The 72089-nt window shown below is 39.8% G+C and overlaps 1 protein-coding gene across 2 annotated transcripts; it reads left to right on the forward strand.

Annotated features, from left to right (window-relative positions):
* Nucleotides 1-3758: 3758 nt before the first annotated feature.
* LOC126299593 (exocyst complex component 3) lies at nucleotides 3759-57510 on the forward strand. 2 transcript variants are annotated; one of them, XM_049991614.1, is made up of 12 exons: nucleotides 3759-4211; nucleotides 21608-21716; nucleotides 22705-22853; nucleotides 40870-41068; nucleotides 41183-41437; nucleotides 41518-41673; nucleotides 45155-45280; nucleotides 45644-45820; nucleotides 45905-46080; nucleotides 53444-53561; nucleotides 55980-56132; nucleotides 56208-57510. In XM_049991614.1, the coding sequence occupies exons 2-12, from the start codon at nucleotides 21627-21629 to the stop codon at nucleotides 56817-56819; spliced, it is 2211 nt and encodes a 736-aa protein (XP_049847571.1). In that variant the 5' UTR covers nucleotides 3759-4211; nucleotides 21608-21626; the 3' UTR covers nucleotides 56820-57510. The 2 variants fall into 2 exon arrangements, with proteins under 2 accessions (XP_049847571.1, XP_049847570.1); XM_049991613.1 differs by lacking the exon at nucleotides 3759-4211 and adding an exon at nucleotides 4565-4732.
* Nucleotides 57511-72089: the final 14579 nt, after the last annotated feature.

Raw genomic sequence — 72089 nt, forward strand, 5'->3', positions numbered from 1 at the left:
ACTGGTATATTTTGTGACCTGTCAAAGGCATTTGACTGTGTAAATCACAATATCCTTTTAAGTAAATTAGAATATTATAGTGTAACAGGAAATGCTGCAAAATAGTTCAAATCTTATATCTTTGGCAGGAAACAAAGGGTGTTATTAGGAAAGACACATGTATCATGCTATCAGGCATCATGCAACTGGGAACGAATTACATGTGGGGTCCCACAAGGTTCCATTTGTGGGCCCTTACTTTTTCTTTTGTATGTCAATCAGTAACATTACCAGATGACAAGTTCGTTTTGTATGCCGATGATACACACATTGCAATAAATAGCAAATCAAGTGAAGTCTTAGAAAGATCAGCTAATAAAATATTTTTGGTCATTAATCACTGGTTCCTAGTCAATTCTTTGTCACTAAACTTTGAAAAAACACATTTCATGCAGTTCAGAACTAGTAAGGGGTGTCCCAAGATTATATGCCTAACATATGATGACAAGCAGATAGAAGAAGTGGACAGTGTTAAATTCTTGGAATTACAGCTTGATAATAAATTCAACTGAGAGGAGCACAGCACAGACTTGCTGAAGTGTCTTAGCAAATCTCTATTTGCAATTCAAATGGTGTCAGACATAGGGGATATAAAAATGAAAAAGCTGGCATACCATGCTTACTTTCATTCCACAATATCATATGGGATTGTTTTTTGGGGTAATTCATCAAGCCAAGCTAATGTTTTCCTGGCACAAAAACGTCCAGTACGAGTTATATGTGCTGTGAACTCAAGAACATCCTGCAGAAGCCTGTTTAGGGAGCTGGAGATACTAACTACTGCTTCCCAATATATTTATTCCTTAATGAAATTTGTCATTAAAAATATATCACTTTCTCGAACCAACAACTGAATTCCTGGAATCAATACTAGAAATAAGAATAATCTTCACAAGGATTTAAAGTCACTTATTCTTGTACAAAAAGGTGTGCATTATTCAGGAGCACACATTTTCAATAACTTGCCAGCAGTCATAAAAAGCTTAACAACTAATGAAATTTAGTTTAAGAGAAGCCTAATGGATTTATTGGTGGCCAACTCCTTCTACTCCATGGATGAATTTCTCAGTAGAAGTAACTGACACTGGACTCGCATTCGGGAGGACAATGGTTCAATCCCGCATCCGGCCATCCTGATTTATGTTTTCCATGCTTTCCCTAAATCGCTCCAGGCAAATGCCAGGATGGTTCCTTTGAAAGGGCATGGCCGACTTCCTTCCCCGTCCTTCCCTAAAACCGATGACCTCGCAGTTTGGTCTCTTCCCCCAAAACAATCCAATCCAAGTAACTGACTTGTGTGTGTGATATTATAACTTCTGCACAATTTGAGTGCAGTAATGTGTTCATTGTAAATATGTGTGTGTGTGTGTGTGTGTGTTTGTTTGTTTGTTTGTTTGTTGTGTGTGTGTGTGTGTGTGTGTGTGTGTGTGTGTGTGTGTGTGTGTGTGTGTGTGTGTGTGTGTGTGTGTGTGTGTAAGTACAAACTAACTTCTGCACCATTTCAGTGCAGTAATGTGTTCATTGTAAATAAGTATTATAGTAGTTGCATTGCTCGTTTATTACCTTATAAATAAATAAAAAAAAATTATTTTAGATTCAGTGCACCAGTATTTGTAAAATGACTCTTTCATATAGTGTTCATTAAAAAATGATGATCATTCTACTTGGGACCTGTGAAATGGTACATTAGTTTATTTGTTTTGGTTCTAAATATTTGTCACGTATTGTTGTTTTTCTGACATGTTCTATATCCTGGAGGGCCTCCTCACTATGCATCAATTGGAATGAAAGTAAATCTAATCTAATTTAATCTAAGTACAAAACTTCATTTTACTATTCAAAGTAGCATGTAACAGCAGCTAAATGTATTCTTATTCAGTATGGGACTACCTCATACAAAATATCTCCCATCACTCAAACATTTTAAAGTGGTGTAAAATTTGTACTGTAATTAATTTTTCAGCAAAAACGTTACATCTGTTTTTCTCAGGACTTTCTAATTATGATTTAATTCCCTTGTGCTTAAGCTATATACATCCCCCATCATTTTTGTTTAGTAGTTGTGCTGTAAGTCGCCATAGTATGAATATCTGTTCACAGTTTTCGTATACACTTTTCATAAATTTCAGACTTATTCTTCTCTGTTTTCCAACTTACTGTGGGATTGAAGGGACCAGACTACAAGGGCCATCGGTCAAACTTACTGTATTTTATTCTCTACAGTAATGTGATTGGAGACTTTCATCTAATAGTATATGCTCAGGTTGTTACATTTCTATTTTTTATTGAAATAATTCTTAGAAGCGGGACTCCATATGGTTTTTTTGTCTGTAATCATGTGTAAATTTAACTGTGCTTCCATTGGAGCCAACAACCACTGTTGCACATAAACCTTTTCACAGCTTAGCCTCAATACACCACACAATGAAAAACACATGGGCCCAGCTGCCTTGTCGTCTGTCAAAAAGCACAAGGATTCCCACCGAAGGCGGGAAAAAATGCGCCTCAAGCCTAGTCTACACGACGACATTGGGTTGCGCCACTCCTTGCGTGGAATGAGTTGCACACAAATGGTTTCACATCTGACTCTAGACACGGCGAAACCAGTATATACTTCAGTTTCGTGGTTTTGTGAGTCCCTGAGTAGTGTCTGAAATGAAAGTTTTGGCAGTTGCACGTCGCACGAGTTGTGAGTTAAAGCTCGTTGCGTGGAATCGCTGCATAAGAAACGTTTTTCGATTCATGACTGGATGAAGAAAAGACGTCAGCACGGTTGCTCAGCATCCTTGCTGAAATAATTTGTAATGGAATACCCAAGAAGTTCTTTTAATTATCTTAGAATGTCACCAGAACTGTTAACGTTTCTTCTAAACAGAGTTAATTATGCGATAAGGAATAAAGATATTGTAAGGCATGAAGCACTGTAGCCAGAACTGAAATTATATATCACATTGGATGCATTACAATCGAGACCACTCGGCATCATGGAGGTTTTAGTTGGTGATGACGCTTTTTCATTAACACCAATAATTATTAACATTAACAGTAATAATTATTAACATTAGCAACAATAATTACTCGAAGCAGGCCGGATTAAGAAGAGAATTGTTTGCAATCTATTCTCTTGAAGAGAGATCTTTACAGTGACAATATTTCAAAATTCTAACATATGTGAATGGGGAGCACTGCAGCGACGTTTTGAAAAGATGAATATTGAATAAAGAATGCTGCTTCTTGAATTTGTATAGTCTTCCCTCCTGTCAACAATATTCCTTAACAAGAGTTTGCCAACTCCAACGATGGAATTTTAGTCTTGTAGACGAGAGCATTACCACAGCAAAAATTATACTTGCTTATATTTTTCTTAATTCGGTTGTATATGTGCTCCTAACTCAATAAATTTTGCTTTCCAGCTCAGATATTGTCAAACCATCTATGTTATAATCGCACATGACGGTCTCAGCGGCAGCAATATGTTGCTTCTTTTTGCAATCAGCATCACTGAAATCTCACAAACACCTATGCAAAGCATAGCTATCCAAAAAGCGAACATTATTCTCCGTTCCCCACTTCATATTTCAGTTTGTCTACACTCTACGAACACACATAACCTCAAAACACATGTAACTAGTGTCGCCACAGTTGGAACACGCCGAAAGTGTCTAGTTTCACCAACGAGTAGCGCGCATGTGCAGTGGCTGGTAGCACAGTTGCCTGCAACGTAGTGTCGTCGTGTAAACAAGGCTAGGCTTAACCCACGGCCTGCAATCCCAGGAAATCACGCATGCACAAACACGCATGCGTTCTTGCCCTGTTGGAAATTTATACGCATGCGCAAAGTTGAACAGAAAGAAAGGCATCGTGTGGACTTACGTGCCTTGCATTTCTATTTTTGTGTTCTGTAGTGTGATGGCAGATTGCGGATTGGTGTTGACGTTCGAGGGTAGTGGAATAAGATGATGAAGAAATTAAAGGGTTTAGGTCTCATTCATGAGAGGAAACCCAGTAAAATCATCTGATTTTGTGTTTTACTCGAGTTAAGTCCTGAATGAAGAGTTTTATGTGTTAAGAAAAACGGACTTTTTAAAGTGGGCGTATTGTGTTTCACAGAATGGTTGTAATATGATGAACGTCAATTAAATTGTGCGATACATTTTAAACTTGGAAAGCAGGTATGATACAAATAGTGCCAAAAATCTTCTCAAATATGCAGAATTTCAGTAGATTTATGCCCAGCCACATTTTTATATGTCTTCCACTTTAACTCGTATGCAGCGTAGTAATGATAGCGTTTGATTTATGGTCACTCCTTTGTGATTCGTTTCCATAAACTGCCATTTTATGAATGAAATGTCCACATAGAACTGTGGCGTTAAATTTTTCAGCGTATTATCAGTGTAATGACTTATGAGATTTGACGTGTGCTCGTCAACAGGAGGTAGTTCCAAAGTAGTTTGTTTCATTATGGTAGCACAGATTCATTATATTACCACAGATACGACGTACGAAAAACGATGGATGTTTTTAAAGCAGTTACAGGTGTACTGTGCAGGAACACTTCGTGTGACCATTTCGTGTGAACGTCATGCCTGTAGGCCTACGCCCTACGAATCAGGATGAAATCTGTCAGTTCAGTTCTAACACAATGGATGAAGTCCATAATTTTTGTGTTATCTGCAGTATGTATAGCTAGGTACATTTACTGTTATGTAAGGGGTAAATAAACATAAGGTTAAAGAGATAGGTTGGCCTACTTTTTGGTACGTGTTTCTAGTGGGTACAAACTTCTTTCAGTTGCTCGCGTTGTAAGGATTAATATAATTTAAATCCCAAATGCTAATTTTAATTATAGAAACAAACATTGGGAAAAAGGGTGAAACCATAGAATGACATAGTTCCTACAGATTAGTTCGTTGTTGAAGAGCGAGAAAAATTTGAAATAATTGCCAGGCTTGGTAATTACTTTGTTGCTTCCAACCGACTGACTGAACAGTTAGATTATTGTAAGGTTTAAGTCTAGTATATTTATTGGCTGAAAGCCTGATCAGCATACGATAACTTGCCCAAATGTGGATGGATTTAACTGTTTACTTACATACATACATTTTTTAAATAATTGGTTTGTTTATTCATCCAGAGCCCATGTTACAGTGATGTTGTATATATCATAATACAGTGAAAGTAATATGATCACACACACACACGCACACACAGAATACATAAATTTGCTTTATGAGGGTAGTGCAGGTGGTCAACCATGGCCTTGATGAAGGAGCCACCCCAGAATGCCTAAATCAGTATGACCAGACAGAGGAACCTCCATCCTCCCAAATGTCATCGGCATCAATTGCACTTAGTCATTCAGTTAGTCCAAGTTTTACAGTGTTCTTCGGTGAAAAGTAGGTTTTGCTTTTCAGCACTGTAGACATCAAGGAAACCTGCTGATGATTTCAGAACCGTGAATTTGCTGTCGTGCCCTTTTCACGTACATTCACAAAACTACCTTCAAAGCCCATAAATGTATCATTGTTTGCTAACTTTTTTGCTGTGTCTGGAAAGTCATTGATATACCTGTCTTAAAAACACAATTAGACCCAATACATTACTCTGAGGTACACACATTTATCTGACTACTGTACTAAAATTTATCAGTAGACATGTGAGCACACTTTACCTACTGCAACTTTTTTTCCAAGTAAGACTGGAACCAACTCTTTGCTATACCTCATACATCTAGCACTTTTAGCTTGTTTAGTTGTATTTTATGATCAATAGTGTCAAAAACCTTAGAAGAGTCTACAGAGGCCTCTTAAACTTTCTGTAATGTTATATGTCAATATATTGACAGTGTGACGGCACATATTGATATACTGTCAGTTGTACATACCACTTTAGGATACTCTGACATTGCGTACTATATTAATTTGAAAATCTGCTATTGCTTCGTGAATTAGACGGCACTTCAGAAAAATGCTTGTACTGTGAAAAGTATTAAATCTACAGTGATTAATAAGTAGTCTGTGAAATGGATGAGTCACCAAATTATCACAAAACATAAGATTTTGTAAATTAAATTATGTTAATGTAGCCTTCCTGGACAGATATAGCTGCTGCACAGCTTTCCATAAGGATTTCGTCAATTGTTTGATGATATTACAGAAGTAAACTTACTGTTTGAATGACCTGTCTGTCTCCAGAAATCTATTAGGTTATTCCTAATTTCTTGTTGTAGTGACTGATCACTCATTGACATATTTTCTTCCCTAATGTCATATCAACATTATTAGTTGTGTGATGTGGGACTGGTGTGAAAATAGTTTATGAAATCTTTTGGAAATTTGGTTCTGATGATTTTTCAGTAAATCAACATATGACAAGTCCCTCTTCTTTCTCCACCACTTTCTGACCCTTATACTCTTTTTCATTGTTTTCTGTTTTTTCTTGCTAGCTATAGCTAACATAATTGCAGTACATTGGGTGCTCGTCATCTTAACTTTGTAAAATTGTGTTGTCAACTGACAATATTAACAATAATACTAAGTGATATTTGCTTTAAAAAAAAAGTGTACTGTTTAAGATTGAGATAGATGTTTTGTGTGCCACTGCAAGTACACGATCCACACCCTTTACAGTAGTTTCACTGCAGCAACTTGGGCATTCATATGGAGATAGCACTGTATGGTGTATTTGATAATCTCTACACCAGTGCAGTATAATACAATACTACCATGCTGCGAAATGCTGTAATTCAATTTCAGACTGGTGTAATTGATTTTCAGTGGACTGAACATTTTGATGAAAAATTGATAATTTTGAGCAAATTTCTGATATGTGTGTGTGCGCCTTTGAGTGTGGTACATTCCATCTTCTGTGTACATTTTGATGAACTCTCTGGACTCTCACTAATTAACTTCACTAACCTCCCTTTTCCAGTCCTGTCTAGGTGCAGACCTTGTCAAGTGTAACACATCTCCCAATAGCAACACTGGCACCAGTGCAGTGTGCACCCAGTCAGCAATCATCAGTACCAGCTCTTCATTTACTGACTGTATAGTACTGCCAAGACGAGGCGGACCATGCTGCTGGAACAATTCAGCTGTGCTCACATTGGTGGCTCTAGTTAAGGAAGCTATCTTTCTCAGGTCGACAAACTACGATATATGCCGTATCCCTACCTGTACTACTCCCTGCCCCATCCAGGATCACTACCAGATAATCTTCAATTAAATTCTTACACCAATGCCCTAACCGTGAATCACACAATTTAGCTCAGCACTTGGCTTGAAAATGCTGGTGACTTGGTACTTTTCCCCCTAACTTCTCTTGTAACTGAGGGCCTGTGCCTCTGTTGCAGCAGTTTTCTCTTTATTTTTTTAATAAATATTTGTGCTTTTTGTAACCTTTAAGCTCACAAGTGGTCTGCTGCACATTTCTAACTTGTACACCAGATTCCATAGTGAAGTGATAAAAGGGTTATTGTGCTTCTGTGTGGACTAATACTGAATTTTGCCCTGTTCTATAAATTTTTTTCTTGGGAGTTGATGGTGGATTGGTTCATCTTTCAGAAATGCCTCCTATCCATTCAGTGGCTTCAGATTTGGGGTGGGAGATTTTGTTTAAACACACAGGACACGCACTTCTCTGTTCAAACTACCTCATTTTCCACCTAAGAAGAGAATATTGCTGCAGTACATATAATGAGAAAAACTAATGTGTGTCGTACTACTGGCAAGAGAATTTTTCTGTCTAAACACTTGTTTCACGTTATTCTGGAAGACCACATTAAAATCACATGTGGGTATAAGACTACTTATTATAAGAGAAAATTGTGCAAAGGGCATTGTGGTACAAATAATTTTCAGATGGTAAATTTTACTGAGTCAAACAGGTGTCGTACTCGGCTTCATTACTGGGATACTTAACCAAATATGTTTGAAGATGATTACACAATTTGTAGTCTAGGAACCATGATCTTTCAAGAAGCTGATGTTGGTTGCTTGGAGAGAATTGAAACCTGTGGCAAATGATACACATGCATTTGCTTGCCTGAAGTGACAGAGATTAAGATACACTTAGGTATAGGTATCTTATGATTAATCAAAAGTTTATTCAATATATGTAGCTGCTGTGTGCTTCAGAATACTGGGGGACACTCCTGGTTCCCTTTTCTTACTACATCAGCCTTTGTCTTGATTCCAGAAGTGACTGATTGGCTACAACAATGACAGTATATGTCTGCCTTAGAGACATTCAAAAGACTTTCAAATTTCTATGGACACCTTGAATACAGTACTACTGAAGACATTTCACTTCAGGTTAAACATTATAATATCTAAAACTGGTGGTTTCAATACCTCTTCCTGTAGATACAAGAAAAGTTACCCAACTAGTATCTCCTTGATATGTTTGTATATTGCTGCAAGTGGCTTTTCAGAAGTGAGCAGCATTAGGTCATAACACTTGGAATGTATTTTTAGTATGTGGTTACAGATTTATGTGTAGCATAGCCTGTTGTCTAGGTTATGTTGGGAAGGTGGTAGTTTTGTTGAGAGTTTGTGAAGTATACAAATGTGATGACATGGGAACCTCAGCTTCAGGTAATGATCAGTTCAAGTAGCAGTTCTGAGGCAGAGTGCAGAATTTAAACACATATCATGTCACTTTAAATTGTAACTTCATCTTCATTTCATATATCACAGAATTACATTGGTTTTTGTGTCTATCTTGTAAATGTGTTGTAATTAATTGTACCATTTCAAGAATTGAGACAGCTTAACCAGTTGCTAATGGGCTTAACTTAGTTTTACTCATTTTTACTAAACTATTTTTATTACCCTGTTACTGTAGATAATTTCATATGACTGAAATATTTCATTGTGGAATTAGTTTTCTTAGAAGACATTTGTGACGGTGAAATTAGGTTACTATAAATGAAGCAAAAATCATAACACTCAAGATATATTCCATTTAATTTTTCTTCGTGACATCTTTCAGACATGAAACTGATAGTATGGAAAGGTAGAATTTGCTCATCAGCTGGGCAGCAGATAGAAACCTGTAGAAAGATGTAATATTGTTCAGTGTTGGGATTAGGTGCTCTTCCACCCTGGCAGAAGAGAGAAAGGGATTTGAAGAAAAGAGACTGTTCGGGCTTCAGGATTCATTAAAGTCACCCAGGGCCCCAGATATTTGTAGACTAATCAGACAAGATAGAATGGAATACTGGATTTTTAGTACTATATGGGATTAGAAACTTGGGAAACTAAAGAGGGCAGAGAGAATAATTGGCAAGTCAGAAATGAGTGGAAGTCTGTCATGAAAGAACCAAAAAGGGGGAGAAATTAGAGTGCATGAAAAAGGCAGAAGGTGCAAAAAGAAAATATGGAAAGACCAAGATAAACAGTAGAGGCGTAGAGGAAAAAAAAAGTGTAATAAATTGGGACCAAATGGGTGGCAGGAATCAATAACATGTTGTAAAGGAAGTTACCATTGGCAAAATTCTATGGAACTAATGCCTGGAGGGAGAATATAAGACCGAATGTGGTAAATTGGGCACAAAGTCATCATTATTGTGTTGCAGAACAGAATCTGCAACTGGGTGTTTTGTGTTGCAAGTATAATCTTTGCGGATTCATCTTTACTGACAGCTGCGTGACTGTCACACCAATGTAAAAGATTGTGCAGTGACTGCTCGTAAGTTGGAATATGATGTGAGTTGTCTAGCAGGTGGATCTCTCTACGATGGAACAGGTATTGCCAGTAATAGGGCGGGTATAGATAGTGTTAGAAGAGTTCATAGGAAAAGTCTTATAGTGGGGCAATTCAGTGATAAAATTCATAAGGTGAGGACATGGCTTTAAAAAAAAGCTAATTTAGGTTGTGTGGAGACAGTTATGAATAGGGTGTATCTCATTTCATGGTATGATTTCAGAAAATTACAGCCCATTTGAAGACGTTGGTTACTAAACTATATACCAGCATGGTACAAGGTAATGAGAAGGTGCACCCCTTTGTTACTTTTGGGAGGAATCAATAGTTCCAGGATGAGCTGAGGCCTGTGAGAAAATCTATTTGTGAAATATGCTAGTGGCATAATCAGAGGCACTGGTAGGCTATTAAGACCGGTAGTGTGTTAACATAAGGAGTCAGTATCTGAGGGGAGAAGTTTGCTGTGAATGCCGCACTACTCATGGAAGGGATAGCAACCTTTCAGACTAGTGTTGTTTGTTGGTTGACTTGAGGTATGTTGAGGTGTAGATATGATTTTTGGTAAGGCTAAGACAGACACAAAGGAAGCTGGCATGAGAGTTTGACAAACACTACTTGAAATGTAGCTGTGAAAAATAATAAAAAATGCAACAGTTATCTCGCCGTGTGTCCGTATGACGATATTATCTGTGTATCTAAACCACAGAAATAGCTGAAGGTGATATAAAGCTGATGTTAATAAATTTTTATTATGTTTGAGTGCCGAACTAAACTAACAGATAGTAAATTTGCAGTTAGAACACTTTTCTCATAATTTTTTTCATTGACATAAAATTTAAAAAAAAATCTGGTTCTTAACTGACCAGATTTTATCATCAACTGCATGAACAAAAACTCATTATTGCTATCTTCCCACAGTCATAACACAGTTGAGTGTATGATCCATTGATGAGGGTTTGTCTGAATTTTAATTCATTTGTCATTCCATTCTTGTGCGAAAATGCACAGCACTTAGCATCATAAAGAATCAGAACTTTGACAAACAATCTGGCAGTACTGTTGTAATTACCAGAAAGAAGTTTCAGCTGCCAGAGTTGATTGGAGAAGATCCTCAAGCAGAAGTAGAAGCAGTGATAAGGAAAGCTGGTGACATTCTTAATGTCTGGAAGGAAAAAAAGTACTGCTGTTGGTAGTAATCACACCAGAAGTATAGACGATAAGTTACAAAAGTTAGGATCATAGGATCAGGTCACAACTGTTGTTTAGCTGAGCAAGGCTGTCAGGTGATATGACTTACTACCCCTATGTAAGGATTTCAGTAAAGATGACCAGGAAGTAATAGTGGGTGCAGCATGAAACAGCTTAGACAGAAATGGTGTTTGAAGTAGGTACTGACCTGACCAATATGGACTCTCTAACTGGTGGTACAAATGTATGCTCTGTTGAGCTAATCCAGCACCACAATGAACCTTGTCTCTCCACTACTGTGTGGTGATTCAATGTGGACTTGGAGAGGGTGCTGGTGACTGTTGATAGTGGTATACGTTCCATGAAGAACATGCTAAATTATTAACTGCAAAAGGTAGACTTAAGTGTTAAAGTTCCACTTTGGGCAGGAAGTACACAGAAACCTCAGAAACAGTTTACATTACTGTAGCCATTGTTTCTTAGTTTTTATGTGTTTAAGGAAATAATTTTGAATTCTGATTCATTTTAAGATTTATTGAAGATTCGAAATCGTGTATTCATGCATCCTTTAACAAATAAAAATGCACACCACACTTGAAACTGTAAACATGTCATGGCCTCCTTGTTGGAATGGTGGCACTGTTTGTGCAGTGGAATGACTATGTAATCACCAGGCTGCCCATATTAACTGTTAATGAAGGAATGAATACATTCTAGTCACAAGTTACACTCTGCACAGGCAGAGCGATTAATGAGTTGTGGCTGCACTGGAATGTTCAGAAGGAACGAAGATGTCGAAGGTGTGTGAGAATGCCCTCATCTTGTGGAGCTATCTGTATACATTGGGTTGCCAAATGAACTCTGAGGCTGCCTCTTAGTGCCAAGGCATGACTGTTATTGATTCATTTAAAATTACTGAAATTGAAACAGCAAGAAGGAAAGCATTGTAATAACTTAATAGCTTCCCCATTGCTGTCAAAAATAGGGACAAATGGCGAAAACTCATTTTTCTGTTGGTGAATTTTGTGCTATTAAAAATTTAGTAGGCTTGTGAACGAAACATGGTATTTGTGTAATAGGTACAAGACTGTAATAGTGTTGATTTAGTGGTTGCACTAAATATTGCACATGCGTATGTTGTTCTGATGCTGGTAGAGAGTACTGGGCCGTGGCATTTCACTAGGCATGGCCTGCCCCTCAGCAGGGTTGGGGAGAGGTGGTTTCTGTAACTAGGTAGTAAGAGTACTGAGGGTAGGGATGGCTTGCCACTCACGCTCAAAGCTGTTGTCATGGGCAAGAGAATTAACCCTTTCATAGGATACACTGTGACAACAGATTCCCTACATAAACAATGGTTTCATCACATTTAGATATTTCTGTAAAAGGTTCACAGAAAGTAGAATGTGTCACACAGGAGGGAGCCCTTACCAGTAACGTGAAAGAAAAAGAAAGTGTAATGACAAACATCACAGAATTATAAATCCCTTATCAAGATATGTAGCCTACCGGAAACAAAAAAGGCTGCTTGATCAGTCTTTGAATAGCATAGTGGTGTGCATTGTAGTAGAGGTGGCCAAGAATTTAACTTGCATGGTTACTATAGTGCCCAGCCTGGCTGGCACATTTCCCCCAACGCCATGCTATGCTGTCTCACCATAAGTAAGTGAAACTGCAAATGAATCACATTTAAATGGCGTTGCAGCCACACTGCATATGACTTGGTTTTGCATTTCAAAACAAATTTTCGGTATTATTGAATTATTTTTGATGCACTGAAGACACACAGTTTTTATCCGGTACAAACTGCTGGCATACAGACAGACAGACACAGACAATCGCACAGCTTTCCACATTCAGGTTGGCACGTAATTGTGACCTTTTTTTTGTAATAAAAAGTCTTTAATACACATAGGTTGGTCAAAATGTTGTAACACTTTTGCACCCTCATTATGGAAACATGGAAACTACCTGAGAAAAGCAATGTAGAATACCTTGCAGTCTTTTACTGTGGGTAGTGTGTAGTCAAGTCCACTTAAAATGCAAGGTTTGCAATCCAGTTTGGATGTTCTAATTTTTGTTCCTGAACTCCTTTTTCCATCATAAATTCAACATTAGGGAGTTGTAAATTGAAAAGTCATTCCAGGCATGCTCGTTGACTTAATCAAAACACTTAACAGTAATATATAAAGTCTCCATAGTCTTTGTTCAGTTCCATTGAAAACCGTTGCAGTTGATGCACTGCATACGACTTCAGAAATTTTCTATTTGTACCACCAATTTCTATAAGCTCCAAGCCTGAAAATTTAACGCAAAGTGCTTTTGATGTACAGAGCAATGAATCCCATCTGTTAATTGTAGTCAGTATTCTCTCTCTCATTGCCAACTAATACAAAAGAGTTAAATGTTTGCACCTGTTACTGTCCTTCAAAGTAGTCACTAGTGTTGTGTAGAACCAGTTGTCAGCGATGTGGAAGGTGTAGTATACCATTAGCAGAGCCTGTTCTGTTGATGGTGGGAATGGAGAGGTCTACTGCCTGTCGAATCTCTCGAACAGTTCAGAAGCGAATGCCTTGAAGTGGTTCCTTCATCCTCGGAATGAAATCAGTCACAAGGACTTAAGTCATATTACTTTTCGCTTTTGGAGCATCACCTACGACCAGCTTTGCGAAAGAAGCGGTGACACTTTTTGTGCAACCAACCCATCATTTTGCACGACAATGCGCAGGCGCATACAGCACAAGCTGTGGCTGCTCTGTTCGGTCAATGGGACTGGGAAGTACTGTACCATCCACCACACTCCCCGGACTTACGTCCTTGTGACTTTGATTTGAGTCTGAAGATGAAGGAACCACTTCGTGGTATTCACTTCAGAACTGTTCCAGAGATCTGACAGGCAGTAGACCACTCCATTTGCACCATCAACAGAACAGGCTCTGCTAATGGTATGCTACGCTTTCCACATCATTGGCTATGGGTTCTACACAATGTTGGTGACTACTTCGAAGGACAGTAATAGGTGCAAACATGTAACTCTTTTGTATCGGTTGTGAATAAATAGTTGTCACTATTTAAGTTCCAACCCTCGTATATATAATTCTCATCACTCTCTTCTGTAATTCCCACTCATTTTTAAAGGCTTAAGACGATGCATTGCTAGACTGCCTCTTTTTATCCAAACAGCCACTGGACTTATGACATCCTTCATATCATGAACAAACAGTGAAGGGTAAACAGTGCAGACACCAAGATTCTGCCGAACTGAAGAGAGTTCTGCTTACTGATAAATGCCACATCACAGTATTGAATGAAATGTCGTGCTGTACTGGGTACTTCCTGCAAGGAACAAGCAAAGCAGACAGGCCATGCCATGCCTGTATGCCCTGCACACGTGACGTTCGCACCCTGCGGCTGGCTCCGCATTAGAGAGTGCTGGTGTACAGACACTGAAAAATCAGTGTGTAGTGCTATCACCATAAGGTAGGAAAGCTGCTTATGTGAAACTAATGTATGTTGGGGGACCATGCATTTCCATTAGAAATGGAACACATTAATAGATAGACAAGATCTAATCACAATGTGCATGAAATTTTTGAAAAGTCAGCCACTGAAGCTTGACATACATGAAAAGTTAATCATTTTGTGCATGTATTTCTCACTTAGTGGCAATGTGCACACCTTTTTCAACAAAGTAATTAAAATCATGGGTAGTGTCTCAGCTCACAAAACTAATAAAATCTTATCTGGAGATTTGAACATAGACACCAGTGTTAAGGATGAAATGAGGAACTTTGTAAACATCCTGAGTACTTTTGAAATGTTGCAAATGGTGACTACAGAGATGGCTAAAAATGCACCTTCAGCCTTAGGCCATATGCTTAAAGATATGAGCCAGGAAAGTTTTCAGTGTGCTGGTAGATGTGAAGTATGTTATGCCTCTTATTTCACAACTGCTCGATAATAAAGTTAATTGCTGACTTTGAAAATCTCACATAACTACAAACTTGTTAAAGAATTTCGTGAAATGTAAAATATATACTTTCTCCAGGGTATTGGCCAACCAAACTTCGAATGAAGTGTGTACAGAAAACTATTTTCAGAATTCTGGATATTGTTCCGACTAGCTGAGGGGACATTTCCAAACATGGTCACTTCAGCAGCAGTAACACATTAGCAAAGGAAAATAAATAGATAACTATAAATACTTGCAATTCTGTACAAAAACACTTACTATTTCACAGTACTGACTGTAGAGAGAGAGAGAGAGAGAGAGAGAGAGAGAGAGAGAGAGAGAATGCAGAAAATTGGTGTGGGACATCATAAAATGGGAAAAGGCAGATTGAAGTACAATAACAAAAAAAATGTGGAGGTAGATAAGCAGAACATCCACAGGGAGTAGTACATTTTGTAAAGGTCTGTTTTTCAGGTATTTCGAAGATGCTGGAATGAAATAAAATAATAATATATAATAAAATAAAATTTCCCTAAAACAGGTACAACACCCAGTATGAATTATGTAGCAAGCATAGTGTTTTGGCTTTCCAAAACAGAATATGAAGTCAGGAAGGGAATGCAAAAATTAAAAAAATGTCAGCAGGCACAGATTATGTAACAATCTATTCTGAAGGCATTATTAGACAGCATAGAAACTCCACTAATAAACATAACTGAATATTATAATTCAGTTATTTTTCCAGACTATCTAAAGCATGGATGACTTCTTCTTCTTCTACTAAAGAAAGACAAAACAAGACGCACTGAAAGTGACAAGCCAGTTTCCTTACCCCCACCCCCCACCCCACCCCCATCAGTTTCACAAATAGCAGAACCTATCATGAAAGGCAGATAAGTGAGGTACAGTAACTGAATAAATAATACCTTTGTAACAAAAAGTTTGACTTCTGAAGAAGTAAAAGTACAAAGTATTTACAAAAGTGCTGCTTGAAGTATCTGATAATTGATTATAAACTACCACTAAAAATTAAAAGCATTAGTTATAACAAAGATATCAAATGAGTATTTATAATAATACCTGAAAATTTGGGTGCCAAGGTTAGCAACAGCCCAGGACATAAAGAAAACAAATAGCACTCACTTTGGCTTATGAGAGAAGACAACTTTGTCATGTTAAACAAACAAAAAATCTATAAACTGTGTGCTAAAGATCAATATTGATTACCAACTGACGTGGAACACACATACATATATACTGGCAAAGAAAATGTCATTGATTTTTTTAATACCCTTAGGTTCCTATAATCATTTAAATCATCACAGTAATCATCATAATACAGACAGTGTGTTGTAATGTGACGTGTTGTTCATATGTCACACTTAGTTCTTAGTTATGGAATTCTTCTGTGGGGATGAAATGCACAAAACACGGACAAATTTTCAAACTTTGGAAAATAACAAGAATAACTAAAAGCAGTAGTTGGGCTACTACCTTTAATGCACCAAGTGAGTTCATATACCAGTCTGTTGTGCAAACCAGAAAAATCATATGCAAATATGTCACAAATAGTTCTATACACGATCCTCTAATAAATACATTTTCAAAGGAAAAATAAATTTAAATCTCAAAACACAATTTTCTGCAAGGGATTAAAATTGTATAATAAGTAGCCCAAGGAGATGCAAGGGAAAACTAAAGTACATTAAAAAGGCAGAGTTCACATCTTAAATAATGCATTTTTCACAGTGAAAGAATACTTTGAGAAATCATAGTGGAGATTAATAAAAAGTGACACCTAAAACATAGGTAGGGTAGACATGGAGATGTAACAGAGGCATAGTCATAACCCTGAAGTCGCATGTAGGTGTGTGTGTGTGTGTGTGTGTGTGTGTGTGTGTGTGTGTGTGTGTGTGTGTGTTGATAATCAGTGAACAGTTCCATCTTATCAAACTAATAGTTTCAAGTATGTATAAATGTAAGAGCACTGTACATTTGGTATAAACCTAATAAGGTAGGGCATCTGTTAAGACATTAGCTTCATCTTGACTTAAGTTTTCTTAGATCACTTCGGCCAAATGCTGGAAATTATTTCAACAAAGCCACAGCCAACTGTCTGCTCTCTTCTCATTAAACACATTTATAAATTCACACATCTGTATAAAGGACTTACATTTTTTCTTGTAGTAAGCCGACAAAATGTATACCATTGTAATTGTAAAATCCCCCCTTTGCTATCGAGGGCTATCAGAGACCCACGGTTATATCTTGCCTATCGTAGGAGCAACTAAAAAGAGCCTTATAACCAGTCAATCTTTTACCATGATGACTCAGCTATTATTAGGACACCTGTAACAGTTTTAGTACAGCTTACAACCTTTCCCTTAATCATTTGGCTTAATTACTTAGTCCTCTTATAGGGTTTGACCTCCACTTTTCTAGATTTGATAGAAGTGTGGGCCATTTGGAAAGAACACCTAATGTGGAGCATAATTTATCCATCATGTGCTGTGATCTTCTGCACCTACTGTTAGAATGGATTTATGTTTGGACCCAAAATTCTGCACAGGGGCCAATCCACTGTTAAGGGAGGGGTCGGGTCAAAAAGCTGTCAATCTGTCAAATCTGACCATGAAATGTCAAATTATAAAAATTATGAGAAAGGATGACTCACAACAGCAGCAAACCAACCACAAGGCAGCTGATAGCATGAGAGTCCTAAATCTTCGCAACATAGTAACAGAATACAGAGTGATAGCGACTTCATGGTTTGAAGATGGCAGTCTAGCCAAAATGGATACATCACAGTAAAAACACTGAACTACTATCAAACTTTGCAAGCATTGTGTCAAAATCCACACCTAGCAAGATGACTGGGTCTCAGACAGCCACTGCTGGTTACATGTCTATGCCTGTTTTTCAGATGTGACATCAGCTCCCTTGACCTAAAACCGACAGCACTAGTGCTAACTACCACATCAGTGGAGCTGGAGATACACATCATCAGGGAAGAGGACACCTGCCAACCCCCCCACCCCCCACCCCCCACCCCCACCATCCCTTTCCTCCCCTTGAAGGACTAAACATATCAACTGTCTACTACCAACCAGTGGCTGATAGTCACAGGCTGTGGGTTGTAGAAGAGAATGGTAATCTGCCTCAGAACTCGAGGCAGGAAAAAGTTCCAAAAACTGCAACCTTGTAGTGACAAGAAGGAAGAGTCAAACATTAAACCAAATTCTGCAGCTCCAATTAATACAGCCCCAACGCCCCAGAAGTTGAATTTATGAATGGCAATGAAGAATCTCACATTCAGGAGGAACATGACTCCACAGCAAAGTAACTGAGACTCCTGTTTCCCCATCATTGCTTTCTCAGATCCCAGTCTGATATTCTTAAATGGAACAGTGATGACTACTGTAAAAATCACGGTGACACTGAGAGCACAACTTAAGGAGTCTGCATGCCCATTCACTCTGATGCATTCAATAAGCTGTGCAACTGACCACTTCATGAGAAGCTGTGGCTGACAGTGCCTGCTTGTCAGTTAAGGTAACTGTACCAACCCTGACAGATCTATAACATATCAAGAGCTGGTTGAATTAGTGGAACAGCTGCCTCCACCGTTCCTCCTACTGGTAGACTTTAAATCTGTGTGGCACTGAAACTACATCTAGCAGGAACCAAGTAATAGAACAATTAATTTCAGAGCTGGGAGTCAGCCTACTTAACACTGGTAACACTGGAGCTACAACACATTTCAGTAGGGCCCATGGAAGATTCTCGGACATAGATCCTAGTCTGCAGTCTGAGCATCTCACCTTCGATCCATTGGTATGTCCATAGTGCGCCCCCCCCCCCCCTTCTCTCTCTCTCTCTCTCTCTCTCTCTCTCTCTCTCTCTCTCTCTCTCTCTCTCTCTCTCTCTCTCTCTCTCTCTCTTATATATATATATATATATATATATATATATATATATATATATATATACTCTGCAAGCCACCTGACGGTGTGTGGCGGAGGGTACCCTGAGTACCTCTATCGGTTCTCACTTCTCTTTCAGTCTCGTATTGTTCGTGGAAAGGAGGATTGTCGGTATGCTTCTGTGTAGGCTCTAATCTCTCTGATTTTATCCTCATGGTCTCTTCGCGAGATATACGTAGGAGGGAGCAATATACTGCTTGACTCTTGGGTGAAGGTATGTTCTCGAAACTTTAACAAAAGCCCTTACCGAGCTACTGAGCATCTCTCCTGCAGAGTCTTCCACTGGAGTTTATCTATCATCTCCGTAATGCTTTCGCGATTACTAAATGATCCTTTAAAAAAGCGCGCTGCTATCCGTTGGATCTTCTCTATCTCTTCTATCAACCCTATCTGGTACGGATCCCACACTGTTGAGCAGTATTCAAGCAGTGGGCAAACAAGCGTACTGTAACCTACTTCCTTTGTTTTCGGATTGCATTTCCTTAGGATTCTTTCAATGAATCTGTCTGGCATCTGCTTTACTGACTATCAACTTAATATGATAATTCCATTGTAAATCACTCCTAATGCATACTCCCAGATAATTTATGGAATTAACTGCTTCCAGTTGCTGACCTGCTATTTTGTAGCTAAATGATATGGGATCTATCTTTCTATGTATTCGCAGCACATTACACTTGTCTACATTGAGATTCAATTGCCATTCCCTGCACCACGCGTCAATTCGCTGCAGATCCTCCTGCATTTCAGTACAATTTTTCGTTGTTGCAACCTCTCGATACACCACATCATCATCTGCAAAAAGCCTCAGTGAACTTCCGATGTCATCCACCAGGTCATTTATGTATATTGTGAATAGCAACGGTCCTATGACACTCCCCTGCAGCACACCTGAAATCACTCTTACTTCAGAAGACTTCTCTCCATTGAGAATGACATGCTGTGTTCTGTTATCTAGGAACTCCTCAATCCAGTCACACAATTGGTCTGATAGTCCGTATGCTCCCCCCTCTCCTCCAACTGGCTAATGTGAGATGAGTCTACATCCATACCCAGATACATGCAGCTAACAGCACGTTTCATGAGGAAAAATACATTTTAGTGTAAACTAGCAAACCTGGCAATGCTTCGCAACTGCTAAATATGTTTGATGGTTGGGTACATGTCCTCATCTCCTCCTTCCCCCTCTCTTTGTCTGTAACCCCCCCCCCCCCCTCCTCATCCTCTCCATTTCCCTTTCCACCATCACTGATGTTGAACCTTGTTTACTGTTGTTGCAAACAAAACCTTGTCTGGGTGTTGACACTGCTTAAAATGAATGGGGAAACAGTTGGTATTATTGTTATATGGGATATGAGAGGTATCTCTCCAGCTGCTGTATCTGTTAGGCTAGTAGCTTCAATGACAACATTTTGTGTAGTTTTTAATCTTTGAATGGGTAGGGTTACAACATTTCAAATGATTCAGATTGCGTGCTAGTATTCTGATCATACACCAGTAAGCCACAAAAACTAAATTTCCTATTTTCCTTTAAAACCAACATTGAGGGAGAAAATACTACAGCACATTGTTGTGCATGCAATTTTTTTAAATGTATATGAAAAAGAAGAATAATGTATTTGTGAGAAACCAGTTGACTGCTGGTTTAAATGCCCTGGTATCAGTTAAAATAGACTCTGAAAAAGTTTACATAACTGAACATTTTCACATCACTGTGTTTTCTTTCTCGCAGTTGGTTGTAACAGAAAACCTGCAAATTGTTATTGAAAAATTACGTAATCTATGTCAGAATGCATTTTTATTATAAAATCGTGTAAAAAAATTTCAAGTAAATTGGTCAAGCACTTTTCAATACTTTTTGCTTACAATGTATCTTCTGTATATTATATATACGTGAAGTGAATCGGTCAATAACTTTTCAAGATTTTTGCTAGAGATCTTTCCCTTTTATATGTTACATGTATATTTATATACCACATATGTTAAAGAAGTATGTGGCACATGTCCGTCTGAACATTTATTAGAGTATTGTGCAAAAACCTGAATCAAATTGGTCAATAAATTTTTGAAAATTTTGCTAACAAAGTCAATCGTTGACTTGTTTTTGTATAGATGTATCGATTTAATGCATCTCAATATTTGGCATGTGAGGAGTGAATGTGAAAGGGGTAACTTGTGCTGCAACATGTGCACCATGTGGTCTCCAACTACTTTTTACCTCTGCACTGTCAAACATTTTTTAATGTTTCATGCATGTATTTTATTAATGTAATAGTTTAAGCTAATTGACTATATAGCCCAAACTGCCCTCATTTTCACACCCCATTTTAGTAGTACTGGCTATGATGACCCTTCTTGGAGTATCCTTCTGTGATAGGTTACAGTTTGTAGCTGCCTAGGTTTTCCCTCACTTCTATCCGTCTGGCTTAACATCCTGTCATGCATATTTTTGACGACGATGATGATGCCACCAACCCTGAAGCTGTCAGCTCTTCTTCTCTTGTTCGTCATGATAGTATGTAAAATTCTTGTGGCGACGAGGGACTGATAACAAAGATATTAAGTCCCTTTAAATCCATAATCACCATCATCTGTAATTTAAAATAATCCTTGGTTGACTAAATTATTAATACTAAGATTAATACTGGTTGTGTGAATTTACGAGACTGTTTTTGCCAGCCTCAGTGTGATACTCACTGTAACAGGTAACTTATATGTGACATTGTTTTCTGTTACATAGGCAATCGTGTATTACAGACATGGACGTTGAACAGTTAAAAGCGGAAGCAAGAGCCACAGCAGCAAAACATGTAATTAACATGTTACAACGACCTGACCAGTTGGAAAAGGTAAAACTGCAAAACATCTATCAGTAAACTACTACAAAGAAGAGCTTCCTTTTCAGTATTATTAGATAACATTCCTTGTGACACACACACACACACACACACACACACACACACACACACACACACACACACACACACACACACACACACACACACACACACACTGTAAGCTATTGCTTATGTGCGTCATAATTTTGTGTGTATATGGCTTTCACATTAGATTATTCTTTATCTTATTACACACAATTTCACTCAAATACATCAACTTTTCTTTCTCTTACTTTGTCTCCAAAAGAAAACCATGGAGTTCCTAGCTTTACTGTTAGTTTCCTTGAAGTGCGTCTGTAGTCTGTTAAAGTTCTGTGTTGTATAACAAACTATTTAGCCCCCCCCCCCCCCCCCCAAATCATATTTAAACAGGGTAAGCTAAACATGGTTCTTCCCTAAGATTTGAGAACATTGAAAAAATGAGGACATTTGGAGGAAAATAAGTGCTGTGTGAATTTTAACTGTAGGATACAAACTTGGCTTTTCGTGTCTAATTCACCCTGAGAGCAAATCAGTATCATAATTCCAGGGAAGTAGCATTGTTTAACATGAAACAGTTTAAAATATGGAGGTAAACACAGTGGATGGAGCTTAAAGATTATTCAGACTACTTGTTCTTATTGTTGTCTTTAGTGTTTTAGAAACACTAGGAACAGTGGAAACCTGTAAAAAGTAACTGCACTGTTTTAATTTCCTTTGGTTGGCATAAAAGCCACACATTCAAAAGTAATGGTTATATAAATTACCAAAGTTTTGAAAGGTATATAAATTGGGGAAATGCTTTGAAGGTGGAGTGGAATTTTGTGTGTTGATTTCATAACCTTTTAAGATGAAGTCCATTAAATGTGTTTTCGACAAATATATTCACTATAAACTGGAAACTTGTAACTTTATTATTCCAGTACTTTTTCAGTTAGTAATAAAATTTCTGCTTTTGAAGGTTGAACAGTATAAGAGACGGGTAAGCAGAAAGAAAGCATCTGTTGAAGCTATGTTGAAGACGGCCATGCAGAGCCAGCTTGATGGCGTGAAAGTTGGGCTAAACCAGTTGCAAACAGCTCTCAATGATATTCAAACAATAAAGGAAAAGTATGTCTTCATGTATTAATAATAGCTTAATTGGAATGTTACAGTTAATGCTCTTTTAATAAGCTTTACAGATAGTCTTCAGTTTTCTATTTATGTAGTAATAACTTCTACAGATTTTAAATATGAATGGTAATGAACTTCCTCAGCTAGTTAAAGATACAGTAGAGTATAGATTTACTGTTGACTTTACACATTAGCTCATGAAATCTGGGCACTCTCAGTATTTCTTGAAAAAGAAGGCTGCTACAGGTTATCCAGTGCGACTAAGCTGTCTGCCATGGAACCCATGTCACTGATGTGCTTATGATTTGTTTGCAGTTTTAATTAAAACTGTGTCTAGTTAAACATGTACTACCCAACAGCCGAGAAACCATTCGAAATAAGTCAGTAGGCCTACTCAAGCATCCACTACCACATTCATATTATGTATCATCTGTCATGTCACTTGTTTTATTAGCACTACTGCTGGCAACCAGACATTGAAACTAAGCTACAATTTTATAAATCAGCTCCACCTACTGCACTCAACTAGCATGGATGTCTGAATTTTGAGAGTTGGTAATTGCAAAATGCTGCCTTGTCACAAAATCTGTGTTGATGGATATTCAGCTACCTGCATCTACAAATTATCTTAGCCAGTATTCCACTCTGTGTGTTAGCTTACATGTCTCCCACAACACTCAGTGTCTGTTGTCACAATCTTATTTTCCTTGACAGCTTATATTGTCACATTGGCACTTTGCTTGCTACGTAGCATAAGTCGAGCAGCAGTTCCAGTTCCTTAGTGGCAGTACTTACAGTTTCCAGCACATGTTCTCACACATCTGCAATGTTGCTCCACCCAGTACTTACTACCGCACCATCCATCATTGGGAGAGTCCTTAGAAAATGTAGTCCATCAACAAAGGAGGTGGCTTACAAAACGCTCGTTCGACCTATACTTGAGTGTTGCTCATCAGTGTGGGATCCGTACCAGATCGGGTTGACGGAGGAGATAGAGAAGATCCAAAGAAGAGCGGCGCGTTTCGTCACAGGGTTATTTGGTAACCGTGATAGCGTTACGGAGATGTTTAGGAAACTCAAGTGGCAGACTCTGCAAGAGAGGCGCTCTGCATCGCGGTGTAACTTGCTCGCCAGGTTTCGTGAGAGTGCGTTTCTGGATGAGGTATCGAATATACTGCTTCCCCCTACTTATACCTCCCATGGAGATCACGAATGTAAAATTAGAGAGATTCGAGCGCGCACGGAGGCTTTCAGACAGTCGTTCTTCCCGCGAACCATACGCGACTGGAACAGAAAAGGGAGGTAATGACAGTGGCACGTAAAGTGCCCTCCGCCACACACCGTTGGGTGGCTTGCGGAGTATGAATGTAGATGTAGATCCTACCAATCTTGGTAGAACAACTTCTACTAATTTCCTTCCTACACATCTGCATGTCCTTTACTTGTAAATTCTTCCTGGTATAGTTTCCACATGCTTTACCAAATATAAACTCAGCTACACAGTCAAGAATCAATAATTCATCACTAATTAGACCCAAAATAGTGCTTCCCTGTTGTTCTTGGGTGTCTGAGCAATGACTGTGACTGGATTTTTTCATAGCACGATTTGTGAGACTCAGTGTGTATTATGATCGATGCATCACAAAGTAGATACAATGTTTAAAGTGCCAGAAGTTCATTCAGTGTGGGATTTAATTTTCAGGTAATCAACAAGAAGTAAGCGTACAGCCAGCACCTCACCAAAGCATGTGTTAATTGTTTTTCAAGTTAGTTGGTATGGACTAATAAATATCCAATTGTTCTGGAACAAAGTAGGAAAAGATATGTAGGTGGCAAAATGTATATATTATGCCAAGGCCAGAATGACACAAATCTCTGTTCACCTCCATATTGCAACTTCTTTCACACCAGTCATGAATAAGATAACACACAGACCAAAGACATTACCCAAAGCTCAAGTCATGGAGGCAAAAATGTAAAGAAAATAATGTTCTTGTCATGGTAGTTCAATGCTTTTTTTTGTAACTGTCTGTCTCGAATTTGGTAGCTTTACTGAGATAACGAGCTTTGTTACTAAATAACTTGATCATGTGCCTAATACAATCACATGTCTCTTTCATTTTGCAAATATTAATCACATGTCTCTTTCATTTTGCAAATATTAATCACATGTCTCTTTCATTTTGCAAATATTAATCACATGTCTCTTTAATTTTGCAAATATTAATCACATGTCTCCTTCATTTTGTAAATATTAATCACATGTCTCTTTCATTTTGCAAATATTAACTCTTAATTACAAAATAAAAATGGAAATTTGAAAGAATAACAGTGTAGATTAATATTATTTCGATTTATTGATTCCTCTGGCACATACCACACTCCGTAACAATGCGTAAACTCGTCCACTCTTGTGGTAACAGTTGAGCTCATTTCACATTCATACTAAAGAAACCACTGCTTTTATTGCACTTTCACATTAATTTAACAGGTAATAACTGATCACAGAAACCAATCTGTATGTATTTAAATTACAATATATTCCAATAACAAAGTTACTAATCAATAACTACAATACCATTTTGTCTATAACCTCCATTAAATAGTTCTGTGCACCTTTTTGTGAATAAACAGAATTACTCAAACATAGTTTTACCATATGATATGACAAAACACTTTCAGCTTTTAATTATATTCTTTAGCAAATTCTTCATACTATTTATGTACGATGCAGCTTTCATGGCTGCTCTTTACATAACCTCAACGACAACTTTCTGCACTCTAACTTGGTGCATGACCAGTAGCACTTCGCCATTGTTGACATTAAACCAAGACAAACCTTCTGCCAGAGAAAAAGTGTGCTCCGCTTCAAAACTTGCAGAGTACTACATCACCCCATCACAACACCAAAGATAGTACTACTTACAAAAACAATTGCTCGTGCAGGTACACCTTAAGAAGTGCCATCACTGTTTAATCTACTACTTTAGTGCTAAATCAATTCCAGTAATCATAAGGCTCAGCATCTGAAGGAGCAACACCATTCCTGTAAAAACCATCGAAACACATTGTGTCCAACCCAGAAAGAACACCTTTTTAATCTATAGAAATGAGGTGGTTTAGGGCAAGCAATAAGAAAAATTTCAGGAAACAATTAAAGCAAGCTATTCAAAACATCGCCTTGACATTGGGAGGTGACTTAATGTAAGTTGAGGTCTGTTTGTGTAACTTGTCAAATGACACTCTGCAGTTAGGGCCCAACATGTATCCGTGCGACGGTTCAAAAGTCAGTCATCTGCACAAATCTTCAGTGGTGTTAAATCTTCTAAAAAATCTAAAATAGGTAAAATGACATGTGTTAATGAGTCATTCCTATTGCATTTATAATTTATCTGAAGTTTGTGTGAGGATAACTATTCAAGTTTAAAAAATTCAGTTAAGTTTTTGGGCTTCTCCTTTGATATTTTAAGTCCACTCCTGTGCATGTTGTCTATAAACGGCATACTGAGATGGCTGAAATAGTTCTCCTTGCTTATGTTGCAAATATTGCATCAAGCCATGTAGTGGTAACCAACAGAGGATATGAGAGGTTGTTCTCCAAAATCAGCAAATTGCCAGTAGCAGTATTTAGAAAGACATTTCATTCATTTCTCTACAGGACAGAATATAACACAATTAATAACATATCATGGGGTATAGGAAATATGTGGAAAATATTGTTCAGAATTCTTGGACATGCATATTAATATGAACTTAAATTGGAAGTCACTTCTCACAGATAATATAAAATGGTTAAGTCTGACGATATTTGCTTTATGTGTGATTGCTGCATATGGTTATAAAATCTCCAAAATGTTGGCTTAATTTGTACATTTCCGTTCACTAATGTTACATAGAATAATACTCTAGGGCAGTTCCTTTCTGCGATCTGAAGTATTCATTACACAAAAATGATCTCTAAGAATATTATCTGATGTAGTTCCTCAAACCTCATGTCAACAGTTGTTTAAAATCTAGGTGTGTTAACAGCAGTGTCATGATACTCTTATTTATGGATTTTGTTGTTACACACCAGGTACAGTCTGAAAATACACTCCTGGAAATTGAAATAAGAACACCGTGAATTCATTGTCCCAGGAAGGGGAAACTTTATTGACACATTCCTGGGGTCAGATACATCACATGATCACACTGACAGAACCACAGGCACATAGACACAGGCAACAGAGCATCCACAAATATCCACCTTTCGCAGCAATGCAGGCTGCTATTCTCCCATGGAGACGATCGTAGAGATGCTGGATGTAGTCCTGTGGAACGGCTTGCCATGCCATTTCCACCTGGCGCCTCAGTTGGACCAGCGTTCGTGCTGGACGTGCAGACCGCGTGAGACGACGCTTCATCCAGTCCCAAACATGCTCAATGGGGGACAGATCCGGAGATCTTGCTGGCCAGGGTAGTTGACTTACACCTTCTAGAGCATGTTGGGTGGCACGGGATACATGCGGACGTGCATTGTCCTGTTGGAACAGCAAATTCCCTTGCCGGTCTAGGAATGGTAGAACGATGGGTTCGATGACGGTTTGGATGTACCGTGCACTATTCAGTGTCCCCTCGACGATCACCAGAGGTGTACGGCCAGTGTAGGAGATCGCTCCCCACACCATGATGCCGGGTGTTGGCCCTGTGTGCCTCGGTCGTATGCAGTCATGATTGTGGCGCTCACCTGCACGGCGCCAAACACGCATACGACCATCATTGGCACCAAGGCAGAAGCGACTCTCATCGCTGAAGACGACACGTCTCCATTTGTCCCTCCATTCACGCCTGTCGCGACGCCACTGGAGGCGGGCTGCATGATGTTGGGGCGTGAGCGGAAGACGGCCTAACGGTGTGGGGGACCGTAGCCCAGCTTCATGGAGATGGTTGCGAATGGTCCTCGCCGATACCCCAGGAGCAACAGTGTCCCTAATTTGCTGGGAAGTGGCGGTGCGGTCCCCTACGGCACTGCGTAGGATCCTACGGTCTTGGCGTGCATCCGTGCGTCGCTGCGGTCCGGTCCCAGGTCGACGGGCACGTGCACCTCACGCCCCACGTGTTGAGCAATTCGGCGGTACGTCCACTCGGCCTCCCGCATGCCCACTATACGCCCTCGCTCAAAGTCCGTCAACTGCACATACGGTTCACGTCCACGCTGTCGCGGCATGCTACCAGTGTTAAAGACTGCGATGGAGCTCCGTATGCCACGGCAAACTGGCTGACACTGACGGTGGCGGTGCACAAATGCTGCGCAGCTAGCGCCATTCGACGGCCAACACCGCGGTTCCTGGTGTGTCCGCTGTGCCGTGCGTGTGATCATTGCTTGTACAGCCCTCTCGCAGTGTCCGGAGCAAGTATGGTGGGTCTGACACACCGGTGTCAATGTGTTCTTTTTTCCATTTCCAGGAGTGTAGTATTGTTTGCAATTACAACAAACCACCTAGGGGGCTCACTACTCTGGTAAGTGCGTGCTTCGCTACCAAGGAGCCCCAGCCTTTGCAGCACTACTTCACCTTTCTGTGCTGCCAACCTACACTTCAGCTATCTCTTATCTCCTCTGTTTCCATTGGATGGTCCATTTGGTGCAGGCCCTGCCTGGGACTCATTCACACTTTTGGTCTTGATTTCCAGTTTCCTTTGTGGTGCTGTCTTCACCTTCCATTAACAATTATATGGTCCCCATTATTGAGTTTGACCTGCCAGCTTTCCAAATTTTACAGAAGTATGTGTGATGCAGGGAAGGTGGCCCATTTTGGTGTAGGCTCCACTGGCTTGCGGAGTATGGATGTAGATGTAGATCCTACCAATCTTGGTAGAACAACTTCTACCTGCATGATGGTAGTCCCCTGACCGTGCAGGGTTTACACTATTGGTGCCTGCACTGCACACTTCCTATGTATGCCATGGAGTATGTACCCCTCACGACTGGGGCATGGGGACTACAGGCAATGGGAGAATGGCCAGGTAGCCATTGCTATGGCTGGGTGGTGCCCATGGCGAGAACCCCTGTCCAGAGTGGGTGGCACCATGGCAGATACTTGGCACATGAAGCAACTTAAACTTTGTCCTGCTGGTGGTCAAATGGCCCCAGCAGTCTCTTCGAATATAAAGGCCTTTTATGATGCAACAAAGTACGATCCCAATGCGTTCCCTTCTTTAGCCATGCTGTGGGAGGAATGCAGGACTGGAGGAATCCAGGACTAGACTACAAATAGCAAAATCCTCATCTCAATACCTGGTCTGTATCAGGATTGATGGGGACACCTTTTTGACTCCAAAACTTTTATTTTTTGTGGAATACATTGAAGACAAATACAGGGGAATGCAGCCATCTCTAAGATGAAGAGTGGTTCCCTCCTGATTAAAACATCATCTCCTAGCTCAGTCACAGGCAAAGTTGGGTAACATTCGTGTGACAGCCACTCTTGACAAGTCCCGTAAGGTGCAGGGCATCATCTTTCACCATGATCTTCTTCTGCAGTCTGATGATGAGCTACAGGTCAACTTAGAGTGATGGGTTGAGCTTTGTGTCCATAGGGGACCAAGGGAAAATGGAGTTGCTACCATGACCTTCATCTTCGCTTGTGAGGGTGATACATTGCCTGAGAAGGTCAAGGTGATGATATACCAGTGTCATCTGAAACCCTATGTTCTTCCTCCTATGAGATGTTACAGGTGTATGAAGTTTAGACACATACTCCCATTGAACCACTAACCCTGTCTGCAGGGATTGTGGGCATCGGCTGCACTCAAACGTTCCTTGTGCCCCCCCCCCCCCCCCCCCCGCCCCCCCCCCCCCCCCGCCCCCCCCCCCCCACCCCAAATCTGTAAAACTGTAGTGAGCATGACTGTCCCTGCTCACCAGGTGGCTCCATTTTAAAGTGTGAGAAGAAAATCCAGATGTAGATGGTCCTGGACAAGCTCACATATAGAGAGGCCAAAAAAAAGTATGAGCGTCTTAATCCTGTACAAATGGCTCAATCGTACACTATGGTTGCAATGTCATTGCCTTCTCTCTCAACGGTGCCTTCTTCTGTTGTGATTCTTACAGTGGGCCCTCAGAGCCAGTTGCTAATGCCTGCCTGCCCAGGTGGTTGGGGGCCCTTCTGGTGCCTCACCATGCCCCCTTCAAGAGTATTGGCGCCCCACCTGCTGGGGACACTGCTCCCCATTCCACAGTTTGAGGTGCCTCATCCTCCTCTGGCTTCTCCAGCTAGGAAGAGGTCCTTCGGGACTCTTCCTTCCATGTTTCCAGCTTGGCCACAGTCAGATGTTGGACTTCTTGTTCTTCCACTGTCCTGAAACCAATTCAGGAAACCTTTACAGTCCTCATGAGGAGGAGGAGGACAAAAAGAACTCCTCTAAGACAAAGGAAATTACAGTGGCCTCCACACCACCACACTCTGCATGTATTTCTGTGCCCCAGGTGGAGATCCCAGTGATCCCAGTGACCCCTGAGACACTACATCTCCTATGGCAGTGTGCTGTAGAAACCTGATGACCAACTGGTTGCAACATGTAACCCTTGCACCCTGGCCACTTCATGCCCCCTCAGCATTCAGAGTGTGTGATCCTCCAGTGGAATTGTAATGGATTTTTCCTCCACTGGGCTGAGCTACGGCAGCTTTTAAGCACTTATGCTGCACCCTGTATTGCCATCCAGAAAATGTGGTTTCCAGTAGCTTGGACCCCTGCCTTTCGTGTTTGCCGAGGTTATTTTAATAATCGTGCCAACTAAGAGATGATATCAGGTGGAGTCTGTACAAATGTTCTGGACACTATACAGTCGCCTTGTACCTCTTGATACATCTCTGGAGGCTGTGGCTGTTTTAGGAAGGGCGCATCTGGATTTTAGCATCTGTAATGTTCATCTCCCTCCCAATGACGTTTTATTCCAGCACGTACTGTCTGCATTATTCTCTCAGCTCCTCCCACCTTTCCTAGTCCTGGATTACTTCAATGCCCATAACCATGTATGGGGTGTTACAATGATCACTGGCTGTGGTAAGGACATCGAAACTTCACTAGCATAGCTTGATGCTTGCCTCTTGGACTCTGGTGCCCCCACACACTTCAGTTTAGCACACAGAACTTATTCAGACATTGATCTGTCCTTTTTCAGTCCTGGTCTTCTACCGTATATCCACTGGAAGGTCCACAATGACCTGAGTGATAGTGGCTGTTGTGGTTGGCAGGAGAGCCAACAGTGTTCCTAAAGGAGGCCACAATGCACGCGTTTTAGCTCACGCAGGCTGGCATGAGGTCTGGAACATGACAAGGGAATTAGAATTGAGAAAAACGGACGTAGCTGGTGGAATACTTACCTTTAATCCATTAATGGAGAACGTCGCTCTTTATGGTACATGATTCACTATATCAATAGTACGGATACTGGCGCCTTGCTAGGTCATAGCAAATAACGTAGCTGAAGGCTATGCTAACTATCGTCTCGGCCTGCTGTGTGGCAGCGCTCGGTCTGCAATCACTGATGGTGGCGACACGCGGGTCCAACGTATACTACAGGACCGCGGCCGATTTAAAGGCTACCACCTAGCAAGTGTGGTGTCTGGCGGTGACACCACAGTGGCCACTTTCCAATCTTCCTGTCCCTTAATCAGCATTACTCCCCTGGATGCGTGCCCAGATGGGTTCTCCGTAATACTGACAGGGATGGGTTAACCTCTGCTGTTGTCCTGCTCCTGATTGCAAGGCAGTGCCGATGCGGCTGTTCAGCGTACAATGGCAGCCATTCTTTTGACAGCCAGCCAAACCATCCCCTCTTCCTGTCAATCCCCTTGTCAGAAGATGGTACCGTGGTGGACTGCAGAGATCACTTCAGCCATTAGAGATTGTAGGCCGGTTCTCCATTGCCAAAAGTGGCTCCCTTCCCAATTGTGATGAGCAGTTAGAATATCTTACAAACATTATCCTTACTGCCACAGCATGTTCCATTCCTCACACTTCCACTTTACCATGCTGAGTCCCGATCTGTTGGTGGACTGAGGCATATGGTGACGCAATTCACGTGCAGACACATGCTCTCCACATTTTTAAATGTATCCTAAGATGACAAATTGCATTCATTATAAACAGTTGCTTACACAGTCTCATTTTGTTCTTTAGGATAGCAGAAAATGCTAGCTGGATTTTCTTTACTAGTTCTTTTAACAGTTCCACTCCGTCTTCTGTTGTGTGGGCCAACCTCCTATGACTCTCTGTGGCCTAGGTCAATTCCCCAATTTTCGGCCTGCCGGTAGCAAATGATGTCATAGTGGATGCCATTGCTATCTCCAACACTTTGGCCACTATTTTGTGGAGATTTCTATCTCCACCCACTATCACCCCACCTTTCGCCATCGGAAACGAGTGGAGGAGGCTTGGGCGATACCCTTCTCTTCTCAGAATCGTGAGTGCTACAATGCCACGTTTACTATTAGGGAACTAGCTCATACTCTTACTTCATCCTGATCCTCCGCCCCAGGGCTGGACGATGTTCACATTCAAATGTTGCAGAACCTTTCTCTCGCGGGTAAGCACTTTCTCTTTCATACGTGTGATAGCATTTTGGCAGAGGGCATGTTTTGCAGATGCTGCTGTGAAGCAGCTGTCATACCCATACCTTAGCCCAGTAAGTACAAACACCATCCTTCTAGTTATTACCTAATTTCTCTCCGCAGCTGTGTTTGCAAGGTGATGGAGTGTATGATACATGCCTGGCTGGTATGGTGGCTCAAATCTCGCAATTTATTAACCACTGCACAGTGTGGATTTTGAGTGCGCCGTCCTGCAGTTGACGGTCTCTCACTTTGTCAACACATGTCATGAATGGTTTTCTGCAGAACAACCTGACTGTGGCCGTGTTTTTCAATTTGAAGAAAACCTACAGCACCAGCTGCAGGACTGGTATCCTCTGTGCACTCTACACACGGGACTTCCATGGCCGCATGCCCCATTTCCTTCAGGAATTTTTAAAAGACAGAGTTTTCTAGGTACGTGAGGGTTCTGCCTTCTCGGACACCTTTATACAGGAAAATGGTGTGCCTCAGGGCTCCATCCTGAGCATCATCCTCTTTGTTATCGCCACTAACCCTATTATGGCCTGTCTCCCACCGGGCATCTCCTTTTTTGAAGATGATTTTGTGGTCTTTTGCAGTTCTCCAGTCCTCGAGTGGCATCTTCACCAGTATTCCGATGATCTCTACATATGGAGCATTGACATTGGCTTTCGCTTCTCCTCTGACAAAACTTTTTGTATGAATTTCTGGTGGCTCAGTTGGTTTCTTCTGCCCTAGTGGCGCAGTTGGTTTCTTCCACTGTCTTTACATCTTGGACCTGTTGCTCTTCAGTTTGCTGAAAATATGAAATTCCTGGGACTCATACTCAATAGGAAACTTTCATGGTCCTCCCATGTCTTACCTGGGTGCTGCCTGCTGTACTTGATTCCTCAGTGTCCCACATGTCCTTGGCAGTACTTCCTGGGGAGGGTCAGATCACCCTTGTCCATTGTACTGGTCCCTTGCCTGTTCAAAACTACAATATGGGCATTTCGTTTATGCATCTTCAAGTCCGTCCCTCTTACACAATCTCAATACTATCCACCTTTGTGGTATCTGTTTGGCCACTGGCACCTTTTACACTAGCCTGGTTGCGTGTCTGTGTGCAGAAGCTGCCGAACTACTGCTGTCATATCGCTGTGATTTTCTAGTCAACAGATACGCATGCTGTTTGTCTGCCCTGCCTGGCCACCCATCCTGTACCACCACCTTCGATGACTCCTTTGATTGCCAGTATGGGATGTGTTCCTCTTCTCTGACCACCTGGAGTTCGCTTTTGGCTCATGCTCTGGCAGCTTAACCTCGTGCTACCTGCCATTTCTTAATGAATGTGAACTCTTCACCACCTTGGATTCATGTGGTGACCCGTGTTCATCTTGGCCTTGATTTGCTTCCTAAGGACACTACTCCAGCCTCGCTCTATCACCGTAAGTTTCACTACCTTCACACAGAACTTGACGTAGTACCTTTGTGAACACTGATGGCCCTCGGGCAGACAGTGGTGTCGGATGTGCCTTCATCATTGGCACCAATGATTTTTGGTATCGGCTTCTGGAACATTGCTCAGTATTTACAGCAGAGCCCTTCACCCTGTACCAGGCCTAGCAGTACATCTGCCAACAGAAGCTTTTCAATTGTGTCAGCTGCTCAGACTCTTTTTTTCAGTATCCTTCAGAGCCTCTGTGTTCTGTTCACCATCCATCCATTAGTGCAATGGGTCCAGGAAAGCTGTCACTTGTTCACTCACGATGTAGCCATTGTGATGTTTATGTGGGTTCCTGGTCATGTCGGTCTGATGGGAAATGAGGTCACTGACGCTGCTGCAGTTCTCATACCTTGGTCCACTAGTTCTTCCATTCCCTCCTATGGTCTCTGTGTTGCTGTCTGTCAGCAGGTGGTGTCACTTTGACATCACCACTTGTCCTCCCTTCATGGGAACAAGCTCCAGAGAATTAAGCCTCTCCCAGCAGCTTGGACAACCCCCTCTTAGCCCAATCACCATGAGCAGATCATTTTAGCTAGGTTGCGTATTTTTAGCCATCACCATTTGTTAAATGGTGCTCCCCCACCACTTTGTGCTCATTGCCCTTAACCTTAGACGGTTTGACCTTTCCTGATGGAATGCCGAATGCCCTTTTTTAACCACTTACATTTTTTTTATGTTTGCCATCTGAGTTATCGGCTATTTTAGCGAATGATGTGTGGGGTGTCGACCGCGTTTTACTTTCTATCCATTGTAGCGATATGGTGAAGGACATTTAATCTTTAGATCAGGACCTCTGTTTCTCTATGGTGTATTTTATGGACCTTTCTCAAAGTCCCTGTTTTTAACTTTCTTTCCTTCCATCGATTGGACTTGACATGTAGTTGTTTTTAACTCCTTTTTTTGTCATTATGCTCTATGGTTTTGTCATGGGTGCATATGACCCTAGTTGTTTTTGTGTCCTTAACCAAAACAAAAACCTTTCATGCCCTTTAAATCTTGTAACTGCAGCCCAGAGTCTTTACAAGTTGTTAGTAACTTTTTATTCACTGTGTTTTATCTCTGCTATATTCATTATTTCAAAAGTGCATTTCAGTTATCAATGTCAAAAGCTTTCTCTAAACCCACAAATGGTATAAATGAAGGTTTGTCTTTTTTTTTTAAACCTATCATCCAAGACAAGTCGTAGGGTCAGTATTGCCACGTGTGTTCTTACGTTGTTCTGGAACCCAAAATGATCTTTTCTGAGGTTTGCTTGTACCGGTTTTTTCATTTTTCTGTCAATAATTGATGTTGGTATTTTGCAACCATGATTTCTTAAACTGATGGTTCGTTAGTAATGCACCTGCCTTTTGTGGAATTGAAATTATTTCATTCTTCTTGGAGTCTTGACGGTATTTCACCTGTCTCATATATCTTGCACACAATGTGGGTTAGTTTTGTAATATATAGCTCTCCCAAGCATCTTAACAATTTTGAGGAAATATCATCTACTCCAGGGGCCGTGTTTCAACTTAAGCCTCCACATCTACTGCCTTACCTTCATCTTCTTCCTGTGCTTTAAAGTTCATTTCCTTTTTATAGATCCTCTGTATATTCGTTCCACATTTCAGCTTTCCCTTCTTTTCTTAATACTGGCTTACCTTCTGAGCGCTTGATGTTGATACAGATACTCTCCTTTTATCTAAAGGTCTCTATAATTTTCCTTGAAGCATCAGTTACCTTGCCTGCAGTTATGCATGCATCTACAGTTTGCATTTCTCTTCTAGCCAGGAGCTTTGTCATTTTGAACTTTGTCAGTCTCATTTTTTAGGCACATTTATAATCCTTTTTTTCATCTACATTTATACTCCGCAAGCCACCCAACGGTGTGTGGTGGAGGGCACTTTACGTGTCACTGTCATTACCTCCCTTTCCTGTTCCAGTCGCATATAGTTTGCGGGAAGGACGACTGCTTGAAGGCCTCCATGCGTGCTCGAATCTCTCTAATTTTACATTCATGATCTCCTTGGGAGGTATAAGTAGGGGGAAGCAATATATTCGCTACCTCATCCAGAAATGCACCCTCTCGAAACCTGGATAGCAAGCTACACTGCGATGCAAAGCGCCTCTCTTGCAGAGTCTGCCACCTGAGTTTGCTAAACATCTCTGTAACGCTATCACGCTTACCAAATAACCCTTGACAAAATGTGCTGCTCTTCTTTGGATCTTCTCTATCTCCTCTGTCAACCCGACCTGGTACGGATCCCACACTGATGAGCAGTACTCAAGTATAGGTCGTAAGAGTGTTTTGTAAGCCACCTCCTTTGTTGATGGACTATATTTTCTAAGGACTCTCCCAATGAATCTCAACTTTCCACCCGCCTTACCAACAATTAATTTTATATGATCATTCCACTTCAAATCGTTCCGTACGCATACTCTCAGATATTTTACAGAAGTAATTGCTTCCAATGTTTGTTCTGCTCTCATATAATCATACAATAAAGGATCCTTCTTTCTATGTATTTGCCATACATTACATTTCTCTATGTTAAGGGTCAGTTGCCACGCCCTGCACAAAGTGTCTATCCGTTGCAGATCTTCCTGTATTTCGCTGCAATTTTCTAATGCTGCAACTTCTCTGTATACTACAGAATCATCCGCGAAAAGCCACATGGAACTTCCGACACTAGCTACTAGGTCATTTATATATATTGTGAAAAGCAATAGTCCCATAACACTCCTCTGTGGCACGCCAGAGGCCACCTTAACATTTGTAGATGTCTCTCCATTGAGAACAACATGCTGTGTTCTGTTTGCTAAAAACTCTTCAATCCAGCCACACAGTTGGTCTGATATTATGTAGGCTCTTTATCAGGTGACTGTGGAACTGTATCGAACGCCCTCCGGAAGTCAGGAAAATTTCGTCTACCAGGGAGCCTGTATCTAATATTTTCTGGGTCTCATGAACAAATAAAGCGAGTTGGGTCTCTCACGATCACTGTTTCCAGAATCCATGTTGATTCCTACAGTGTAGATTCCGGGTTTCAAGAAATGACATGGTACTCAAGCAAAAAACATGTTCTAAAAGTCAACAGATCGATGTCAGAGATATAGGTCTATAGTTTTTCGCATCTGCTCGACGACCCTTCTTGAAAACTGGAACTACCTGCGTGCTTTTACAATCCTTTGGAACCTTCAGTTCCTCTAGAGACTTGCGGTACACAGCTGTTAGAAGGGGGGGGCAAGTTCTTTCGCGTACTCTGTGTAGAATCGAATTGGTATCCCGTCAGGTCCAGTGGACTTTCCTCTGTTGAGTGATTTCAGTTGCTTTTCTATTCCTTGGACACTTATTTCAATGTCTGCCATTTTTTCATTCGTGCGAGGATTTATAGAAGGAACTGCAGCGCGGTCTTCCTCTGTGAAACAGCTTTGGAAAAAGGTGTTTAGTATTTCAGCTCTACGCGTGTCATCTGTTTCAATGCCATTATCATCCCGGAGTGTCTGGATATGCTGTTTTGATCCACTTACTGAACTTTCTAGGATTTTCTGTCAAGTCGGTACATAGAATTTTACTTTCAAATTCACTAACTTTGACATTGTTTAGCTTCTGTTTGTCTGAGAGGTTTTGGCTGCGTTCAAATTTGCAGTGAAGCTCTCTTTGCTTTCGCAGTAGTTTCCTAACTTTGTTGTTGAACCTCGGTGGGTTTTTAGCGTCGCTCACAGTTTTTCTCAGCACGTACCTGTCTAAAACGTATTTTACGATTTCCTTTAACTTTTTCCATAAACACTCAACATTGTCAGTGTCGGAAAAGAAATTTTCATTTTGATCTGTTAGGTAGTCTGAAATCTGCCTTCTATTACTTACTCTTGCTAAACAGATAAACCTTCCTCCCTTTTTTTACATTCCTTTTTACTTCCATATTCAGGGATGCTGCAACAGCCTTATGATCACTGATTCCCTGTTCTGCGCTTACAGAGTTGAAAAGTTCGGGTCTGTTTATTATCAGTAGGTCCAAGATGTTATCTCCATGAGTCGGTTCTCTGTTTGATTGCTCGAGGTAATTTTCGGATAGTGCACTCAGTATAATGTCACTCGATGCTCTGTCCGTACCACCCATCCTAAACATCTGAGTGTCCCAGTGTATATCTGGTAAATTGAAATCTCCACCTAAGACTATAACATGCTGACGAAATTTATGTGAAATGTATTCCATATTTTCTCTCAGTTGTTCTGCCACTATTGCTGCTGACTCAGGAGAACGGTAAAAGGAGCCAATTATTGACCTAGCTCGGTTGTTGAGTATAACCTCCACCCATAATAACTCACAGGAACTAAGCACTTCTATTTCACTACAGGATAAACTACTACTAACAGCAATGAACACGCCACAACCGGTTGCATGCAATCTATCCTTTGTACATACCCTCTGTGCCTTTGTAAAAATTTGGGCAGAATTTATCTCTGGCTTTGGCCAGCTTTCCGTATCTATAACGATTGCAGCTTCAGTGATTTCTATCAGTGCTTCAAGTTCCGGTACTTTACCAATGCAGCTTCGACAGTTTACAATTACAATACCGATTGCTGCTTGGTCTCTGCATGTCCTGACGTTGCCCTGCACCCTTTGAGGCTGTTGCCCTTTCTGTACCTGCCTGAGGCCATCTAACCTAAAAAAAATGCCCAGTCCACACCACACAACCCCTGCTACCCATGTAGCTGTCTGCTGTGTGTAGTGGATTCCTGACGTATCCAGCGGAACCTGAAACCCCACCACCTTATGGCGCAAGTCGAGGAATCTGCAGCCCACACGGTCGAAGAACCGTCTCAGCCTCTGATTCAGACCCTCCAATCGCCTCTGTGCCAAAGGTCAGCAGTCAGTCCTGCCGACGATGCTGCAGATGGTGAGCTCTGCTTTCATCCCACTAGCGAGACTGACAGTCTTCACCAAATCAGATAGCCACCAGAAGCCAGAGAGGATTTCCTCTGATCCATAGTGACACGTGTCATTGGTGCCGACATGAGCGACCACCTGCAGATGGGTGCACCCTGTACCCTTCATGGCATCCGGAAGGACCCTTTCCACATCTGGAATGACTCCCCCCGGTATGCACATGGAGTGCACATTGGTTTTCTTCTTGTCCCTTGCAGCCATATCCCTAAGGGGCCCTATTACGCACCTGATGTTGGAGCTCCCAACTACCAGTAAATCTACCCTCTGCGACCGCCCGGATCTTGCAGACTGAGGGGCAACCTCTGGAACACGACAAGCAGCCATGTACGATCAGTATCAGCGGAAGACAGAGCCTGAAACCGGTTCGTCAGACAAACTGGAGAGGCCTTCCGTTCAGCCCTCTGGAATGTCTTTCGCCCCCTGCCACACCTCGAGGTCGAGACGACCTCCCACTCTACCACGGGTGAAGAGTCAACCTCATCGAGGATTGTGGGCAGTATCCCGGGCAGCCACAGCCGTAGTCCAATTGGGGGGGGGGGGGGGGGGGGGGGGGGTGCGTGGGACGAGCTGGCCATCCCCGACAAACCCCCGTCTGGATCCCCACATTGATGCCCATTGGCAACAGCCTCAAGCTGTGTGACTGAAGCCAACACTTCCTGAAGCTGGGAGTGAAGGGACGCCAACTCAGCCTGCGTCCAAACGCAACAGTCGCAGTCCCTATCCATGCTATAAACTGTCGTGCGAAGAGCGTCTGATCTAATCTACAGAAAGCACAAACAATTCAACACAAAATTTAAACGGTTATTAAAAGAATAGACTGTCTAGTAAATGCAGTAACGCTGCTATTTCCGCACTGCTGACACACTCGGTGGCAGGATGATGGTTTATATACTGAATTTCTTAATTATTATGTCCATTTGTTAATTAAATTCAGTATCTTGTTGGTTATATATTGATCCATATATTTTTATATATTTGATCCTCTGCTTTCTTCAGTATATCACCTGTGAAAGCTACCCATTCATCTTCTATTGTGTTCCTTTCCTCAATTTCAGTGAGATATTATATAATGCTCCCTCTGAAGCTCTCAACCTGTGGTTCATTCAATTTATTCAAGCGCTGTCTCATAAAGTTCCAAACTTTTTTCAATCTCTTCAGTCTGAAATTCATAACCAATGAATGGTCAGAGTCCACATTTGCTGCAGGAAAAGTCTTGCAGTTTAAAATCTGGTTTTGAAATCTATTCAGTAACATCATGTAATCAATCTGAAACCTTCGTGTTTCCAGGTCTCATCCACATATACAGCCTTCTTATACGATTGTTAAACCAAGTAGTTACTGAATAGGCTGCTTCCCCTCTTGTGACACACACTTGTTCTATATTGTACTATAGGTTTATTCAATTGGACCTCCTGTAACATTGGTAATTGTTACAGTAAGTGCAATGAAATCTGCTGATTACACCAATTTTATTGCTGACTGCGTGCATCCCTTCATTGCTGCTTTGTTAGCCCCAAGATGCTACATTTTTAGTAAGGCACTTGCTCATGCCAGAGAGCCAGAATTGTGTTAATGTTTTCATGATCCATGGTTAAAGCCAGTTGATACTCTGGCCCCAAAATTCACAATATATAAAGCCTGTCAAGCCTATCTTAGACATTGGCTTGTGCCAACTTGGAGGTTAGACTACTTCATTTAACAACAAGAGTTGTGTGCATGTACTTCACCATCTGTTCTCTCTACCTTGTAAAATCCATGCAGTGGTGAAGTGGTGTGGTTTTGTGTGGCTAAGGTGAATAGAAACACTTTTCAGTGGCTGGTCATAATGTTCTACCTGTTCAGTGTATGACTTATTTGTCAGTTTGCATGCAGGACCTAACAAAATCTACACTGTGCAAAAGATCTTTTAAGTCATTGTTTTGTGTTGCATAAATACTTCTCAGTCTAATGATCACTTTTACAAAAATAGTTAAAATATTAATGCTTTTGTATGTTTTATCCAGCTTAAAATGGATCGAAGATTCATTTGTAGCAGTTCCTGAACTACACTCACAATTACAAGTTGTCTGTGATGAGAATATGAGACATTCTCAATATGTGACAGCCATGGAGAATCTTAAGCATATTTTTACAGTGCGTGAAAGTGTTGAGAGAACGAAACAGTGGATGATAAATGAAGGAAAACTTTTATACACACATCAGGTAATGTATTTCTATACATTTACTTTCGCATATTTAGTTGGGCATTTTTGTTTTATACAGTAAAATTTGTCTATTTATTTGTGCACTTCTTTATTTTGTATACGTTTGTTCCAGAGTTTGAGTGATCTAGAAAATTCTAGAGATGATCTTCTCTATGAACTACATAAGTTGCCTAATCAGGCCCCTGCAGATAAAAGCATGTTAGAAGCTTATTTCCAGGATGTGGAAGAGCTGTCCAATCTTTTGGAGAAGCAGATACGCCTTATCTTGAGCCGCACACTTAATACAGTGAGGAAAGAGCCCACAGTTATTGTAACTGCTCTTCGCATTATCGAGAGGGAAGAGAAAGCGGATAGTTTTGCTCTTCAGGTTGTCATAAATAGTTGTTTTGAAATTAAGTCACCGGTCATGCAACACACACCATTCACCTTCCAATTTCTCATTTTTAGCGTCAAAAACAGAGTGGGTTTTTACCGCCAGGTAGACCAAAGAAATGGCGCGAGAAAGCTTTGGATGTGCTTGAAAAATCTGTAGCTCAACGAATTGAAGGTACACAAGTTGATGAGAGAGAAGACAATAAAATGTGGCTAGTGAGATACTTAGAGGTCAGTATATCATGTAGATAAGTATTACATTCAAATGAAGTTAATCCAGTTTATTCATGCATAAAAATACAAGAACTCTTGTGTTCATATTGATTAGTTGTGTATTTAATTTTATGAAAGTGCAAATTTTGATGGTGGTGTGTTCTGCAAAAGACGATAACTTGATAAATTTCTGGTAGTTATGAAATCACCACAAATTGGACTTGGGACTGTTATTAATGCATTTTCAAAAATTTTATCCTAATAACCCAGACAATGGTCTGAAAGAATTGTTTGTATTATTTGTTGGAAGTAGCAAGCAATTTGCACTATCATACATTTGAATAGAATGAGATTTTCACTCTGCAGCGGAGTGTGCACTTATATGAAACTTCCTGGCAGATTAAAACTGTGTGCTGGACCGAGACTCAAACTCAGGACCTTTGCCTTTCGCGGGCAAGTGCTCTACCAACTGAGCTACCCAAGCAAGACTCAAGTCCCGTCCTCACAGCTTTACTTCTGCCAGTACCTCATCTCCTACCTTCCAAACTGCCAGGAATTTTCATATCAGTGCACACTCTACTGCAGAGTGAAAATCTCATTCTGGAAACATCCCCCAGGCTGTGGCTAAGCCATGTCTCCGCAATATCCTTTCTTTCAGGAGTGCTAGTTCTGCAAGGTTCACAGGAGAGCTTCTATTAAGTTTGGAAGGTAGGAGACATGGCACTGGCAGAAGTAAAGCTGTGAGGATGGGGCGTGAGTCGTGCTTGGGTAGCTCAGTTGGTAGAGCACTTGCGCACGAAAAGCAAAGGTCCCGAGTGCAAGTCTCGGTCCGGCACACAGTTTTAATCTGCCAGGAAGTTTCATACATTTGAAGGAAAAAAAAAAAAATAGCTAAGCATTCAGTAGAACTGAGTTCAAATCCATATCTAGCCAACCACATTTAGGTTGTTTGTGGTTTCCATGTATCAATCAATGCAAATTCCAGGATGGTTTATTTGAAAAAGGACACAGCTAATTTCTTTTCCTATCCTTTCTCAGTCTGAACTTATGCTTTGTGTGTAAAATAATGTTGTCATTGCCTGTTAAATCCTAATCTCCCTTCACTTTACATTACATAATCCCATTTCACACAAATGTAATTTCGACTGTGTAACGTGGTGCAGTGGTGTGCTTTCCACCTCTAATTTCCTCATTGTCAATTGTACATGAAACCATAATATTAAATTCTTCTTCCAAAACAGTTTGCCTCATTTTTATGGAACGTACAAACAGTACTTGCTAATAGCTTTTCTATTAATATTCTGTGAGCAGATAGAACTGTCCTTTGAAGCTTCAGAATAATTTACTTCTGTTTGCAGTCTTACTCTGAGAGAGCACACTGTTTTATTTTTGTTTAAAATATACAGATCCTGCACTTGTCACAGTCCACAATAAGGAAACATTATTTTTCCAAATCTGTCATAATAAAGATGTTTTATGAATTTCTTAAATTAAAGTGACTGTAAATTGGAACTTTTGGAGGCCACATTTAATTATTTCCCATATTGATGAAACGGGAGCTAGTTGCTCATCTTGATTAGGGTATTCCTCGTTTCACGACACAATGAGAGAGAATCAAAGCCCTGACAAGGATATGGTTCAGTTGTTCCAATCCAGGATGGTATTGGGGTGATAAGGGAGGTGGTCTTTTGTAGTTAATTTTTGGGGTATTGGGAGGATTTGGGGTGTGTAAGGATATGGCATGGTAATTCTGTCTGTGTGGACTAGGTTTGGTGGTAGTGCCTATCTGTAAAGACATGTTCATCCTTTTGATACCGAAGAGTAGTAGTGAAGCCTTGGCCAGATTATTCATATTTCTCAGTTGGTTACTTCATTGGCGAAGCTCAATTTGCGAATAACCAAAGCTACCAGAGCATAAACATGAGGGATCCCGAGAGATATTATGCCAAATTCTGTCCAACTGGTGTGTTAATCATCAACATCCCAAGCTGATTGGAGGGATCTGCCCATAATGCTCCAAACGTTCTCAATTGGGAGGAGATCCGGTAACCTGGCCAAGGTAGGGTTTGGCAATCGTGAAGATAAGCAGTACAAACTCTTGCTATGAGCAAGTGGGCATTATCTTGTCGAAATATAAGTCCAGGATGGCTTGCCGTGAAGGGCAAGAAAATGGCACCTAGAATATCTGTAACATACCACTTTGCTGCAGACTGCTGCGGATGACAACCAAAGGCATCCTACTATGAAATGAAATGGCTCCTGAGACCATCACTCCTGGTTGTCGGCCTATGCAGTGGCCAAGTCAGGTTGATATCCCACTGCTGTCTGGAGTGTCTCCAGACACATCTTCAACAGCCGTCAACGCTCAGTTCAAAGCAGGATTCATCTTCACCACTGAAGGCAGTTCTACTCCAGTCGATATTTCAGGCCAAATGTGCCAACACCACTACAAATTGGCTTGGTGTACAGAGGTAAATGGTGGTCGACCCCCTTTCTGTGAAGAGTCACCTACTAATGCTCCGTGTGATCACTAGAGCACCAGCTGCACATTGCGTGAATGGTGCCTCTGATAGCTCTGTCCTCACATTCTCATATATGTAGGTCGACTGCTTCCTTATTTATGCTGCATTCGGCCATGGTTCACACATTCCTGCCCACATTGTTGAATAGGGGCATTGCTCCTATTCAAATGTTGAGCTATTCTCCCGTTACTCCAACTGTCTTCTTTGAGCCCATCTTCATTTCCTCCGTCAAACACTGACATCTATATGTATTGTTCTGGCACCTGTTTGCAAGTCTTAGTTACTGTCCAACTGATTACTCCGAATGAAATTTGCAGAGACTTTATGCCCTGGTGTCGACAAGTCCCCTGTTTACTATCCATGCTAGCTGCATGGTGGAATTGCACTGAAGTCACACATTCATCCATTGGCCACCAAAGTCAATAATTTTCCATTGATACTTGCCAGTTTTATTTAGTGTACTTGAACATATAGAAGAAAAGGGTTAATAATATCATTATATTATGGTTGTCTTACCTTTCACTTATACATTTTCTTTGTGTTATATCTCCATCCTGGCTATACCTAATTTACTGTGGAACCTCTTCAATTGTTTTTGTTAAATATTGTGTGTTAAATGAATTAACCTTTGTAGTACCACTTTCAGTATTATGCAAAGTGGAATTAAATTAATAAACTGAATTATTATTCTGGAAGCACAAAATGATACAGAAAGAAAATGCTTGTGTTATATGAGAAAAAAATCATTATAACACTTCCTGCTTCATTGATTTTCTGTCCTAATGAGGTAAAATAAGTTTATGACAAATCACAATATAATGTCATATTTTTTGGAGGTATTTGTTGCTTTGTTATTCTCCTTTCTTTGACTTTAACTGAAGAATATTTTTCCTCCTCCTCCTTCCAGATGACATCTATATCGATGAATGTTGTTTGCAATTTGCTGTGCACACTAATTAATTTCTTTCCCCCCACAGCTCACAAGACAGCTTATCCTGGAAGACCTGAGAGTTGTAAAGACATTGTGTGTGCCTTGCTTTCCACCACAGTGGGATATTTTGAATACATATGTTCACATGTATCACAAATGTCTGTCTAGACATGTAAGTAAAATAGTGTAAGTCAAAGCTTAATTCTTCCTAACCATGCACAATGCCTAAAACTTTATTTAACAGACTAAAAAATAGGTGAACTTGTGCTCTGATTTTAAATAACAGATACTTAACACATACTACAGCAAAAAATTATGCTGTGGATATTGGAAACTGTAACTGCTTTTCCTGCTTGATTTTCGGTTGGGGCCGGTTCTCATTATGTATTCAAACAAATCTGCATTGTGATACTTTTTGGCCCTCAGACTGGTCTTCATTAGAATACTAAAATGCAGAAAGTGAGTATGCTTGGATTGGACTTTCCTGTGTTATAATTTTGTGTGTTTGATACAACTGTATTTTGTCTTTTTGCAGCTGCAGGAGCTGATCAGCAATGGTCTGGAAGGCAATGAGTATGTTTCCATACTTTCATGGATAATGAATACGTATGTTGGTCCAGAACTAATGCAGCACCCAGAACTAAATATTCAGTCTGTTGGACCACTCTTAAACAATGCAATTGTAGAAGATCTACAACAGAAATATTTAAGTGTGAGTTTCTTAACCATGAACTAAATTCAGAGTACTCTGCCTTGAAAAGAAATAACTGATTTTTGGCTCCCCCTCTGTTTGTAGAATATGCAAAAGAACTATATTGAGTGGATGCAAAAAACGTTGGAAACAGAAAAAACAGACTGGAACAGTGGGGCTTTACCAGAAGTTGGTGATCAAGAAGGTTATTATCACACTGCTGCTCCAGTCATTGTGTTTCAAATGATAGATCAGAATCTTCAGGTAACAAGAACTATCAGGTAATATACTTTCAGTATTTGGTATTGTTATGGCATGGAAAGAATGCACCTTCTCTGGTATGCAGCAATTGCACTGATTAAAAGAAAATATTGTACTTAGTAATATTTACTATAAAGGCATATTACTTGCTCTCAGCTTCTTTAGTGAATAATTTTTGTGTGATACTAATTAAGTTGTGATACATAACAGGTGTCCATGTATAGGTCAATAGTAGCTAAATTGCTATTTCTCTCTGCATATATCCAAACAGTAAACATAAAATGTAATTCCAAATCAAAAGTAAGGGGCATCCCCCCCCCCCCCTTTTATATAATATAACTTAGATTATTTGTTACTGGGAAAAGCTAAGATTGTTTAATATCATGACAGAGAATTCAAAGAGGTCTGGGATACACTTCTTGAGATCTGCCCTCCCCCGCCTTCCTCCTCCGCCTCCTCCTCCACATGGGTCAACAAAGCGAAAGTGTGGTTTGCCACATGACGCTAATGAACAAGTTGCCAACCAACCGTATCCCAGACATGTTTGAACATGTAAAACAAAGGAAGCACTGGTACCAGTCCTTCTTTGAAGAAGCAATCCATGTTCCCCACAATGTGCTTGTAGGAAAACTATCAAAATATGGGATGTGGAGTTGTCTGAAGGTGGATCAGTACCAAGGGCTTTATAATCTCTCCAATGTAGTAGCAGTTTCTATTCAGATAGAATGTAAAACCATCAATGTCATATTTCATTCCAGTGCTGCCCCAATCAATCACACTTCGTGTTGAACCAATATGCCAAGAAACTGCAGGCTGTCAGGATTGTGATCATCAAAATTCCATTTAACACAGTGGTTGCCAAACATATGAAGCTTCTGAGCCACTGTACTGTTTTTGAGTCCAACTGTGGGGCATTAAAAGAAATGGGACAAAAACAAGTACTTTAAAAGATCTTAAAGGTGTTTATTGCCTGTAAATTTATATTTCTAGTAAATGTGAAAGTGTAGTGAGTAATAAATTACAAATGTAAGAACAGATTTTTGTATCGGCCTTACTAGCTTTAATGAGGGGATGGCACTTTGAGTCTGTTTCTCTACTTGTTTTATATATATTTCATACTAGTGAAAGAAACCTCACATAGGTATGCAAAGCTGAACGTTGCCTTCACTTTAGGACCAAACTGGACATAAACTGAGTAGTTTACTTTAGGAGCAAGAGATGAAATGTTTTCAGAGCTTGAAGAAAGTGGTTTTAAAGATAAATCATTTTGAAAATCAGTTCCAGTTCCACCGAAGCAGGGTCTTCTGTGAAGGGTGAGCGTTTTATTGGGAGGAAAAATGGTTTTTTGAATTTTTTTGAATCTTCCTTTTTAATTGTCTTTGATGTGACCTACTGTACTTCTCTTTGGTAAGACAATGGCTGAGCCTGGGCCTGCATAGTACTGGATGTTTTGCGGAATACCCATGCTCAGTCGATGTAAACACCATCCCATGTAGTACCACTGACAAAGGAACACATGGGACGCACCAGATGGGTTGATGAGAATGTGTCAGTAGTCAGTACTGGGAATGCTCTCTTGCCTGCCAGCTTAGTCCACGACTGATGTCTACTAGTTCCTCCCTTTGGGGGCGCAATGCTTCTCAGTTTAACTGCAGCAGCCTCCGGTTGTTATAGTGAGTTTGAGTTAGTGTAACCCATAGGCATAAGCTTTTGGAGAAATAACATCTTCACTGGTGACTGGAAACAGTTTTTTCTTTCAAAAGTTTACTCCTAACACCACCAGACACTTCACTCATTTCCCCATACTGGCCAAGTTCAGCATTTACACTTATTTAGACTCAGTGTTCCATGACACAAATAGAGGATTCTTCACCATCAACCTTTGTAAAACATGATTTAACAGACTGTGCAGCAATTGAAATGCTTTTGAAATCGTAGAAGCATTTTTGAATTCACTTCTCTATTCCGAAAGAATGCCAATGTATTGATGTTGAAGAACTTGTCATCAAGGGTTTGTTTCAAACAGAAAAAGTGTCACATTGTGAATCTCTACATCTACTAAGCCAAACTTAGTATGAAGCAGTAAATACTGCAGTAGAATTGCATGTACTCTAACTTTGTTCACTACTTTTATGACTGTTTCCGTTATGTTGTTCGTATTTAAATGCTTTCCACACAGTGACTGCTGGTGTATTACATGATGTTAAGCCAGAAATTTTGGAAAGCTATTGTTTTTCCAACACAAGGCTATGAATACCTTTTCTCTCCTTTCCATTGCAGGAGCCCCATCAGTTGCTAAGCCCACAATGTTCTTTACAGGGATGTTGAATGAGGTAGCACAGTGGTTAGCAGACTGGACTCGCGTTTGGGAGAACGATGGTTCAAACCCACGTCCGACCATCCACATTTAGGTTTTCCGTGATTTCTCTTAATCACCTAAGACAAATGCCTGGATGCTTCCTTTGGAAGGGCATGGCTGATTTCCTTCTCTGTCCTTCTCTAATCCGAGCTCATGCTCCATCTCTAATGTCCTTGCTGTTGACAGGATGTTAAACACTAATCTCCTCCACCTCTTTACAGGAATGTTTTCAGAGTTGGTTTGTTTATAAATAACACTTCTGCTACTAGTCAAGGTTTTCTTTTATTTTTATATTATGTGACATGTACCAGGAAATGATTCTCGTTTTCAAGTGTCTTCTTCCCCCTGTACTATGCCACTTATTTGGGATGTTTTTGATGTGCGAGGTTCTGCAGTATTCTGTTGGTAAAAAATGCTTTAATAAGATGCCAGTAGATGTGCTCTTGATGTATGTTGATGACCAATTGAGATATTGGCGTACAGTACTGCCCATCGTGACAGTCACATACAACAAAGCGGAGCAAAACAGTACGGGCTTCATACTGTTTTTCCTGCTCCAAGGTCTTGAAGCTGAAACGACAATGGATACACTCTTGTTGTTTCAGTTGGACGATACTCAGGTTGACTGTGAAACACCACATCACCAGGACCAAAGAAGCAATACTGCTTGGTCACATACGGATCCTGGACACCCAGATGCTCTGTTTAGAGCAGCATCTAGAAGCATGTGCAACAGAAGTAGAGTTCCATAACAGATCCTATGTAATAGTAACTATTTACCAAGCACCTGCAGGAAATTAAAATCTATTCATAAATCATCTGGAAGCTCTTTTGAGTTCTTTAACAGGAAGAAACAGAGAAATTTTGATTGCTGGTGACTTTAATACAGATTTTCTAATGCAATCTTCTAGTAAACATTTACTGCAGTTAGTAATGTTGTCTTTCAATCTAACTCACACTGTAAACTTTCCAACTAAGGTCACTAAAACCTCAAGGACAGCCATTGATAACATTTTTATAGACAAATCAAAGGAACAAAATCATATCATAAAACCTGTAATAAATGGACTATCAGATCATGGCATGCAGCTCCTTGTTTTAGATGTAAATTCTAAGCAGATTATCAAGACTGCTAAATCTGAGTACAGGAGAGTATTCAATCAACCAAAAATTGAGTGTTTTAGAAAACTGCTCAAAGATATGAATTGGAAAGATGTTTATAGTGCTCATGACATGAATGAAAAATATAACACATTCATGAACAATGTCATAACCATGTTTGAAAACTGTTTTCCTCTAACAGTTACTCAAATGAAACAGAAGTCTATAATAAAACCATGGATCACACAAGGAATAAAGATTTCCTGTAAGACAAAAAGGAAAATGTATCTGTCGACCAAGAATAGCTCCAATGCTGATCATTTAGCTAAAAACAAGGAATACTGTAAAATATTAAAATAAAGTAATTCAGACATCTAAACAAATGCACTATGAGAAGATGATAGCAACATCAGGGAACAAAATAAAAACAATATGGGATATAGTGAAAGAGGAGACTGGTAGAACCAGAAAGGAACAGGAGCAAATAGCACTAAGGGTAGATGAAACATTAGTAACTGATGGGCATAGTATGGCAAATCTATTTAACAAGTACTTTATAACTGTTACTGATAGAATAGGATTGTCAGGATCAGTAAATAATGCCCTTGAGTATCTGAAACTAGCCTTTACAAATAGCATTAGGAACATGAATATGTCACTCACATCACCAAAAGAAATAACTTCCATAATAAAATCTTTAAAAACAAAGCATTCTAGTGATTACGATGAAATATCAACAAAGTTAATTAAGGCATGTTCTTGTGAGTTTAGTACAATTCTAAGTTACTTGTGTAACCAGTCAATTATAACTGGGACATTTCCTGACTGGCTGAAATATGCAGATGTTAAGCCTCTATTCAAGAAAGGGGATAAAGAGATGGCATCAAACTACAGGCCGATTTCACTTTTGCCAGCATTCTCAAAAATTTTAGAAAAAGTAATCTACAGGCAGCTTCTCAGTTATCTGACCACAAATAACATATTATCAAGAACACAGTTTGGATTTCTGAAGGGTTCTGATATCGAAAAGGCTATTTACACCTACAGTGAAAATGTACTTAATCTATTAAATAACAAGTCACAAGCAGCAGGTATTTTCTGTGATTTGTCAAAGACATTCGATTGTGTAAACCACAACATCCTTTTAAATAAATTAGAATTCTGTGGTGTCACGGGTAGTGCTGCAAAATGGTTCAAGTCATACCTCGCTAACAGGAAACAAAGGGTGTCAGTGCAAGGGAGTAGTGAATTAAGTCATCTGTCATCATCAGAATGGGAAGAAATTACATGTGGTGTCCCTCAAGGATCCATCTTAGGGCCATTGCTTTTTCTTGTGTACATTAATAATCTCTCATCAGTTACACTGCCAGAAGCAGAGTTCATTTTGTTTGCAGATGACGCAAATATTGCAATAAATAGTATGTCGAGTGTAGTTCTAGAAAGAATTGCTAACGATATTTTCATGGATATTAATAAATGGTTTAAAGCCAACTCGCTGACATTGAACTTCGAAAAGACTCACTATATGCAATTCAGAACCTGTAAGAGGTTTCCACCCAGAATATGCATAAAGTATGAAGAAGAGCAGATAGAAGAGGTTGACAGTCTTAAATTCCTGGGATTACAACTTGATAATAAATTCAGTTGGGAGCAGCACACCACAGAATTGCAGAAACGCCTAACAAATCTGTATTTGCAATTCGAGTCTTAGCAGACATAGGAGACATAAAAATGAAAAAGCTTGCATACTTTGCCTACTTTCATTCCATAATGTCATTTGGTATAATATTTTGGGGGTAACTCTTCAAGTCAAACAAAAGTTTTCAGAGTCCAAAAATGTGTAATACGTATTATTTGTGGAGTAAATTCATGGACTTCCTGTAGAAACCTCTTCAAAGAACTGGGTATACTAACTACTGGCTCTCAGTATATTTAATCCTTAATGAAATTTGTCCTAAATAATATATCTTTTTTTCCAACCAACAGCTCAGTTCATACATACAATAACAGGAACAGAAATGATCTGCACAAGGACTTAAAAGCATTTACTTTAGTTCAAAAAGGGGTCCACTACTCAGGAACACTCATTTTCAATAATTTGCCAGCAAATATAAAAAATTTAGCTACAAATAAAGATCAGTTTAAAAGGAGCCTGAAAGACTTACTAGTGGCCAACTCCTCCTACTCCACTGACGAATTTTTTGATAGAACCAAATGATGTGTTGTATATATTCATACTATTATTATTATTATTATTGTTATTTCAGCTTTAAAAAATTGACATGTTCCACATCCACGAGGATCTCCTCAGCACGGATCTATGGAACAAAAAACTAATCTAATCTAATCTAATCTAAGAGAGTGCTGCAATGCCAAGCACCCATCAGGGACAGTGAGATATAGCCCACAGGACCCAGTTTGAATTTGTATGCCTGTACATGGAGTAAGGATAAAGTACCACTTTGTGCCATATCATATCCTTCCTTGCTTGTCGGATGTCACATACAAAGTAGAATATTATGACCCTTCATCAAGATGACAAAAGCACAGGTATGTCATTAATATCCTCTGTGTGAAGCCCTGCTACAGTCCAGAGGTGCAGATTGACAAAGGTAGGTTCAAGGAAACTGGTCAATCACAAAGCTTTGACAGGAGGGGCTAGTTTCAATGCTCATCATAGTGAAGATGTTGTAACAACATGACCAAAATGTAAGGAGTCACCAGTGACTCCATATGGAAGACTACTTACAAGATCTAGAGCCAGAGTGCAGTAGTTGGCTCCAATGAGAATTTTTGAAACATTAGGTCACTGTTTCTTCTAGAAACTGAACAGTGCCACAACCAATGGTGCGTGCAGTGTGATGTAGTGATTAGCATCACTGGTTGCTGTGCTGTGGTTCACCAGTTCAACCCTTGTGACAATCAGTTATTTGCTGTTTAGTACTTACAGTTTATGGAATGTTCTTCAAATATATTTTGCTTCTATATTTTGTGATCTTAAATATTTGTATAAATACCAACATTCTGGAATATTCAATGTTTGTGTAAATAGCAGTACTCTCCATCCAAATTTTGATTCTGTTCTGGCTGTACATTAGTGTCAGTAATAATTGTGCTGCATTTCATATATATTTCTCATTATCTTGCATTTCATTGGCTGAATTTAGAAATTAATTGATGTTCTCATTTCACAAGAATCATTCTACATTAAATCTAAAACAATGTCGAAGTGGAAGGAATGTGATTTAGATGGTGATATGACTGTGATGATTTTTTATTTTTATTAATTTCAAGTAAATACTAAGATGATTGAGCAAGGACACAGACAATTTTTTTCTGTATTCTGGACCAGCTGGTGTAATGCTCAATCTCAAGGCTCGGTATTCGAGAATTATTGAACTACATCCAAAGTAAGTTGTGGAAGACTAATGCTATTTAACCCTTATAAATGTGGGTATATCACCAAACCAATACTTTCCATTTCATTTGAATGTTGACACCTGTGAATAAGAATAAATAAACTTTTCTAGCAGAGTGAGAGGATTTTATGAGTGTTTTAATTGCACAGCGCATCTTTAGAAGTAACATTGTTGTCCTCAAATGTAGTGTAGCCTTTAATGTGAGCGAGTGAGTTTGTCAACATGTCGTGTTAATTGACTTGTGTAACTGGCTCTTTGTGGCACGTTTTGCCCATAATACTGAAAACTGCTAAACAATGACTTGATAAACTGCATAGAGTAGCTTGGTAGTCAGTTCACTCATGCACTAAAGAACATACCAAAATTTCATTTATTAAGGACAACCAAATATTTTACTGGTACACCCCATTATGTGCAGTGTAAAGTTATACATATTTAGACAAAGTAATGTGTCTTTGAGATGTTCATACTTAAAATGTTAATTTGGTGTTCAAAAAATTCCAGCCAGGACCTCACATTTAGAGCACTGATTCTCAGCATGGAACAAGTAACACAATATGGAAAGATGTATGGTGAAGCAATAGTGGAATTCAAAAAGAAGCATTTTGAAGATAGGAGTCAGGTAGGTCATTGTTTCAGTGTTTGTGGTCATTGTTAAAGTATAAGCACCACGTAGTACAGTGTATAGGCGCAGGAGTGTTTTCATATAATTAAATGAACTTTTCCCCTAGTATTTCTTTATTATGCAGTACTCATTTTGAAAATTGCATCAAGCTTTCAATAAAAGACATTTTTGTTATTTATTTAAAAAGCTAAGTTTATGATACATTATGAAAATCTTCTTTACATAGTAGTGTAGAAAAGGTGACACACTCTGTGACATAACTACTTCTTTTGTTGTAATCTGATTGAGGAGGTGTTTGAGTAAATTTCTTCATTAAATCATCACTGGCAACAAGAGTCCAGATAGCAGTACAAAAGAGATGAAACAGAGTGGTCACAGTGGAAGCCAACTGAATGTTCAATCACTACACGAAGATTACTGTATAATGAGCTCAAATTCGTCATTTCGCTCTTGCATTACAAGAATTTAAGGCGGCATTGTGTTATTCTTGCCAAATTGCCGTTTCTGAGTACTCTTGTCACCTAATTACTGAGAGGAAGAGGAGAAAATGTCTCAATACCGTATTTACTCGAATCTAAGCCTCACTTTTTTCCGGTTTTTGTAATCCAAAAAACTGCCTGCGGCTTAGAATCGAGTGCAAAGTAAGCGTAAGTTCTGAAAAATGTTAGTAGGTGCCGCCACAACTAAGTTCTGCCGTCGAATATATGTAGCGCTGCACAGGCATGCTTTGCAGGCACAAAGATAAATACTGGCGCCAAAACGTCTGTGTCAGTAAAAAAAAAAAGTGGAAGATGGGCTTTTTTCTCCGCCCCGAGTTTCAACCACTGCATTTTCATACATTATCCAATGAAGTAAATACAAATTCCCTATTGTTCATCTTCGAATGTAGCAGCATTTCAATATACTACGAAAATTCGACTGGCAAGACTGTTTGGGATGTTTGTCAATATGGCCAACTCTACGTTCTGAATTTTTTCCTACGTGTGAGAAGATATGTTTGCTAATAGGAACTTTTCTGTATTGTGAATCACATGCAGTATTCTCTTCACCACAAGAATAATATGAATATAAACATTTTGCCATGTATTGTTTCGTCTTCGCTGATATCTCATTTAAATCCTGCCTGCCTAATCAACTACAAAACTTGAGTGAGACAACAGCAAACGCGGAAGAATATACATGTAATGTCATGTTTATATTCGTACTATTCTTATGCCTAATAGTGGTACGGTCAGAAATGAAGCACGGCAATTGACTAGATTTTTAAATCTAAGATGACTCTAATTTCTGTGCAGAATGTAATGTACTAAAGAGGCGTCTGCAAAGATTTTTCAAACGGAGAAAAATTTTCGCTAAATTGTCGTTCAGAACATCTTCTATCATACACAGTCTATTATTTGGTTCTTGTCGATCATTATCGAAGAAAGCAGCAGTGTAAGTAACAATAAATAGCAGTCTCTTGCCATTGTTTCGCTAATGAGACGATTCCTCTCTTTTGTTTTTTAATTGTAAGCAGCGACAGGTTGTAAACATACATTATCAGAATGCGACAAACAGTGCATGACACAGTACAGTAATGCATTTTCAGCTTAGAGTGACATAAACACCTAAATCAAAGAGAGCGGCACTTATCAGATCAAAGAAAAATAAGCAATCAATTCAAAGCAGACGAAGCACGTGAAAAAGGAAGGGTACCCGTATAAATACGGACGGAGCGCCTGACGCATAGCAATGGCTACCTGGTAAAGCTTAACTGCTAAGCTTAAGACTCGAACCAAACTACTGTAGCTGTATCGACATTCATTTGACCTAAATTGTCTCATGGACCAACTTTGTTTCGATTTGGAGGTGAGGCCTAAAACTTTTCTCTCCCCTTGAACTTAGTCTCAAATTTCAGGTGCAGCTTAGATTCGGGAAAATTTTTTTTCCTTGATTTAGAGTCTCATTTTTCGAGTGCGGCTTGGATTAGAGTAAATACGGTATTTCTTTTAGCTGAAAAGAAAAGTTTTGTTCATATCTTTATAGTAACTTAACAGCATTTGGAGAGACAGATTACTAACCAGTGGTGGCTACTGTCCAAAAGCACTTGAACATGCTAACTTTTGACACCTTGAGGATTTATTGGTTATTTTTCTTTGAATGCTGTTAAATGTAATGTAAATGCGATAATCTGAAATATGCGGCACTACATCTACCATGCTGTGCTACATATTGCTTCTCTAGTCTCGGTGAAACTTGACACCAGGGTCATGAGGTCATCTCCACTTCTGGACGTTTTAAGGAGCTTCTGCCCTTGCACAACTAGTGTGACATAATTGCCTTGTGGCACTCTTGGAATTTGCTATTTTATTTTCATATTATCAAATTGTATTCTTTTGACAAAAGAAATTATGTATTTATTTTTATTTTTCGCAGATGCCGTACTTCACACAGTACATGATAACCATTGTTAACAATTGTCTACACTTTGTCGAATTGGCTCAGCAGATGAAGCAGCATTATTGGCTTCCAGGTGTACGGGACAATGAGGGAGGCATGAAATTTGAGGCTTTGTTAAATACATTCCAAGTAAGTTGCTTCTTTAATTATTGTGCTCAGTTTCATTGGGCGAGGTTCATTTTTGATATTTTTTTCTCCCCCTAGCAACTGAGGGACGATGCTGCACAGTATCTTCTTGATGAAGCCTTTTTGGACTTGGACAGCCATTTTCAGAGTCTGATAACACCTAGATGGGTTGGGAAAAGTGAAGCTGTTGATACAATATGTGTAACCTTAGATGATTATTTTGTTGACTACAGTCATTTAAGACCACGGAATTTTGATTACGTTCTATCAGAGGCGCAAAATTTAGTTGCAAAGCGGTATATTTCTGCCATGCTTCACAAGAAACTTTCATTTAAGTCTTATGAAGAACGGAGAGAATGTGCTATCAAGATCATGAAAGAAGCTAATCAGTTGAAAGACTTCTTTGTTCGTATTGCTCCAAAGCTGTCAAAATTTGATTCGCCATTTGACATAATTGCCAATTTGGCTGAGCTTCTAAAGATTCAGGATCCAGAGATACTGTCACTTGATCTTCATGGTCTTGTAGATAAGTATCCAGATGTCACAAAAGATCAGCTGGTACAATTTTTAAGTTTAAGAGGAGACATTTCCCGCTCAGAATGTGTTGAAAAAGTAAGCTATATTTTCCAAACAAATAGTAGTAGACAAAGAGCTTCTGTTCCAAAAACTATTTTTTCTCAGTTGAATTAATAGTTGAATTCCTCTTTCAATGAAGTGCTCGTTAGTAATTATTGCGGGACACAAATTGCTGAAATGTATGTTAGTAATTGTTGTTAATATATTCAGTTAGTAATTGTTGTTAATATATTCAGTGTTTGTGAATACCATTGTACTATCGTGAAAAAGTACATTTGTTACAATTTTGTGTGTGTGTTTAAAAGCTTGCTCTTGTATGGAGAATAGTGCGCTAGCTGTTGGCTTCAAAATGTGCAATAATATGTAAATACTGAAATAAATTGTAGATAACCAAGTTTATATCAACATTAGTAATAGCAGACATAAAGAGTAATGGGAGAGAAATGATATATGGTTCAGAATCATGTACATTAACTTTGATGTGGAAAGAATGGTATAAGGTACAGAGTCATGTAAATTATGTATAATGGTAGATAGGTGGTGTGTGTGTGTGTGTGTGTGTGTGTGTGTGTGTGTGTGTGTGTGTGTGTGTGTCAGGTTTGTTAATTAAATTAGTAATGATTGGAAGAAGAGATGTGGTGTAAGACCTCCTGTAAATTACTGTTTTTTTAAAGCTGTGGTATAAGTACAGAATCATGTAAATAAAGTTAATTGTAATGTAAGCATTATTGAAACTGGAATCAAGTGTATGAAAACCGTTTGATAAAAAGACTAATGTGCAAGAAAATATAAATATTTTCAATCATTTGTATGTGTTTTTATTATAATCTTAATCACCAGTTTATTTTTTTCCTAACACCTTTGCAAGATGTAATCATTGTACCATCAGTATGACAGGAGTAAGAGAAATAGGAATATCTGAAACAGAGCTGACTTGCAAAAAATAGGGTACGCAAGTGGTGTCTGTTTTAGAACTTTTATAAATATCAGAACAACAGGAAAGATAACTATTAGGGAATATATAGTTCTAAATTCTGGACTGGGACAATGTGACGAGAAGGAATTAGAAGTAGCATTTATGCATTTTTTTCTGTTAGCTTTAACCAGTAGCTTTTCTTCTTGCAGACTCTTTGGACCTGTAATTATTGAGAAGATTGTATAAGCAGGTGTTTTGACTATTGCATGAAGGTAATTTGTTGAGGTAACAAAGTTTTGTTTCTCTTAATAATGTTCGATAAAAACAGCTGGTGGACTTTAGACCTGTGTTACATGTCACTAAGTTGCTTCACAGGAACAAGATACATTTCACCAGAGACCGGAATATATTCCTTTCTGCTGCCGTTATGCAAAATTTTGTTCTTCAGTTTGTTCAATTAATGTATATCCCATTGTCCACATAATTGGTAATCTTAGGTTGAACCCTTTTTAAATCATCTACCTGGAACTATTATCAAATTATTGCAAATTGCTGTTTGGTGCTACAGTTGGGATGTGTGTGTTAGGTTGGGCAGAGTCATTCTTCAAATCACATGTAGAAATATTGGAATTGTATTCCCTTAAAAAAATTCCCTGCACCTTTCAAGGGGTCTGTATGGTCTCATAAATTCAGTTTGTAATGACACTTTGCATGTTAGTATACCTCAAAGGTTCTAAAGCACACTAGCCAGAAGAAAAAAAAAAAAAAAAAAAAAAAAAAAAAAACTCTCAAGTTTTACATGCAGCTCATGCAGCCTATGTAGAAACTGGTTCCTCAAATTTACAATGAATGTTTTTAATCTCTCCACAGCTTAAATAATTATCAAATTTTTAGTAACATTTTAATGACAATAGTAATCAAAGCTTTAATTTACCTCCATTAAGATGCACTTGAAATTATTCAACTTTTTAAAAAGAAAATATTACTTAAAAGTCATATTTTGTGTTAATTAGTTGTAACAGTAATTTCATAAATTAAATTATCTTGTTTGTGATGTAACTGATAATATTTTAGGTCATTGACTTATTTAAGAGTACAATTTTTAAAACAATTGAAAAAATAAAATTGTTTCCCAAAGGTGTGAGCTTACCTGGATGGCACTGATGGCAAACGAGTCTACTAAAGGCCCAGCCATTTCGCTATGCTACCATAGCATATAAATTGTCCGGCATAAAAGCTGTGCATAAAACATAACAGCCCTTTTCTAAGAATCTTCTGGCAAGTGTGCTTTACCTTTTATGGGAGTGCACCCTTGAGGTATACTGCTAACATGCAATTTCTCCTCATCAACTGGATTTCAGAGACCTTAAGGTCCCCTTGTTAATGGAAAAAGATATGAGCATGGCATTCTCCCTCTGAGCCGCTCAATTCTAGAGATGGATATCTCTGTTTGTACATAGGCAGCTGCACATAGAAGCTCTTGTACTAATGTCCTTGATAGTAAGCTTTCTCCATGTATCCTGTCATCTCTGAATCCAAAATTAAAATGTCTGTCATTTGCAGAGGCTTCCTAGTAGGAATGAGAAATGAATGTCTGTCTCAAGAACATCACAGTTCATTTCTACATCTAAGCAGATGCTCTGCAAGTGCCCGTAGGGTCATGGCAGAGGGTACCCACTACCACTACTAGTCATTTCCTTCCCTGGTCCTCTCACAAATAGTGAGAAAAACAACTGTCTGTATGCCTCTTTGGACACTTTAGAATATAGAAATCCTTCTGGTGTTCTGAATTTGGATACCTGAGTGTCTAAGATAGCAAAAACAAGAAATTAAATCAGTTGAGAACTCTGTTCTCTAGAACCAATGGAACACGTTCACATATGAAAACAAAGGATGTTTATTTCTGGTATATGTGTTGTCTCAATTTGTACATGTGAGCATGTTGCTCAGATGTGGAACGAGACAATACATGAACTACAAATAGAAATACCGAGCGAGATGGCACAGTGGTTAGCACACTGGACTCGCATTCGGGAGGACGACGGTTCAATCCCGTCTCCGGCCATCCTGATTTAGGTTTTCCGTGATTTCCCTAAATCGTTTCAGGCAAATGTCGGGATGGTTCCTTTGAAAAGGGCACGGCCAATTTCCTTCCCAATCCTTCCCTAACCCGAGCTTGCGCTCCGTCTCTAATGACCTCGTTGTCGACGGGACGTTAAACACTAACCACCACCACCACAAATAGAAATACATTGAATGTAAATACAAATTTCTACTACTACACAGTAGTGAAGTTTATAGACAGTGGTATGTTCCACAGTTTTTTCCCCTTAGTTGAGAATGGCTATTTTCATAGACAGCTCACAAGGATTTCCATTTCTGTACATAACAAGACTGTGATAGAAATCGTCTTGTTTACTGCTGCTTAAGATTTCTTCCATAGTGTAAATGGGAGTCTAGCAGATACCTTAAAATGTTCTGAAGTAAAGATATATTATTTCATACTCCTTTGATATTATTTTTCAATGAACTCAGGACCTTTGCCTTTCGCAGCAAGTGCTCTACCATCTGAGCTACCCAAGCATGACTTGCACCCCGTCCTCTCAGCTTACTTCTACCAGAGCACTTCCCCGCAAAAGGCAAAAGTCCCAAGTTCAAGACTCGGTCCGGCACACACTTTTAATCTGCCAGGAAGTTTCAGAGCCATTTATGACCAAACACATCAGGGAATATAGGCCTATGTACTGTGATGTTGCAGTAGTTATACGGATTTCATGAAAAACGAATCCCATACACGATTCAAATTACTCTTTTCCGTACAGTGAAAATTGTTTTTGATGCTGGCATGTTGCCACAGAATATTATGGCATTACACATTATTAAATGAAAATAACCGAAATATGCTGCCTTTCGGATACTGCCACAAAAATGGGATATCACTCTTCGAGGAAATTTTGTAGTGCATCTTTTTCTTAGTAAGCCACTTGCGTATCTACATCCTTTTGTGTGGTATGTACCTTCCAGATGCTAATTAGCCTCTGTAGTGCTAAAAACAATGCATGTTCAGGGAAAGATAAATTGCATTTTCGTCAGTAATAATAATAATAATAATAATAATAATAATAATGTGAAATTATTCAGAAGTAAAGACTTTTCCTGTTTTCAACCCATCACAGTTCGTCATCCCAGCCAATGCATATTTTTTTTCTAAAAAGATGCATGAAGACAAGTAGTAGAAACTCTTGCTGTGTGTGATTGGGTGTTATCTTGCTGAAATGTAAGCCCAGGACGGGTTTCCATAAAGGACAACAAAATTCGGCATAGAATATGATCGACATACTGCTGTGCTGTAAGGGTGTCATGGATGACAACCGAAGGGGACCTGCTAAAATGAAATGGCACACCAGACAAATACTCCTGATTATCAGGCCATATGGCAGGCAATGGGTGGGTATCACACCACTGTCCAGTGCATCTCCAGATATATATTTCTGGTCATCTTGCCTCAGTTCGAAGTGTCACTCTTAAAAAAAAAAGTTTCCACAGTCCTTAAGGCCAGATTTTCACAATTGCTCTTCTTTTTTGCAGCTTCAAAACTGCTGCTAATTTTAGACTGCTGCTTTTTTGGCAAACTGCTCTACTTCAACTTGTTGCCCTTATGTTCTTCAGTCTGCACAGGTTTCACTGTTGAATCTTTACACTCCCTTGAAACTCAGATATTGCAGAATTTACAAAACACTGTTAGCTTATCAGGAGCATATAAACCACCAATCTCAAATTCTCACACCCTTCTGTCAGGAGTTACTGTAGGCTTCACCATTGTGATGTGCTTGTGATAGGTTTTCATTGCGCCATTGCTTTGAAATGGCATACTGTGGCGCATACACTACAAAAAAGCTAATCGGAATTCGCACAGTTGTCATTTGTACACACTTGCAAAAGTCGATAGTCGAAAGGCCACTAGTGACGCCACAACTGCAAAAAGTTGTAAGATGGTTGAACATGGAACATTTCAACATTAAGTATGTTTCTGACATCATTAGATTTATGACACTTCTTACGAGGACACAGAAGAATATTGTTCAAAAACGTTGATTTTGCATTACTTCCTTAACAACTGTCGAATTTGCATTACCTCCTTAAAAACTGCCAAATTCGCATTACTTCCTTAAAAACTACTGAATTTGCGTTATTCGTCGTGTTATCATTTAAACGAATTTTTCCTGTCCCTACCAATGTGTTATTGACTTACTCAATTGGTAAACCTCTTCCTCTTGAATAAATCATCAATTTTTTCTGAAACTGTAATCTTGTGTTAGTTACTACATGTGGATCACATCTACCAATTTCCATCCCATTCGGGTAATTGCTTCATGATGCATCACTTCTTTTGTCTTAGAGTATAGTTGAACCTCTGACCCCTAATAAATACCTCCTTCCACCATTGAAAATTATCTGACCTGTTGAAAATCACAGAAATCCTGCCAGTGTGTAAAAAATGAATTTAAGTTAACACAAAAAATTACAAAAGAATATCATTAACTTCAGAACTTTTCAGATTGCTAGAGAAAGTTATACTACATCAAGTCAAGGCTTATTTCATCAAATATTATCTACTCAACAATCTGTAGTATGGTTTTAGGAAAGGAAAGTATACCATAACAGCTGTACGAACATTTATACACAAAACGTGAAGCAAATTTGATACAGGAGACAAAGTAACAGGTGCTCTCCTAGATGTGAGTCAAGTTTTTGATATTGTGAATCTTATCATTTTATAGCACAAATTAGAATAATCTGGGATGAGAGGTGCAGCCTTAAAACTTCTCACCTTCTATTTATAAGAGAAGAAATAGTGCGTTAGACTAACTTTTAAAAGAAATGAACAGTTGCTTATAGCTAAATCCATTTACAGGATACTTCAATGTGGCTTGTCTCAAGGAAGTGTACTAGGAACTTCCATGTTTCTCGTATATGTTAATGTTTTATCTGCACCCCAAAACTGCAGGTTAATAAGCTAGGCGGATGACATATCCTTTGTCAGCCGGCGCAATGATATGGAAACTGCTGCCAACAGTAGAGAAATCAGTTACAGTATTCTGTCAGCTTACTGTATTGCAAATAACCTATTTGTGAATAAAGAAGACAGGAACAATGCAATTCCTGCTTAACTTGTTGTTGGTTGTTGTTGTTGTTGTTGTTGTTGTTGTTGTGGTGGTGGTGGTGGTGGTCTTCAGTCCTGAGACTGGTTTGATGCAGCTCTCCATGCTAACCTATCCTGTGAAAGCTTCATCATCTCCCAGTACCTACTGCAACCTACATCCTTCTGAATCTGCTTAGTGTATTCATCTCTTGGTCTCGCTCTACGAGTTTTACCCTCCTCGCTGCCCTCCAATGCTAAATTTGTGATCCCCACATGCCTCAGGACATGTCCTACCAGCCGATCCCTCCTTCTAGTCAAGTTGTGCCACAAACTTCTCTTCTCCCCAAACCTATTCAATACCTCCTCATTAGTTACGTGAGCTACCCACCTAATCTTCAGCATTCTTCTGTAGCACCACATTTCGAAAGCTTCTAGTCTCTTCTTGTCTAAACTATTTATCGTCCATGATTCACTTCCATACATGGCTACACTCCATACAAATACTTTCATAACAACTTCCTGACACTAAAATCTATACTCGATGTTAACAAATTTCTCTTCTTCAGAAACGCTTTCCTTGCCATTGCCAGTCTACATTTTATATCCTCTCTACTTTGACCATCATCAGTTATTTTGCTCCCCAAATAGCAAAACTTCTGTACTACTTTAAATGTCTCATTTCCTAATCTAATACCCTCAGCATTGCCCGACTTAATTCGACTACATTCCATTATCCTTGTTTTGCTTTTGTTGTTAATCTTATATCCTCCTTTCAAGACACTGTCCATTCCATTCAACTGCTCTTCCAAGCCCTTGGCTGTCTCTGACAGAATTACAATGTCATCGGCGAACCTCAAAGTTTTTCTTTCTTCTCCATGGATTTTATACCTACTCCAAATTTTTCTTTTGTTTCCTTTACTGCTTGCTCAATATACATATTGAATAACATCGGGGAGAGGCTACAAACTGTCTCACTTCCTTCCCAACCACTGCTTCCCTTTCATGCCCATCGACTCTTATGACCGCCATCTGGTTTCTGTACAAATTGTAAATAGCCTTTCGATCCCCGTATTTTACCCCTGCCACCTTTTGAATTTGAAAGAGAGTATTCCAGTCAACATTGTCAAAAGCTTTCTGTAAGCCTACAAGTGCTAGAAACGTAGGTTTGTCTTTTCTTAATCTTTCTTCTAAGATGAGTCGTAAGGTCAGTATTGCCTCACGTGTTCCAACATTTCTACGGAATCCAAACTGATTTTCCCCGAGGTCGGCTTCTACCAGCTTTTCCATTCGTCTGTAAAGAATTTGTGTTCGTATCTTGCAGCTGTGAATTATTAAACTGATAGTTCGGTAATTTTCACATCTGTCAACACCTGCTTTCTTTGGGATTGGAATTATTATATTCTTCTTGAAGTTTGAGGGTATTTCGGCCGTTTCATGCATCTTGCTCACTAGGTGGTAGAGTTTTGTCAGGACTGGCTCTCCCAAGGCCGTCAGTAGTTCCAATGGAATGTTGTCTACTCCCGGGGCCTTGTTTCGACTCAGGTCTTTCAGTGCTCTGTCAAACTCTTCACACAGTATCGTATCTTCCATTTCATCTTCATCTACATCCTCTTCGATTTCCATAATAGTGTCCTCAAGTACATCGCCCTGGTATAGACCCTCTATATACTCCTTTCACCTATCTTACCCCTCGTGAGATAAGCCTCCACATCCTTACATTTGTCCTCTAGCCATGCCTGTTTAGCCATTTTGCACTTCCTCCCATGCTTAACTATAATTTACATAAAAACGAAACTCCGATCATACTTCCATTTGCGTGCAGCTATACAAATAAACGAAAAGTTTTGGAAATAATCTTTGGGGAACACATGGTATAGGAAGAATAAATAGATTATGTTTGGAAGAAAGTACAGATATGTACACTCCTGGAAATTGAAATAAGAACACCGTGAATTCATTGTCCCAGGAAGGGGAAACTTTATTGACACATTCCTGGGGTCAGATACATCACATGATCACACTGACAGAACCACAGGCACATAGACACAGGCAACAGAGCATGCACAATGTCGGCACTAGTACAGTGTATATCCACCTTTCGCAGCAATGCAGGCTGCTATTCTCCCATGGAGACGATCATAGAGATGCTGGATGTAGTCCTGTGGAACGGCTTGCCATGCCATTTCCACCTGGCGCCTCAGTTGGACCAGCGTTCATGCTGGACGTGCAGACCGCGTGAGACGACGCTTCATCCAGTCCCAAACATGCTCAATGGGGGACAGATCCGGCCAGGGTAGCTGACTTACACCTTCTAGAGCACGTTGGGTGGCACGGGATACATGCGGACGTGCATTGTCCTGTTGGAACAGCAAGTTCCCTTGCCGGTCTAGGAATGGTAGAACGATGGGTTCGATGACGGTTTGGATGTTCCGTGCACTATTCAGTGTCCCCTCGACGATCACCAGAGGTGTACGGCCAGTGTAGGAGATCGATCCCCACACCATGATGCCGGGTGTTGGCCCTGTGTGCCTTGGTCGTATGCAGTCCTGATTGTGGCGCTCACCTGCACGGCGCCAAACACGCATACGACCATCATTGGCACCAAGGCAGAAGCGACTCTCATCGCTGAAGACGACACGTCTCCATTCGTCCCTCCATTCAAGCCTGTCGCGACACCACTGGAGGCGGGCTGCACGATGTTGGGGCGTGAGCGGAAGACGGCCTAACGGTGTGGGGGACCGTAGCCCAGCTTCATGGAGACGGTTGCGAATGGTCCTCGCCGATACCCTAGGAGCAACAGTGTCCCTTATTTGCTGGGAAGTGGCAGTGCGGTCCCCTACGGCACTGCGTAGGATCCTACGGTCTTGGCGTGCATCCGTGCGTCGCTGCGGTCCGGTCCCAGGTCGACGGGCACGTGCACCTTCCGCCGACCACTGGTGACAACATCGATGTACTGTGGAGACCTCACGCCCCACGTGTTGAGCAATTCGGCGGTACGTCCACCCGGCCTCCCGCATGCCCACTATATGCCCTCGCTCAAAGTCCGTCAACTGCACATACGGTTCACGTCCACGCTGTCGCGGCATGCTACCAGTGATAAAGACTGCGATGGAGCTCCGTATGCCACGGCAAACTGGCTGACACTGACGGCGGCGGTGCACAAATGCTGCGCAGCTAGCGCCATTCGACGGCCAACACCGCGGTTCCTGGTGTGTCCGCTGTGCCGTGCGTGTGATCATTGCTTGTACAGCCCTCTCGCAGTGTCCGGAGCAAGTATGGTGGGTCTGACACACCGGTGTCAATGTGTTCTTTTTTCCATTTCCAGGAGTGTATTTCATAACATGAGTATCAGCCTTTCTGACCCATGTCACCTTAAGACAAATATATTTTGGATAGATAAACCCACATCTGTGATGTGGCATTGAGGTACTGAGTGAGGCACCAGCAGCCTATTCTGATGGGCCTTACGAACTACTAAAAAGGCAGTAGGAGTAGTAGGTAAATTAAACGAGAGGGCCTTGTAGAGATATTTTCAGAAAATAGAAAATACTTGCCATCTACTCCACATACATCCTATTCGCAGTCACGTTTGTTTAAATCGAATCCAGAATATAATGAAATGAACAGTAGTGTATGTAATTAAAATATACAGGGAAGGGAAATTTTCATATAATTACCTGTCATAAAAAGACTGTGCACTGCAGTCTGCATACAATAGTGACATTTTTCAATAGACTACCATCTGATTTTAAGATACCTAATTAAAATATCCTGAAGAATAGCTTGGAACACTTACTAACAGTGTATTCAGTAGAGTATTCCAAATTTAATGTTCCCTTGCAAAACTATTGTTGTATATACAGGGTGGTCAGAAAGTCTGAAAATCTTGTAAGTGTGTTGGAGCATAGGTTGTGTTAAGAAATAATGGTTAACAAAAAAAAAAAAAAAATAGACCCCATAGGTGGCTCACCACTCTTTGGTGAGTACATGCATAGCTACCACACTACATTGTCTTTCTTGCTGCAAATCTCACCACCTCTGACTTTCCGTAAGATGGTCCTTGTGGTGCAGACACTGCCTGGACTTCATTCATGATTTTCGTCAATTTCAATATCAGCACTATCTTCACCTTCCATTAACAATTATATAGTCCCCATTATTGGGTTTGACCTGCCACCTTTTCCAAATTTTACAGGAGTGTGTGTCGTGCGGGGAAGGTCACCCACTGTGGTGTATGCTCCTCATCTGTTCCCTTCCATCACAGCACCCTTCCTTCCTGTTGTTGTAGTATGGCCAAAACCCAGCACGGTAAGCCATCCAGTTGTGGGGGCTCATCAGGTACCTGCACAATGGCAGCCCCCTGACCCAATGGGACTGCACTCTTGGTGCCTGTGCTGCACACTCTACATGTACATCATTGGGTATGTGCCCCTCATGACTAGGGCACAGGGACTCACAGCAATGGATTACTGGCCACATAGTCATTGCTGTGGGTGGATGGTGCCCATGGGGAGAGCCCCTGTCCAGAGTGGGTGGAACCATGGAAGATAGTTCGCACATGAAGTGACTTAAACTTTGTCCTGCTGGTGGTGTCACATGCATTCAGCAGTCTCTTCAAATGGAAAGGCCTTGTATGATGACATAAAGTATGATCCTAATGTGTTCCTTTCCCTGGCCACACTGTGGGAGGAATGCAGGACTAAATGACAATGAGCAAACTCCCACCCACAGCACTTTGTGTGTACCAGGATTGATGGGGACACCTTTTTGGCTATAAAACCTCCACTTCGGGAGCAATTGCTCCCCACCAGCCAGGTACACTGGTCCCCATTCCTGAGTAAGAGGTCCCTCATCCTCCTCCGGCTTCTCTAGCTAGGAAGAAGTCCCTTCCATCCTTCCTGCTGGACCACACTCACACAAGCCTGTGGATGAAGGAAGCACAGGCTGCTAACCATTCAGAATCAGAATTTTTATTATCCCATAACATACAAAGTCAAATAACAGATCTGATGTACAGGGGACTTGTCAACATTACATATACAATACAATTATAGTTTGTACATACAGTATTACAAAAACAATATACCAACACTCCAGTTTACATGTTGTTGTTGTTGTTGTTGTTGTCTTCAGTCCTGAGACTGATTTGATGCAGCTCTCCATGCTACTCTATCCTGTGCAAGTTTCATCATCTCCCGCTACTTACTGCAACCTACATCCTTCTGAATCTGGTTAGTGTATTCATCTCTTGGTCCCCCTCTACAGCTTTTACTCTCCACGCTGCCCTCCAATGCTAAATTGGTGATCCCTTGATACCTCAGAACATGTCCTACCAACCGGTCCCTTCTTCTTGTCAAGTTGTGCCACAAACTCCTCTTCTCCCCAATTCTATTAAATAACCTCATTAGTTATGTGATCTACCCATCTAATATTCAGCATTCTTCTGTAGCAAAACATTTCGAAAGCTTCTATTCTCTTCTTGTCCAAACTATTTATCGTCCATGTTTCACTTCCATACATGGCTACACTCCATACAAATACTTTCAGAAATGACTTCCTGACACTTAAATCTATACTCGATGTTAAGAAATTTCTCTTCTTCAGAAACACTTTCCTTGCCATTGCCAGTCTACATTTTATATCCTCTCTACTTCGACCATCATCAGTTATTTTACTCCCTTAATAGCAAAACTCCTTTACTACTTTAAGTGTCTCATTTCCTAATCTAATTCCCTCAGCATCACGCGATTTAATTTGACTACATTCCATTATACTCGTTTTGCTTTTGTTGATGTTCATCTTATATCCTCCTTTTAAGACACTGTCCATTCCGTTCAACTGCTCTTCCAAGTCCTTTGCTGTCTCTGGCAGAATTACAATGTCATCGGCAGACCTCAATGTTATTATTTCTTCTCCTTGGATTTTAATTCCTACTCCAAATGTATCTTTTGTTTCCTTTACTGTTTGCTCAGTATACAGATTGAATAACATCTGGGATAGGCTACAACCCTGTCTCACTCCCTTCCCAACCACTGTTTCCCTTTCATGCCCCTCAACTTTTGTAATTTTCATCTGGTTTCTGTGCAAATTGTAAATAGCTTTTCGCTCCCTGTATTTTACCACTGCCACCTTCAGAATTTGAAAGAGTATTCCAGTCAACATTGTCAAAAGCTTTCTCTAAGTCTACAAATACTAGAAACGTAGGTTTGCCTTTCCTTAATGTAGCTTCTAAGATAAGTCGTAGGGTCAGTATTGCCTCATGTGTTCCAACATTTCTACGTAATCCAAACTGATCTTCCCCTAGGTTGGCTTCTACTAGTTTTTCTATTCGTCTGTAAAGAATTCTCGTTAGTGTTTTGCAGCCATGGCTTATTAAACTGACAGTTCGGTAATTTTCACATCTGTCAACACCCACTTTCTTTGGGATTGGAATTATTATATTCTTCTTGAAGTCTGAGGGTATTTCGCCTGTCTCATACATCTTGCTCACCAGATGGTAGAGTTTTGTCAGCACTGGCTCTCCCAAGGCTGTCAGTAGTTATAATGGAATGTTGTCTACTCCTGGGGCCTTGTTTCGACTCAGGTCTTTCAGTGCTCTGTCAAACTCTTCACGCAGTATTGTATCTCCCATTTCATCTTCATCTACATTCTCTTCCATTTTATAATACTGTCCTCAAGTACATCGCCCTTGTATAAACCCTCTATATACTCCCACCTTTCTGCTTTCCCTTCTTTGATTAGAACTGAGTTTCCGTCTGCGCTCTTGATATTCATACAAGTGGCTCTCTTTTCTCCAAAGGTCTCTTTAAATTTCCTGTAGACAGTATCTATCTTACCCCTCATGAGATAAGCCTCTACATCCTTACATTTGTCCTCTAGCCATCCCTGCTTAGCCATTTTGCACTTCCTGTCGATCTCATTTTTGAGACGTTTGTATTCCTTTTTACCGGCTTCATTTACTGCATTTTTATATTTTCTCCTTTCATCAATTGAATTCAATATTTCTTCTGTTACTCAAGGATTTCTACTAGCCCTCGTCTTTTTACCTACTTGATCCTCTGCTGCCTTCACTACTTCATCCCTCAAATCTATCCATTCTTCTTCTACTGTATTTCTTTCCCCCATTGTTGTCAATTGTTCCCTTATGCTATTCCTGAAGCTCTGTACATCCTTTGATTTAGTCAGATTATCCAGGTCCCATCTCCTTAAATTCCCACCTCTTTGCAGTTTCTTAAGTTTTAATCTACAGTTCATAGCCAATAGAGTCCACATCTTCCCCTGGAAATGTGTTATAATTTAAAACCTGGTTCCTAAATCTCTGTCTTACAATTATATAATCTATCTGATACCTTCTAGTATCTCCAGGATTCTTTCATGAATACAACCTTCTTTCATGATTCTTGAATCAAGTGTTAGCTATGATTAAGTTAGGCTCTCTGCAAAATTCTGCCAGACAGCTTCCTCTTTCATTTCTTACCCGCAACTCAGTTTACATGTATTACAGCGTAATATATAACAACATCGTTTAAGTAAAGAACATATTTTAACAATCATTTATTTGATACAAAATGGCTAAGCTTAATTTGCAGGTGATGTTTCCTTGCTCAGACTTCCACATCATCATTAATAAATTCTTCTACAGAGTAATAACATTTCTCCACTAATAACTTGTGCAGCTTTGGTTTCAGTTGCCCTAGCTCCATACTGTTCATAGTTTCTTTTTTAGCATGTTGTAGATTTCCATACCCGTATATTCTGGGGTTTGTGCATATAATTTTAACCTGTAGGCAGCATGAAGTTTGTCTTATTCCTAGTGCTGTATTGATGATTAAAATTGTTGTATGTGAATAACTAAGGGTTACTGTATACAAAAATAATCAGTTCATAGATGTACAAACAGGGGGCACCACTTTTTTTTTGCTGTCTCAACAGTGGGCGACAAAATTCTTTTGGTCTTGCGTTACATATATTTCTAACAATTGGTTTTTGGTAAATTTAGTATTCTAATGATTTTGCTTGCATTACCCCAAAAGATAATGCCATACCTTATAACAGCTTCAAAATAGCTGTGATAAACTACTTTTCTTATCTCCATGTTAGTTGAATATGACAAAATCTTCATAGCAAAGGTCAGGCTCTTTAACTTATTTGCTAAGCATTCTATATGTGAAGATCAGTATAAATTTTGTTCCAAATGCATTCCTAAAAATTTAACACAATCTGATTCTTTCAATTCCTGGTTTCTGCAGGTAATATGAATTTCATTTATCTTAGAGTATTTAGTTTTAAACTGTAGTAAATGTGTTTTCCCAATATTCAGTTTTAACCCATTTAGTTGGAACCAGTTTTCTAAAATGTCTAGTAGCTTTGTGACAGTTGAGAGAATTTTTTCTGAGTGATTGCTTTCGATGAGGGCAGATGTATTGTAATGTGCCGTGACATCTCCTTATTTATTAGTGCCACTTAAAGTTCACGTCACAATCGGATGTACCGGTATTGAAACATTTCCTCACCCAGTAGATAGTGCGCAGTGTTCTCAACCTACCTTGCTTTGCTTATTCAATATTGTCTTCCCGGTAGTTGCGTCCGTCTCACCTAAATCACACTGAAATTAAGAAGCCAGGATCCTAGATTAAGTTTTCCAAAATCAAGTCAAGACCATATTCATTGTTGAATATTTATGTCAAACACAGTGAGATTTATGTGTTATCACTCGCACACACAATATTCATGTGACCAGGCCTCTTACACTTAATCGTCACGTTAGATAGGTTAAAAACTTCCAGTCTTTAACAATGTTCACAATTACAATAACCGAAAAATTAACCAACTTGCCGCACTTTTGCTCCAAGAGAATCTGACCGAGAACTGCTTGAGAACTGCACCAGCTCGCACCTTATATGGATGAGCACTTGAATATTTGACTATTTCTGTTAATATATTATAGTTTATAATTTCCCAGGGTTAAAATGATCCTTTCTAACTGGTTTTGAAGTTAACTATTGGGTTTTATTATTTAAATAACATGAGTGAGCTGTATCAATTTAAATACGCAGAACTAACTTATGCATCCGCCGTGGGAATTCCTGACATAACCATGGCAGCCCTCTTGGACAATAATTTTTACATATTCTAATTTACTTAATTCTTGATTAATGCACTTACAAAGTTGAGACTGGAGTCATTTTACATAGAAAAATATAGGTAGCAAAAGTATTAAAACAATATCTCGGAATTATACAGTTGTTTGGTCACAATTGGCACTGAAAGTCAGACAGGTGACAGATTTCAAGTCTTAATATCTATTTAAATAATAATATCTATT

Source organism: Schistocerca gregaria, chromosome X (genome assembly GCF_023897955.1).
Source record: "Schistocerca gregaria isolate iqSchGreg1 chromosome X, iqSchGreg1.2, whole genome shotgun sequence".
Taxonomy (NCBI): Eukaryota; Metazoa; Arthropoda; class Insecta; order Orthoptera; family Acrididae; genus Schistocerca; species Schistocerca gregaria.

Excerpts from the sequence above, each read along its gene's own strand:
- LOC126299593 (XM_049991613.1), top strand. The coding sequence starts at position 4,656 with ATGAAATCTGTCAGTTCAGTTCTAACACAATGGATGAAGTCCATAATT. Across the intron at positions 4,733-21,607 it reads TCTGCAGTATGTATAGCTAG|GCAATCGTGTATTACAGACA; the intron begins GTACATTTACTG and ends TCTGTTACATAG. Across the intron at positions 45,281-45,643 it reads ACAAATGTCTGTCTAGACAT|CTGCAGGAGCTGATCAGCAA; the intron begins GTAAGTAAAATA and ends GTCTTTTTGCAG.